At 40.0% G+C, this 60,500-nt stretch overlaps 1 protein-coding gene and 1 long non-coding RNA gene across 2 annotated transcripts; one reads left to right on the top strand and one right to left on the bottom strand.

The window, feature by feature from the left end:
- Nucleotides 1-514: 514 nt before the first annotated feature.
- Nucleotides 515-52,353, bottom strand: ITCH (itchy E3 ubiquitin protein ligase). The gene is made up of 24 exons (XM_060277251.2): nucleotides 52,113-52,353; nucleotides 34,225-34,315; nucleotides 31,189-31,330; nucleotides 29,475-29,599; nucleotides 27,297-27,434; nucleotides 26,575-26,617; nucleotides 25,585-25,754; nucleotides 24,531-24,753; nucleotides 22,193-22,288; nucleotides 21,326-21,500; nucleotides 20,399-20,459; nucleotides 16,899-16,983; nucleotides 13,242-13,370; nucleotides 12,427-12,499; nucleotides 11,435-11,506; nucleotides 11,084-11,172; nucleotides 9,416-9,575; nucleotides 8,344-8,477; nucleotides 7,506-7,646; nucleotides 6,944-7,064; nucleotides 6,320-6,424; nucleotides 5,085-5,181; nucleotides 4,360-4,432; nucleotides 515-3,091 (listed from the first exon to the last, which is right to left on the bottom strand). The coding sequence occupies exons 2-24, from the start codon at nucleotides 34,292-34,294 to the stop codon at nucleotides 2,992-2,994; spliced, it is 2,622 nt and encodes an 873-aa protein (XP_060133234.2). The 5' UTR covers nucleotides 34,295-34,315; nucleotides 52,113-52,353; the 3' UTR covers nucleotides 515-2,991.
- On the top strand, nucleotides 51,578-55,708 carry LOC148685123 (uncharacterized). Its single transcript, XR_015950867.1, has 3 exons — nucleotides 51,578-51,788; nucleotides 54,639-54,721; nucleotides 54,915-55,708. It is a non-coding gene; the product is annotated as an uncharacterized LOC148685123 (long non-coding RNA).
- Nucleotides 55,709-60,500: the final 4,792 nt, after the last annotated feature.

The following is a 60,500-nucleotide window of genomic DNA, read 5'->3' as shown; positions in this document are numbered from 1 at the left end:
TATAACAATGATTCCTGGGGGTGGGGGAACGTGACAGACCATCACAAAAGGAGCTGGAGATACCAATGCACTGAATGGAGCTTCAATTCAAACCCCGCTGTAGTGTGTATATATGATGAATATGAATCAATAGCTCTACACAATGAAAATGGCTGATCATGAAACCTCACACACTAAAAACTGGAAATGTAAATTCCATACAACCTATCCTGAGCTTCCCAGAAAGATAAGGCTTAGAAAAAATTAAGATCTGTAGGCTGAAATACGTACTTTCATAAGGCAAAAATTCAAATAACTGATTAAAGTTTCCAGTCAGATTGTGATGTTATCACACGCATGCAGCAGAATGTGGTTGTTATTGCTGTCCACATGCTGTTGAAGCTGTTTGAAGCAGACAAGTCTTAATATTTGCAGAAAAGACTTGTTGCAATCCAATTCATTTCAGTCCATCGCCCATCAAACCAAACTGTGCTTCCACAAGTCTCCCAGGTTCCCACAATGAGAAAAGTGCACCGACTGCTCAAATTAATTTTTATTATTGCAACATTACATGGCATAAAAATAACAGAATTTAGAATTTACAATGCAAAGGGACTTTAAAAGTAAGTTTTCATTCTGATCTTAGAAATATTGCAAGCATACTGCTTAACAACAAATCTCTTTTAACAATACTTCATGGTCAAGATTCCATTTCTTAAATATCCTCAGTTTTGACTGTTCAAAATACTTTCTTGTGCTTGGGATATCCAGCCCCCATTACCCATGTAATACAGCAGTAAAGACAAATAAACATGCCATTTAAATTAAAATAAATTGAAGAAGCTAGACCCCCAGACTGCAAAAATATATACACGCTTTTACTTTTTCCTGAACTAAACATCTGAGCCATAAAAATATTAAACAGCCTCGCGCCCTATAGAACTAGGGCTTCAGCTATTTCAATTAGAACTACTCTTTATTTTAAAAATATAGGGCAGAAAGCCTTTTGAATGATATTTATACATTAACAATATTCCTAGGTCCCTAAACAAATCATGAGCCATTATGGAGAACCGACTATTTTCCATAGCTTACTCTTGGTTACTTAATTTCATTTCTGTATTGTAAATGTTAGTTAACTAAGATGTATTAAAATCAATAAACAAAATATTTCTAAGGCTTTTTCTCCTCCATAAGCTATATTTCTAATATACCCATCAGGTGTTCTGATAGGTGGCATAGGTAGACCTATCTCCAGCTTTCACACATGCGCCCTCTACCCACAGAAGCAGTAGGCCATTTGTGTAAGGGGAAAACTTATACATATATATATATATTAGAAGACACACTGAAAGGGAGGAAAAGGAGAGCATGTTCTATTACCCTCTTCTTGCAAGCTCCAACCGAGGGGAAATGGGCTATTTATATTACTTCACAGTAGAGTCCTAAAGTTGGACAGTTGTAAAAATGGTTGAGCCCACTAGCTTTCAATAGCACTGAATTAAGTCTCGCCCCTCTTTGCCCCCACCCCTCCAAGTCTGGATGGGGAAGATGATATTTGTTACCAAGACAAAAATGTTTGATCTTCAACTGTCGTGGCAAGCTTTCAAACTTTGCTGCCTGTGCACAGCAGAACAATGCAAGTATATAGTTATCAACATGCACTACTGCCGGTTCAAATATCATCAATTCTCCCATTTCAGAGCTGCATGCACACCATGGAATTATAACAACCTGGAGGAAAGGATACAAGGCAGCCAAGCTGGGGTAAAGAACAAAGTGCTTTCATTCCAAAACTGGGAGTGTAGTTTAAGTACTGTTGTAAGCTACGATGGAAGTTTTGAAATATAACAGAAGCGCAAATCAGATTTAAAATCAAGGGCTGCACAAGCTGCCCATAAGAAGCTGCTCAGAGTGCTAGCCTAGAAGTCTAGCACTCTGTCTCCATCCTCTAAAGGGTTACTGGGTGGGTTTTCCAATGTAAAATTTGGATATTTCCCCCCCCCCCAAGAATTCCACTATTGCACATCCATTTCCTACAATACAATTCAATGCATGTTGACTCAGAAGTAAGTTTCACTGTGCTCAGTGAAGTTCACTTCCAAGCAAATGTGCACAGGATTGCAGCCCCAGAGAAATTAAAAGTGGCAGTTTCATGGCAATGCTTCAACCACTACTTGGAAGTGATATTCCCTCATTCTGAGGAAAACAAGAGTTGCTCATTTCAGGCATTCGCCTACAAACAGGACTGGAAATGAATTCCAGCTGCTGCCTTTTAAAGAGACCTTGTATTCTCTTTTAAATTCGCTACTAAAGTTGAGAATTAGTCAAGAATAAGTTAAAATTCCTATGAGTTTGAAGAAGCACATTCAAATGTAGGGATAAACCTGAGGAATGTGATCATCATGGTTAAATAAATAAAAGTGCTATGCTCTGTAAGTGTGCATTTGCTTTTCAGGTCCTACTCTGCAGCTTGAACTGAGGTGATGCGGGAATAAAGTTTGGAAGGCAGACACAGATCTCACTTGGGTAAGAAACAGTTAACATAAGCAATGGATCTGTTTACAGCACCTCCAGAGTCTGATTGCAAGGAAGCACTGTTAGCAATAGGATGGGTGGTGCAGCATGGCAGCTACCAATGGACTTCCCAGTGCACCAGCAGCAAAAAGATGCTACTATAACAGTAACCTTTTTTTTAAAAAAAAGTCAAGAACACATTCCAGTTAATGAACATGACCCAAGACAGAACCCCAGAAGTACAGGAAGCCTCTGGTTAGGGAAGATTTCATTTATAGCTGTATCATTCTTGGATTTCGCAAAGGGACTCAGGAGAAATCAATAATTAGTGGGAATAAAATGGCAGGATAACATCCATTTACTTACACACTAGCAATTGTTTAAATAAATCAAGGTCAAGTCCTGTTTACAGTAAGAAGTGCAACTAGCAGAGGCAGTGAAGAACTCACACCATATATGACTTAACGTTCTTCAGGTGCAAATTCTCCCCAATTTTTATTCTTGCCCGAATCCTTCTGTTTCTTCTATTGCAAACAACAGCTTTTCCTTCATTTGTTCATAACTCTTGTATGGCGGCAAGTCCAAGCGGTTGAAACTGAAAATAAGGAGCAAACCTCACTTTCATTTGAAAGATTAACCCACAAACACAGGAACAAAAGTTCCCCACTATTTACAGCATTGACAGTTTAAAATGCAAGAGGCATATTTATTTGACATTATTCCTCATCTTTGGTTCACAGCAGCAACCTAGGTACAATACTGTGAACTTCTAGGTTTCTATCTTGTGTGCTAATCTGTTTCATTCTATTAGGAACATACTGTCCACAGGGTTGAATCCAGATTCTGCCCTCAATGAACAGAAGGGCTCCTTCTGCACATACAAGGAATCCTACTGGCAGAAGATGGGTGCTTCTTCCAATTTCTCCTTCCTCCTGCAGCTGGCAGTGTCATTTCCCACTGCAAAGGGAAGTGAGCAATGTCTCCTCCCCCACTTATAACAGCTGAAGTGAAGGGTTAAACTTCAGAGTAAGTCTATGTTTATTTCCCAAGACCTTAGGGAATACTGACTTTAATAGGACTGTGAAGGAATCTGTTTTTCAATACTGGTTGTTGTTTTTAAAAAACGTTTTCACAACTTTTCATTCCTGGACAGGCAAGAATAGAGTGAAGATAGAGTGAAGGCGAGCCTCATCAAGAGTTGTCATGTAGAATGGTATAGCAATGCTCTCAACATGCTTGAAATGTTTATTTTGGCATCTGACAAAATGGTAAATTAAGAAGCAGCAAAGAACACTTTAAACACCAAATTATGTTTTGTATGAAGGCACACCATTTGCTAAAAGCAACACATGATTTTGTGTGTCTAGTGTTGAGGCTACATGACCCTAATGATTCCTTGTAAAACAGATTTAAACAACCAATTACACAAACCAAATTACTCACATTTCTTGTGAATTTGATCTAAAAAAATACAGTACATCTGTCATTCTAGATGAAACCAACATAGGTTGAGCAAAAGTAAAGATAGCTATACAGCAGACTTACTTTAAGTGCTCATTTTTAAACCAGAAACTTTGGCTCTCTGGGCTACTGCACACATTTTGTGGAGTCAAACATGAGTTTGCTATCGAGTGTACAGTTAATAAGAAGCTCCAGTTGATTATATCTTTATGATGCATATTGACAATTTTGTATGTCACATTCATATGTGTGCCATGTATTGAGGTGCAATTTTATACATCTTACGTGTATAACTAAAAAACGTGATGTGGTGTTAAATCTCTTATTTAAATGCCAAATAGGATCATCAACAGTAGAAAGAAGTATCAGAATTACAATTCTCATCTAATATATTTTACTCACCAGGTATGGCTTCTAGGTAACCAGTTTTCTTTGCCAACTTTCTCAATACAAAACTTCTGGGGTCCATTACTCCCTAAAATAATAATAATAATAATAATAATAATAATAATAATAATAATGGATATGAGAAAATAAAAAATGCAAATATTTTTCATAACTAAATACACATTGAAAATAAAATCAGTTTAGGCCCAGACATTTGCATTTGATAAGAAGTAACCCTAAGACAAGTTCTCAAAGTTTTAAGAACTCAGGTGTATTTTATGGCAATAGAAGATACTGGTCATACTATGAATTCCTGTCACCAAACTCTTCCCAGTAAGTAGCATTACCAATACAGCATGGTAAAATATTGTCGTGCAAAGCTCTTGCATGGCTCAGATATGACCAGGGAGTTATAAAGTGCTCTATATAGCCTCTAGATGAAATTATTGCAATGCTTTATACATTGGGCTGCTTTTGAAGACGATTTGGAAACCATAAGTAGGGAAGAATTTGGCTGCCAGATATATGCTTTAACCACTCAGGCCACCAATTCTGGCCTGAGTAGAAAGTCAATTTGCTCCCAAGCCTAATTGGAAGTGCTGGTTTTGACCCTATATGCCTCGGGTCCACCATACGTCAAGGAACACCTTTCCCCAAAATTTTGAACTGGCAGGTCAAGCCAACATTCTGACACACAGCGTCACCCTGGCTCTCGCACCCTTAGGAATAATTTTGCATACCCATGAGGTCAGAAAATCCTCCAACTGGTAATCGGCATGTTCCAGTAACAAACTGTAGTAGTCTCATCCTCTTCTCATTATCTATGTCCTTCACAAACTGAAAAAGAATGCATTTAAAATAGCTGTACCAATTCTAGTCTTAAAAAACAAATAAAATTTATATAATCCATTCTCATATCCTTGTGTTTTGAGGTTCTATTTTATGGTAAAAGGGCAGTGGAAGGAACAAGGGTAGAGGCATAGGGAAAACAAAGATAGCTTCTATGGGGAGAAGAGCCTTTCGAGGAAGCTTATTTAACTAGAGTGCCTGGATAAGCTTCTGAAGTATCAGTGCGTGATATCACTGAAGATTTTGTATGGTTTAAAGACTGTAAAATGTTCTAAGAGGTAACTAAAAAAAGAAAAGAAAGCCTTTCCTCCTCACCCATGATTTCTTTTTCCAAGCCTGGAGATGCCCACATTCTTCAGTATTTGTTATTCCCAGGTAAAGAAAGGATTTGAAATAAGAAACATTTTTGCACAGTTCTGAACATATAGATCCATAGAATAGTTTGTAAGCAACCACAAAGTAGCAGCCACATAAGATCACTTTAAAAAGACTGCCAAAGGACACTGTACCTTAGGGAGTTTTTGTCAGCCATTATATACTATCATTTTTAACTTTGTCACCTAGGTCTGGCTTCACTATTGCCATATTTTTCATACATAGAACTTGTAGCATACGTGCAAAATGTTCCAGCTTCAATCCCTGGCATCTCCAGATAGGACTGGAAAAAAGACTGCTGTCTAAAACCTTGAAAAGCCACTGCCCATCAATGTACTCTACAATTAAGGTAATACTGAGCTAGATGGACCCTGTTCTGACTAAGTGGAAGGCAACTTCCTATGCTTAAAGTATTTTTTTACTATCCCTCTCATAATTCCAGTAGGAAAGCTGCTACTTTCCCCATTTTTAGATGAGCAAGAAAGGCTGAAAAATTGTGACATGCACAGGGTCAAGCAGCATCTATAGCTGGGTATAAACCAGAAACAGTTTTAAGGTGCCACAAGACTCCTGTTATTTATGCAGAAACAGTCTTAGCATGGCTCCCCCTCTGAAAACTGTTGGCATCCTGTAATCTTAAGTTTATAGGGCTAATACTTAGGTAACTATCGGAACAAAAACAGAAGACATCCTAGATTCCCAGAAGTTCCATTAGTGGTACATTTGGCACAATTTTTGCTGCAATACAAACCTGCCAAAACCACATTATTTGCTTGCTTGTTCTGGTATAATGTCGGTAGATGGTATGCCTTTGCCAGTCAGTCAAGTCAATCTCTTGCATTCCACACAAAAGCACCTTTTTGAAGAGAAATAGTTGAACACCAGCTAGGTTAGTGAAACTCTGATGCCATGATATGTTGGTGTAAGAGATGATGGAAGAATCTCTGAGATACTCAAAGGGTTAATGAAGAGTTAGTATCTTTCTAGACATGATGCATTTAGGAATTCTTCATTTTCTAGCTCAGTTGTCCAATCATTTAAACACAACTGTAGCATCCTTGTTTAGAAGAGTTTCATATGTACAGGGCGATGTGCCTCTGTGAAAACATGCTTTGCCATGTTAAGGTGACTGTCTACCCTTGTATTAGGCTGTGTGATGCCCTCCATGTGCTATGAAACTATCCTGACCAGAGTCAATGCTGGCTGGGTTGTAGTCCACAACGTTTGGCTACTCCAGGTTAACTAAACTGCAACGTCTTTATTATAACTCTGCTTCAACAGACTCATGTCATAAAAGTGCCACCGCATTTATAAGCCCCTGCAAATATGCTAACCATTTCTCAACTAAGCCTTATGCCCAAAGGATTAGACATACCTCAAGCTCTTTTGCATCAAAGTACTGCAAGTACTGCTGTGGTAAGATCTCATTGAAACCTTCAAAGAAAGCTTGCGTCTGCTCTTCAACACCCCGGGAAAGTCTCCACTCTGCCACTAGCCTGGAGTATGAAAACACACAGTTACTCCAAATAGGCCCAACCAAGTCTGAACATGTTGATTTTTGATGAGCAACAATATTAATTAAATTGTAGTAGGTATTATAGTAGACAGACATTGAATTTGCAGTGGAAGGTCCACCTCCATGGCAGAATTACAACGCTGTGCCATGTGACACAGACAGAGGTTACTGCTTAAGACTATAGCACACCAATCATGATAGTTTCCTGTGCATGAATATGCTCACACTGTATTTCAGGCAAGACTAGCTTTGAAGTAGCATTTTGACTATTTTACTGATAAGCCCACATTTATTTTACACGTGGGTCTTCAATGAAGAGGTTTGATAACACTTCCAAAACATTAAAAAGGGGAAGTTTATATAATTTAAAAAACAAATGGTTAAAAGATAAAATAAGCTTGCAAACCAACTTTGAACTTACTTAATGTATTCCTCCTTGTTTTCCTCAGTAACCAGGATGTTGCTGCCATCGGGTTTCAAATCATGGCTTTTTATTTCACCTAGAATTTCCTTATCAACTGAGAAATACATCTCCAGGCCACATTCCTCAATATTGTTTTCCCTACAAAACAAATACCATATATATTAACTACAGAAATCTAGTTTTATGAAGTACAATCAGCAGTATCATTAAACAAGTTGATGTCACAAGCCGAAAAAGTTGTCCTTCAAATTCCTTCTGTTCATCAACAAATGGAGGGAGGCATATTCTACACTGAGATTTTAAAAAAAATGTAAAGGGAAAAGGTTTTCTGAAATTTTGATGTTGAATGTTCATATATATTTTCTATATACCAAAAAGTTTGGTATCTATACTAGCTATCCTGTAATAATTTACAGTACCTCAGAATTAGCATGCAATAATATTTAACAGGTATATATTTTACAGTTCATATCAAGTATTTTATAATCCCTACTTCCCATTTTTTTTTAAAAAAATGGTCAAAGCAGTTTACAAGTCAAACAAAATATTACAAAGAGATTTAATGCCTGGCAAAATAAGGAATGTCAATATTCACTTCAGTTTTGAGGCAAATGTTCTTATTTTAAAAAATCACACTTGAACAGTAAAACTGACTTTTAAAACAAATTGCAATTATGTTTTTTAACGCTAATCCATACATATCAAATCACAGCACTGACTTTCAAACGTGCACACACACACACACACACACACACACACACACACACAAAGTCACACATTTTAACATCTACAGTACAATATTTCAAGAATTGAGAAGCTGACTTCAGAAACTCACTTTACCCAGATGAGTGAGTTGTAAAACTCAGGATCTACAGATTCTAAATCCTTTAGTCCTACTGGCTTGTTGAGGATACGTTTGTAGAATGGTAGAGAAAAACCCGTGTCTATAAATTTCACATGGAATAAAGCCTGCAAAAGATGGAAACTATTAATTATTTGTTTTATAGGAATCATTGTCTAGTCAATCTCATAACCAGCAAACAGGTGCCTGCAGCCTAGATTTTGGAAGAAACAATGAATTAAAGGCCATCTTAAAGTCACTTGAAAACCAGTAGCTATTTCCTTAGGTGGTTGTGCTGCGTTGATGGTTACTGGTGACAAGAGAAAAGGGAAGCACAGAAAACATGTGAGGTATAATCCCTCCCTGGGTGAAATAGGCTATAATTCCTCGCGATACAGATTATGGATGGGATTCACCTAATGAATCCCATCTGTGGAACCCTTGTGCACGGCTTTCCCCTTGCACAAGAGGGCTTTCCCCCCTCCACTCAGGCAGAAATTTCAGGTGGTGCTTTTACCTGAAAATTGCTATAAGATACTATACGTTTTGGAGCTGTAGTTTAATATGGGTGATATCCAGCAAAGCCACACTCAACAGTGTGAATGGATTCAAGTCATTATTTATTATACTCAGGTGGCTTATAACTCATACTTCATCAAAACCAGCCCTAGAATAGGGTGCAACTTAAAAATACATAATTCATAATAAAACCATTTGAAAAAATCAAATCCTAATAAACCAAATTTACATCACAGTACAAGCATGACCAAGCATGTTTTCACTGTCACAAGCATAAAGGAAAAGAAACAGAATTAAGCACCTGGTATGTTTTAAAATACACTAGAGTGCAAGAGTGCAATGCAATGCACTGCAAACAACATTGTAATCCCTCTTGTCAAGAGTGGGTTTTCTCAGTCTAGGTTCCCCTGGCCCCACATGCGGACTTAAGAGTTTCTGCTACACATTAAGATTTTTTTTTAATCCTCATTCTACCAGGAAACGTTCAGCTTGTCCTTACTATGTTCCCACAAACTCCCCTATTTATTATTTTGTGCTCTGAACTCACCATGGCAATAAATCTGCCAATAAAGTGGAAGTATTTCAGGTGGTCTGGATTGATGTAAGAAGCTGGATTTATCTGTAGGCAGTAGTTATCCTTTCCTGCATATTCAAACAGGCAATACATTGGGTTCAGCACTTCATGCGACAACAGAAAGAACCATTCCCTGAAACCACATAAAGAACTCACAGTCAACACCACAAGAACCAAGTATTAGGTTTAGACATTGTGTACAGATTCCATAGTGCTAATTTAACCTCCAAAGCTAACATATAACCATTGGGGCAATCTATTATGCTCAGCCTGCCCACAACTAGTTGGAATGAGCATGTCAAGTGCTTGAATAGGACACCAAAAGTAGTTATCAGTTATAGAAATTCAGGTGCTTCTAAAAAGACTAGGATTACTCAAGGTTCAGATGCAAATAATTAGCAATTTACTTATGCTGGCTTCAACTCCTACATGAGGTACTGTTTGAGGATTATCATTTTTCTTTTCCATATGGAAACTCAGGGTTCTCTTTATAAACAGGCCAATACTATACTTGCAATGCCAGTGTACATCTCTTAAACAATGTCACAATATTGAGTGAAATTAATTATGTCCAAGATGCAGCCCTGTGACTTCTGATGTGGAATCAGATGTTCAGTTTATAACTACTGATGCTGACTTGACATTTTTTTAAGCTGAAGAGTATATTGACTGATATGCTGGGATATTTGGCTTTAGAAAAGACACTTACAATCACTATAGCCAAAGCAGATAAAATAATTTTAAAGATAGTTATATGTATAATGAAGGACTGACCCAGCACTAAAGGTGCGGTTATTTTGAGTGCCGCAAAAACACAAAACTAGGAATCAATTTTAGTGGTTATCAAACTTATTTGCAACATCAGCTAAAGAACCAAGTATTGTGGGTCTACCCCAACTCCGCTGATACAAATCTTGAATATGTGACACGTGAATATGTATGTCAGGGCTAGGGAACTGGATTCAGCCCAAAGACCAGAACCTGACCTCCCCTCAAAGACCACTTTGACAGCTGGGTGGTGCTACCCACTTGTCAAAATTGGTGACAACTTCAAAAGGGCCTACTGTTGGCAGTGACCAGCTAATTGGTGCCAATAGCAAACCTTGCTTTGTCCATCTGTAGGCACTGATTGGACTCAAACTGTGCCTGTAAAGAGACAATTTCCCCCTGCAAACCAATGAAGTCTGCTGAAGGAAAATGCCCATTTGCAGGCATGTTTTGCCAAGGCACAATTGAGAGCACACTTCAAGCTCCTTACTGTTCCCTTGCAGCCATGTGATGTAATGCATGGGGTGAACAGGAATGGTTTGCAGTCAAATTAGGAATGCTAATTAGGTCCACAAGCTGAAGCTTTCTCACCAATTGATATAAAAGTTATCCATGATACTAGAGCCCAAATTTGTTTATTGAAAAGTTGGGTATATAACACACACGCAAGCTTTAAATCAAAAAGTTTCCCTTTTCCGGATACTGACAAGTGAAACCCCAAATTAGATACTTTCTTTTTTTAAAGAAAGCTCCAAAGAAAAGGGTCACGGTTTTCAAAAAATGTAACCCCCTCAGAGTTGTCTAAAAAGCTTTCCTACCAACAATTTCAAGTGCCTATGGTTCCATTTGTTTTACATAGTAATACATCCCTACCGTGCAACACCTCCATAATCTAATCCTTCTTCTCCAGGGAAAATGACCCACAAACGTCTTCGTAGGTCCGCAGGGCTGAGGCTCATTATCTTAGTGGAAGAAGTATTAGAAGATTAACATTCTAATAATTGTTCACGCAGTCATGCACATTAAAATGGATATTGGTATATGGTGGTTTTGTTGTTTTACTAATTTATTCTGGATCAGCAGATCCCTGAAACAGTTAATAGGCCATTTAGAGAGGAAGGTTGACATTCAACAGATTAGAGAGGGCTGAAACATAGTTCACATCAAATACACATACTCTGCACATTTTACAATGCTATAAGTACTGAAACACAGCTCAATTACCTGCTGAAATGAATCTTCAAACAATGTTTTTCTGCTCACTGTGATTTTAATGTGCTGGGGCAGGGCCAATTGCTAAAATGTAAGAAACAGATTTCACAAACAAGCCAACTACATAATAATAAGACAATATTAAAGAATGCAATAGATTGATGTGTTTCTGTCTGTACCAGGTGTGGGGAACCTGTGGCCCTCTAGATGCGCTTGACTACAATCCCCATCATCCTTGACCATTGGCCATGCTGGCTGGGGCTGATGGGAGTGGTAGACCTACAATATCCAGAGGACCAAAGGTTCCCCACCCCTGTTTTACAGAGATAGGTGCAACTGTGAATTATTTCCCCATGTGTGGTACTAGCTGCTTACAATGTATTGTTGCATACACATATCCTTGAAAAGGGGCCATTGACACCATTGCTAGATATTGCCAGTAAAATAAAGATGTTGTATGTGGATGGTATTCCCATTGATGTTCATGAATAATTCCAAATATACACGGTGAAAATAGAAACTCTGTAAACTTTGTTTTGTAAAACAACTCCAATTTGAACTTATGCTGAGAGAAGTTTACTCCTATGTGCATTCATCTAGTTTACTAATGCTTTCACCTGACAAAGTTTAATTATTGAATGACTGCCCTTTGGCCAAAAACTTCCAAGGATATTTTTGAGTTTGCACATAAGACAAACTCTAAGATAATGCTTTTATCTGATGGCAAATTATCACAGTTATTCTCATTAATATTCATTTGTTAATGTAGAGGACAGTGCAGCGGAAGATTCTGAGTTTCCTCTCTCTCTCCACTCTTCTTTGGGGTGTCCAACAGAGCTACTGCCACCACAAATTCACCAAGCCTCATGAAATCCCACAGGGCATGGGGGTTTGTGGAACTGGCAGCTCTTTTAGAAACATGCATACTATGTAACATAGATTATGACAACAGACTCACTGTAAACTTGCAGTAAAACTCTTTCCCAAAATAAAACATAACTTACCTGACACCAAAACCGGAAGTATTGGACCTTTGCTTTGAAATCACGAACATATGCTATCTGGGGTCCATTATCTCTGGAAACAGAAGTAAAAAAAAAATGGTTGTGCAATTGTCATCCATTTCAGTTCCTTGCCTAGTTAACTGATTCACAAAAGGAAGGTTCGTTTTGTGAAAGCACATATAGCTACAATATAGCTAGGTAAATTATTCCTTAGGAACAAAATCATCTCCCTTCTTCCCTTTATTCAGTGGCATGCTACTAGTACACCGAGGAGTTGTAATTTTCCATGGGCCTCTGTAGCCTTTCCTCCTAGCATGGTAGCAGCCCATTAGGGAAGGATGGAAGAGATTGATCCTATTTCCCCCTCTTCTCTTACCTCAACCTGACTGCAACTGCCTCTCCTACTTTAACCATTCCACTAAGTAGGTGTGATTAAAAGGGAAGGGTGGAGGAGGATAGAGGGAGCTAGATGAGTGAAGAGTAAACTGGGAATTCTCTGATTTGAAATTTAATCTTTGGGGTCTTTGAAGCAAAACTGAAAAAACGCTGAAGCGCGGGTTAAATAAGTACTAAAGGAAAAATTGGTGTATATTATTTTATAAATAATGGAAGTATTTAACATTTAATAGCACATTAAAAAAAACCCTTAGGCGAGTTGTTGAACATACTCTGCTAACATTTTAAGAACAGCATCATTTGTTTTCACCATCAAAGGTAACCAAGTTTAATCGTACAGCTATCCAACAGTGCATCTAACAGACGCCAACAGTAGAAAGGAAGTAGCAGTAATACAAAATTGTAGCAAGAAAGCTTACAGAGCCGATTTCCCAGTTCGAGGATCGATATAGGTAGTTGTTCTTCTATTGTGATCCACAAAATATGGAATTCCATCTACAGTGAATCTCATCTCCCAGCCTTCTGGCAAAGGTTTCTCATTTAATTGACTGCAGAAACAGATATACACAACACATAAATCTCATTATACATATTTTTCACACATAGTAAAAGGTACTGTTCCATTTTTATTCCAGGTATTTCATTTAGCTTTATTAGACCCAAGATAGTAAATCGAACTCTTAGTTATACTGAGCTCTAAGGAATCCACAGCTAACACCACAAATCCAAAATGGAAAACAGTTTGTCAAGAAGTTAAATGCCTACCCTCATCTCAAAAGGGAGCATGTGTTCTTACAATTAATCACACGGAATCAGAATAGGGAAGAAAAACTAAGCATTACACCAGACAGCCTAGTAAGAGAAGACTCAAAAATACTTTATATCCTGCTCACAGAATGTAGGTTGATGTGTGGGTTACACCCTGTCTGCTTGTTACCTAGGATTCAGCTATACTCATGTCAATTATATCGTTATAACTGCTTTATAAACACCAGATGGCACAGTAGAGTTTGATCTTTCGCCAATGTGATTTTCCATTATGAGCTTTATAACATGTTTTCCTGTAACTTTTTTTTAATGTGTCTAGATCCTGCCTTAGTTATCTGTTGGTCACAAAAGAACTCAGAGAGCTTCATGGGGGTGTATCCTTCATTTCACCTCTCTGCTAATGTTATCTAAATGTAGAACAGGGATTATTACATGTAAGAGGTGTATAAACAGGTCATTTTCCAGTGTATTCAGAGTGTTTAAGTGTTTGGGGAGAAATCCTCACAGGATTACAGAAGTGCAGGTCTGGGATACACCTGAAGATTATTTAGCACAATGCCTGTTTTTAAGGCCTCAAATATGTATTACTTTCTAATCCTTCTCAGAGATAGGATCTTCTAGAGAGTATCTACAGTACTATGCCTTTTAAATATTAAGCTATTTTTCCATTCCTCCTTTTTCGAAAAATTCTAGCAAGATATAAGGAACAGGAGAAGAATGCTTATTGAAAACAAGTCTCTGCAAGACTTTGGCTGAGATCCAAGGAGGCAAAGTTCTTCCATGTGTGCAAGGCGGATTTCTGACTTTCTATTGGAGCAATGAGCACCTGTGCCTTTGGGAATGCAGCTTCAGGGGGTTCTTTGTGCATCAGAAAGGCGGTGCTAAGAACACCTGCATCCAGGCAGATGACAACACATGACCTTTGAGATCTCCGCCTTTGATCATGTTATTAGGTTAGCCAATAAAAGAATGGCAAAATGAGTCAAAAGTTGTATAATATGCTGAGTTGCCAGCAAGTAATTTGTAACAATGCACTAGATGCAATACATTCTTTTACCCACCCACTCACTAAGACTGGATATGAAATAAACAACAGGATATTAAATAAAATAAATAATATTGAGTACAAGAAATGTTTTTATTGTGTGTTGGATGCAAATATGAGAATTTCCTTTTTGGTTCTTCTAGTAATAATTTTCTTACGTTTTGTTTCAACAAGAAATATTCCTCTTAAGAAACCACTTCCTCATATCTGCTACTTTCCCCTTATGTTCTCAATACACTTTAAAAAAAAAATCAATCAATCTCCTTTATTGGCATAGAAAAAGTGGATCATATACATGGATCAGAACACAACATAGTTAATGGAACATAGTAGGAAATACTTTAGGATAAAACTGTCCAGACATTGTGAGTTATGAAAATGGCTCTTAGGACCTATGGTGACGTAATTTCATGGAATACACTATTGATAAGCAACATGCTTTAGTAGTCTAAAATCTAGCCTTCTTTCAGTTTAGATCCATTTCAACCTAGCTTCGAGACTGGTTTGGGCACTGAAACAGCCCCAGCAACTCTGACTGATAACCTGTATGGAGAAAGAAACATAGGGAGTGCATGGTTCTTCTGGAGTGGTTCTGTGAGTTGGAGGCACTGCTCCTATCTGCAGGACCACCACCAGAATAGCAGCAAGGGCAGACTGCTGCTTTGTCTTTTGGCATTTGTGCTGTGGGGTCCTGTGGGGTTCCATTCTGTACCCCACACTTTTTAACATCTATGTAAAGCTGCTAGGAAGTGTCATCTGGAGATTTGGAGAACAGCATACCTAGTATGCTGATAATATCCAGCTCTCGCTCTCTCCATACCACTTTACTAGTGTCTGGAGGTGATAATGGGTTGGGTGAGGACTTCCAAACTTAGATTGAATCTGGACATGATGCAAGTGCTGGTAGTTCTTATATTCAGGAATTGAGGCAACCTGTGTTAGTTGGGAACACACTCTTTCTGAAGGACAAGGTGTGTAGCCTGGGGGTGCTGCTGGAACCAACACTTTCAACTGGAAGCTCAGGTGGCTCCAGGGACAAGAAGTGCCTATTTCCAGCTAGGGCTGGTTCAACAGCTATAGTCCTTCCTGAACCAAGATACCACAGTATGGACCACTATGGCTAGGTTAACCTCCCATTTAGCACTACTGCAATGAGTTCTAAATGAGGCTGTCCTTGAAGATGGTCTAGAAGCTGGAGCTAGTAACAATGGAGCCATCAGCTGAGTGGCACTGCAAGGTGGGTCCATATCTCAACAAATCTTAAGAACTGCACTGGCTGCCTATTTGCTGATGGGTCCAACTTAAGCTTTTGATTCTGGTATATAAAACACTATTTAGCCTGGGTCCCAAGTCATAGCTGCCAAGTCTCCCATATTCCCTGGGAAATCCCCGTTTTTCCAGCTGTTCCTAGCTGAAAAAAACGGATTTTTTTTGTTTTTTCTCGGTTTATTCTGGCGCGGCGGCCATTTTGGAACTGGGCAGAGCATGCTCAGAAGCGACTTTTGATGCTGCTCTGCCCAGTTCCAAAATGGCTGCAGTGCGACTTCTGGCGCGGCGGCCATTTTGGAACTGGGCAAAGCAGCATCAAAAGTCACTTCTGAGCATGCTCCGCCCAGTTCCAAAATGGCGGCAGCACTACTTCCGGTCTGCTACTTCCGCCCGGTCCCTTATTGCTCTGACAGCAACTTGGCAGGTATGCTCCAAGTACCGTACTTGAATAACTTCTGCCAATATATCTCACTCTTAGACTTAAAATCTGCAGAGCAGGTCCTATTCATGATCCCACCTATGCCTGTGGTACATTATGCAGGGACCTGGGATATGGCCTTCTCTGCTATGGCACCTTCATTTTGGAACACCCTCCCATTAGTAATACAGTTGTCCCCCTCAATAACAGCTTGTTGTAGTCAGGTAGAAACAGTTTTGTCCATCAGGCTCTTTGGGGGAGATGAGCAAAGAATGATTTTGTTCATCATTATTGTTAATCAGAATATATATGGGTTTTGGTTTTAATATATCTTGAGCTATGCATTTATTATTTGCTGGGGGATCTCTCTGGGATGGAGAGTTTAGAAATAGGTTTTTTTCCCTCTCTCTCTTTCTTTCTTTTCTTTTTGACCATGTAAACTTTTTTAAAGCAATGAAATAAAGTTTATTATTAAAAACGGAAAGTTTAGAAATAGTAGTAAATGCAAATGTTGCCTATGTTTGCTTGATTTTGGATTATGTTTTGAAGACTAGTAAGAGAAGTGAAAAAACTTACCCTTGGCTTCTGGGATCTTCCCACTGTGTGATGCGTGTATTGTGATTGACAAAATATACTCTGCCATTGCTGTCTGTTCTCTTTTCTGAGGGAATATAAAATAGTACCATCTTAGTTATCATGGACATATAGTTTTAATGTTAAGATAATGGCAGTGAAATATATATGCCAGGACCTATGGAGAATATCTCACTTCTTTCTCCCCTCCGCAGGACTCTCTGCCAACAAAAAACCTCTTAAGGGTTGGGGACCCTCATGAAAGACTTGGGATGTAGAACAGTGGGAACAGGAAATCTGGCAGAGGAAGCCTGCCTAAACATGATTTTTCTGTAGGGACACAAGGGGAAGCAGAGGGCAGGAGGGGAAAGGAAGTTCACCTTGTGCAAGAACTTCTTTAGATAGAACACCATGTGTTTGGCAGTTCTGCTCCTCCCTTCGACTTGAAATGTGCCCCAATGCCCAGTCTGAAAACTTAGCATTTCATACCAGCTGTTTGAACATATCACCCAACTAATGAATACATTGTGTTCCATCATCTTAACTTCCTAGTTCATGAAACCTCAGTGGCACAGCACTTTACATCCAAGTCAAGAACATCTACTTCAGGGAAAACCTTGCACAAGTCAATAGAACGTGAGATAGCAGTACACATGATTGGTTGTGAGAGTAGGGCTTAGATTCCTGTCCTAGATGAAACACCATTACTTATGATTCTGCTACTAAACTAATAGAGGTCCCTAGACTTGTATACCAACTCAGTGACAAGAGACTATAAAACAGTGATCTCATTGTGGGAGTTTACTATAGATCCCCAAGCCAAACTGAGGACACAGATGATGCCTTCCTGGAACTGATGGCCAAGCATTCAAAAGGAAGTGAGATAGTAGTAATGGGGGATTTAAACTATCCTGATATTTGTTGGATGTCAAACTCAGCCAAGAGCATAAGGTCGAACAGATTCCTCACTGGCCTTGCAGACAATTTCATTGTCCAGAAAGTGGGAGAAGCAACAAGAGGGTCAGCCATTTTAGATCTGGTCCTAACCAATAGTGATGACCTGGTTAGTGGGGTAGAAGTGGCAGGATCATTAGGTGGGAGTGACCATGCTCTTCTGGAATTTATTATACAGCGGAAAGGAGCAACCAAGCATACTAAGACTCAAATCCTAGACTTTAATAATGCCAACTTCAGAAAACTTAGAGAAACGCTGGGTGAAATCCCATGGACAGTAATACTAAAAGGGAAGGGAGTTCATGATGGTTGGGAGTTTGTAAAAAGGGAGATATTAAAAGCACAACTTCAGGCAATGCCAATGAGACGGAAACATGGAAGGTGCCTAAAGAAGCCAGGGTGGTTATCTAAAGAACTTTTAACTGAGTTAAGATTTAAAACGGATATGTACCAAAAATGGAAAAAGGGGGAAATCACCAGAGAGGAATTCAAACAAATAGCCAGCACATGTAGAGACAAAGTCAGAAAAGCTAAAGCACAGAATGAACTCAGGCTTGCTAGGGAGATTAAAAGCAACAAAAAGGGCTTTTATGGGTATGTCCGTAGCAAAAGGAAGAACAAGGAAACAGTGGGGTCACTTAGGGGAGAAGATGGTGAAATGCGAACAGGGGACAGAGAAAGGGCAGAACTCCTCAATGCCTTCTTTGCCTCAGTCTTCTCCAAGAAAGAAAACAACGCCCGACCTGAAGAATATGGAGCAGATGATTCAGCAGGGGAAACACAGTCCAGAATAAGTAAGGAGGTAATACAAGAATACTTGGCTAATTTAGATGTATTCAAGTCTCCAGGGCCAGATGAACTACATCCAAGAGTATTAAAAGAACTGGCAGAGCACCTAGAAAGAAACGCTGTGATCACTAAAAGTCAGCATGGGTTTCTGAAAAATAAGTCATGTCAGACTAATCTGATCTCATTTTTTGACAGAATTACAAGCCTGGTAGATGAAGGGAATGTTGTGGATGTAGCCTATCTTGATTTCAGCAAGGCCTTTGACAAGGTGCCCCATGATATTTTTGTAAAGAATCTGGTAAAATGCGGGCTAGACAATGCTACCATTCAGTGGATTTGTAACTGGCTGGCTGACTGACGGAACCCAAAGGGTGCTCATCAATGGCTCCTCTTCATCCCAGAGAGTAGTGACTAGTAGGGTGCCACAGGGTTCTGTCTTGGGCCCAGTCTTATTCAACATCTTTATCAATGACTTGGATGATGGGCTTGAGGGCATCCTGAGCAAGTTTGCAGATGACACCAAATTGGGAGGGGTGGCTAATACCCCAGAGGACAGAATCACACTTCAGAATGACCTTAACAGATTAGACAACTGGGCCAAAGCAAACAAGATGAATTTTAACAAGGAGAAATGTAAAGTACTACACTTGGGCAAAAAAAAAAAATGAAAGGCACAAATACAGGATGGGAGACACCTGGCTTGAGAGCAGTACATGTGAAAAGGATCTAGGAGTCCTGGTAGACCACAAACTTGACATGAGTCAACAGTGTGATGCAGCAGCTAAAAAAGCCAATGCAATTCTGGGCTGTATCAATAGGAGTATAGTGTCTAGATCAAGGGAAGTAATAGTACCACTGTATTCTGCTCTGGTCAGACCTCATCTGGAGTACTGTGTCCAGTTCTGGGCACCACAGTTCAAGAAGGATACTGACAAACTGGAACGTGTCCAGAGGAGGGCAACCAAAATGGTCAAAGGCCTGGAAACGATGCCTTATGAGGAACGGCTTAGGGAGCTGGGTATGTTTAGCCCGGAGAAGAGAAGGTTAAGGGGTGATATGATAGCCATGTTCAAATATATAAAAGGATGTCATATAGAGGAGGGAGAAAGGTTGTTTTCTGCTGCCCCAGAGAAGCGGACACAGAGCAATGGATGCATACTACAAGAAAGAAGATTCCACCTAAACATTAGGAAGAACTTCCTGACAGTAAAAGCTGTTCGACAGTGGAATTTGCTGCCAAAAAGTGTGGAGTCTCCTTCTTTGGAGGTCTTTAAGCAGAGGCTTGACAGCCATATGTCAAGAATACTTTGATGGTGTTTCCTGCTTGGCAGGGGGTTGGACTGGATGGCCCTCGTGGTCTCTTCCAACTCTATGATTCTATGATAATATGTATGAAAGATAGGTCTTCACTCCTGAAGGCACTCTTTCATTGTCTCCTGAAACAGATGGATGCCAACCAATGGGTCTTTGTGCTTCTCAGATGAGCTGTGCTACATATTACACTATTTCTCTTGGGATATGAACACAATTTATCTACAAAGACTGCCCAACACCTACAGAGATTTGCAGTCTGGCTGGCCGGAAGCGACATTATTGTGATCCCTGAGTAAAATCTACTACTTTTATCAGGTTTCTGGAGTCACCAGAGTGCAATAATAATAATAATAAACCCTCATGATGGCAGAGGAATAGCTAGACTCAGTGTTGGCTTGGACCACTATATCAGTGATGTTGAGAACCAGAACTTTTAAAGACCTTACCCCATCCATGTGGCAGGGGACCAAGAGGATCAAATTCTTTGTTCTGTGTGAAGTCTTGATTCTGCAATCACAAGAACGCATACTATAAACTACTGACTTAAAAATCTAAGCTTGGATAAATCATATACATTATACTTACAACTCTTTCATTTTTTAAAAGACCTTTCCACCTTTTTGTAATGAAGGTAAAATCACCTAACAAGATCCTGGACCGATTTGTTTTAACTGTGGAAAGTTTCTTACCCATCAGCACCTCTCTCACTTTTCCAAACAAATGCCCACAAAAACTAGGAAAGGAATAGGATTTTACCATCCCAAAATGGTAATATGTCTGTCCTTATGGGAGAACCACTGCATCCACCTTTCTGGTGGATGATCTAACAGACTTCCGCTCCTCAGTAGAGGCAACCTACTTTCGTCCAATTCTGAAGAAAATAAAAATGCCAAGCCAGAGACCTGATAATATGGTTTCCAAGGATAGCATCCTGTGAAGTTCAATCAAAATATGCTCTCACTATGCCTTGAACAAAACTTGCCAGTAACTCTGCGCTTGCCTACAGCTGCTTGAATTAACATGACAAAGTTTGCTTGCAAATGGCAAAGTAAGAAGCCATAGGCAAAATATATTTGATTCGTAACCCTCTGGGATCAATTTAAACTACAACTGAATCTGATAAACAGGTTATACTTGTACTTTGTATACTAAAGAAATTTCCATTGAAATGTTTGGAGGAAAGTGAATAACTTTCATGTCTAGCAATCAACCCTGTTTTATTTAGATTCTACTCTATTTTTTGCTGTTTGTGAAATATTAGTGATTACTTATTAGGAATTTTAGGCTGAGGATAGAGCAAGTGCTGTTGAGTTAATCTGCATTAGCTGATGTTATGCCAATAAGAATTCCAGCCCAATCTTCAGCGTTCTCACCCCATATATAAACCTCTGGTTAAATTGTTGCATAGCTCCTTGAAGCTGGCTGCGCTGAAGTTGCCACTGTTCATAATTCCGGACAGATTCCAAAGTTGGCCGCTGCCAGGTTGTTGTTCTGGTGAAATGGTCAACATAGTAAATCCGCCCCATGTTGTCAACTCGACGTTCCCAGCTAAAGAACACAGATGAGATAATCAAATGAATGCACTGACTTCACAGTAGGCTACAGTCTGACAGAATAGAATACAGGAGCTCTTGTTGAACATAATAGGACAAAGCGGGTCAGCACAATAATTCCTCAGTTTTGCTTTATGTCACCTTATTACTCAATTCCAAGGGGTTTATCATTTGATTAAAGGTTCTGCACTTTGCTCTGAACTTCCTAATTTGAGGTAGCAATATCGATTTATCGGCCCATCATTTTTTTTTTTGAAACCTTTAGAAGTGTGCTACAAGTCCAAAGGATGAGAAAATACCACTTTCATATGATGCAGACCCCACACACATCTGATTTCTTTGGCTGGTTTCGATTCTCCTCTACTGAAACAGTGAGCAGCATACCATGCTTAAATATACCATTTCCATGCCTAGAGGCACTTCAGTTCCTGTCAAGGAATGCCACAGATTTTGGCGGTTTGTGCCACCGTTGGCCTCCCATGGCCTAATATAACTGACATTTCTACAGCCAGTCTTAAGATTCTACATACATAGAATAAAGTGCAAATTAGACCCATTTTCTTTTCACAAAACCTTGACTTAGCTATCCAGCAGTGCAATATTTTAACTGGACCTAAGCTGGACATGAAGATGGCAAGCTACAAGCATGTTATCAAGTACAGTTTGACAGATCACCAAATGACTCACCCTGGGGGAAGAGGTTCTGGCCTATCCCATGTAGTTCTTTTTTCAACATGATCTACGTAATATACTCGGCCATGTTGATCCACTCGTTGTTCCCAGCTGGAAATACACAAATAATTCATATGTACTATTGTGCCAACCTATTCACCTTGTTGCTTTCTCATAGTTCTTATTTCCAAATGGTCCCCTGATCTGTTTTGTATACAGTAAGCCTGCCAGTTATGCGGGGGTTACGTTCCAGAGATTGCATCTAAAATCACATATAGTCAAAATGCCAAAGTCATTTTTCCTTGAACCCCACCCCCTTCCCTTTCCTTTTAATTTTTATTTTGCCATGCATGTAAGTTGCAGGCTTACTGTATAGGACTAAATCTTCATTGTGACAATTAATAAAATGACATTTTCAAACACATTTGTTTCTATACAAGACAAATACCCAGGTTTAATTTTACATTTTTATTTATGACACTAGTACCATAAAACAGTGTTTCTCAACCAGTGTGCCTCCAGATGTTTTGGGACCACAACTCCCATCATTCCTGACCACTGGTCTTGCTAGCTAGGGATGATGGGAGTTGTAGTCCCAAAACATCTGGAGGCACACTGGTTGAGAAACACTGCCATAAAACTCTTGAGGGACATTCTATGATTCCTTCCATTGTACACATTTTATAGGAATATGATTTATTGGTCATCTTTGTAGTGTTCCCCTACTTTCTCACAGTTGCAGAGTACCATATATGGGAATTATCTGTTGTGATCTTATATGAATCTTGTAAAGTATGTTAGGCTGACAGAAGTCTGCTCCAAAGTCAACAAGTTAGGATCTGAACCCCACCCCTGTGGTTGAGGTCTGACACTACTCTTCTCACAAGGTGTGGATGAAGGGCAGACCACAATCCACCAGTGGATCAGTAGTTCTTTTCTCAGTGCCTGTTTACTTACAGACTTCCTATGGATATCTAGCTAGCCATTGTGGAAGAAAGCACACTGAATGAATGAATCTTGATCTAATCCAGAAAGGCAAAACTTCTATTTTTCAGGAAGAGTGCATAGTTTGCAACTGCTATGGCATGACTAACATTATTGGAGATTTTGAAAATGTACTCTTGCTTTAGAAATTTAGTGAATCACAGAGCTTCTTTAAAACGTACTCCATGAAAACATATTCAGCTCCATCCTGTACCATATCACACTGACTTAAAATCAAAAATTTCAGGACATTTAGATTCCAAACTCACTAAGCAGCTACAGCCACATTAGCCCACTGTGGCTACATGCTACCACATATATTGCACACATAGAATTGTACCCATTTCTCACTATGCATATTCAAACTGCAGCAATTCAACTGTATTTATAAACATACTGGCTTTCTTGTATTGGTATTTAGCTATGGAAGTTTTGAAATTCTGATCATCATCATATTTGGGCACATACAATAGTTTTTTTTTTGCAGGGAATGGACATGATGGGGGGAAAAGGCTTCTAAAACTTATTATTGGGGTGTGTCATTTATCATGGAATTATGTGCTCATTCCAATTAACTTTTACCACTGTATTGTGAGGTAGTCTGCCACAATATAAACAAATGTATCTTTTTCCATAAGCCAAGTGCTGAACTTAGTAGTTCTTAGATAGGGAGACAGACAAAAGGATCTCATGCTCTAATATTCATTTTTGCCTTTGCTCACTTCTTCAAGCAACAAAATTGCTGAGAAGACTGAAAAGTATGATCATTATCTTTGATACTTGCCTTTCTCAGCTCATATTACTGCTCTAGATAAAGTCTGTTGATTGTCTCTCTGTATTAGCTTGGATTTCAAGAACTGTGAAGAGTTCTACTTGCAGGAATAGGGCTTCCCTGCCTCTTCCTTCCTGAAAAGATATTCCTGGTGGTCTGCAGACTCTACAGAATGCAAAGGTGTATGGCACAAGGAGCTGCAGTGAGTGAATTCATGAAAATTAGAACAAAAAGTTCCACTCTTTGTGCTGTTTCTCATCTCTGTGATTTCTCTCAACTCAGTTAATTCATGGTATCTTTCACTTTAATATTTAGCTGACCTCTCAGTTTTAAATAATTAAAAACTCATACCTTGTCTCAAGCACTTGTTGGTGTTGGTGTTCTATTTTTTTCGAATTATTACATAGATTTTACTTCAACTCTTTTGTGGCTTTTTTTTTAGTTCCACCCTCCAAATGCAATATACTGTGTAAAGCATAGTATATTTTGGTGCTTTTAGAAATCAAATGGATGAGACTAAGGAAAATTGTATCTTGCTGGCAATTTTGTGTTAGAGACATGTGTATAACATAAAACCTATGAGCATCAAACTCTTACCCAGGTGGAAGAGGACCTTGACTAACTGTGTGATGTGGCTGTGAAGCTGGAGTTACTGGCTGAACTTGTCTGGATATAGGTGGGGTGGCCAAAGCAGGTACTGCAGGAGCACCCGTTCCTGCTGTTGCTCCTTCTGAGTTTTGTTCCGATGCTGAACTTGTAGTTGGCACCAATCCTGCACTAGCCCCTTCTGATTCTGTTGAGGAAGTACCATTGACACATGCTGCAAAGAACACAGGCAAGAAAAATATTTGTGTTTATTTTAATTCCAGTATTTGTATATTTATTTATACTCCACCTTTCCTCCTGAAATGGACTCAAGACAGCAGTACAGCAAAGCAAGAGCAGATAAGCCCTCAAGTAACTACTTGCTGCACGGCAGTTATTAAGTTCCCAGACTTCTAAGTAAAAGTAGTCAATGGCAGAAACCCTTTCAACAACATTTCCACAAACCTATGAGAACTCAGTTCAACCCTAAATGGAAAGGCCTTCTTGAATTTTAGTTTGGCTCATTGTTCAATTTCATTTACAGGAAATCTGTACTCTGATTAAGAGAACACTATGAAAGAGATTCTTTTTGCAGCAGTTGCCTCTTTCTCTTGACCACAGAAAGCTTGAAGTCCTTGAAAATAAAATTCCAGAATGCAACTTCAGTAGGCGTCACATAAAGCTACTTCAGTATTTTGTATGAAGAAAACTTCCATAATTTAACTATGGGACAATGTGTGTTCTCAGAATTACCATATGATGCACTTCTGAGCTGCATAGCTTTTCCTTTCAGCAGTTTAAGAATGCTTTGCTGAAGGTCAGACAGAAATATATCTGGCTTCACAAATGCTAAAGCATGCCTATTATGAATTAAGCCACACTTTTTTTGGAGGGGGAATGTTCTAAAAAGGAACTATAAAAACTGAACCATGTGACATTATCTTCTATTATATTAGACACAGCTTCAATACAAGAGTGCAGTGGGCAGAATACATTGAACAAACTTAATTCAAACAAACACTGCAATCAAGAGCTTTAAAGTGATACTTTTCTCTTGCAGACATACCAGATGTAGGAGAGGGTCTACGTGGAGTAGGTGGAGGTGGCCGAGATGGTCTAGGCGGTCTAGCAGGCTTACAACCTCCATTTGCAATTAATGGAGAATCATTGCCATTAGATGCTCTGCTGTCACTAGACCCAGGAGACTCACAGCTTTCAGGACCATTTGTATTGTTCCTTTATGAGAAAGCACAACACAAGAGATCTCACTGAATGTTAAAACAATTCTGAAAAACAAGTTTCCTAATTGAAGTCTTGTCACAATTCATATAAACAAATTAGAACCCTGTTCTTTTAAAAGTTCAGAAACATATATATAATCATATATAGTGATGCCATCAAAACATATGCTCCTTGAGCAGAAATATGAATCACAGAGGCTCATAATGCTCACCTTAAAGATAAAACAAACACTGCTTTGTTGTTGTTTAGTCGTAAATAATTTTTCTCCAGCTTAGATTTTAGGCTACAAATTTTACAACAGCTTCCTAACTACATTGGGTATAAGCTTTCTTGTGCATGCACACAAAAGCTTATACCCATAACATACTTAGTTGGTCTCTAAGGTGCTACTGGACATTTTTTTTATTTAGTGGTACCTTGGTTAATGAGCTTAATCTGTTCCGGAAGTCTGTTCTTAAACCAAAGCATTTTTAAACCAAGGCATGCTTTCCCATAGCAGTGGGGGACTCAATTTACAAATGGAACACATTCAACAGGAAGTGGAACATGTTCTGCTTCCAAGGCAAAGTTCACAAACCAAAACAGCTACTTCTGGGTTTGCAGTGTTCTTAATCCAAGTTGTTCATAAACTAAGCTGTTCTTAAACCAAGGTCCCACTGTACTAAAACTACTAAGGACGCTTGTCTCCCCATGACCACTTCCAACCAGTTTCCAATACTCTGAAATATCTACAAAACTGCTAGATCTCAGCACTTTAAACATCACAACTATCAGCATTCCACAACTCCACTGCAGATGTGGAAAACCACCTTACCTTGTTTCATTTTTTGCTCTGGAGCCATTATTCTGCACGGGACCTTTAATATTAAAAATAAGGAAATAGAAACTTATTTTAACATTTGTGTTGTCTTATAAAGAGACATAAGCAATAAGCACGATTTTCACTATTGGTCAAAATATATGCCATTTACCTTTAATTATTGCAAGAGATCAGAGTTCCCACAACAGCCCCAATACAGAGTATGGATAAAGTTTTTGGTACTTTAGAGCTGGAGTGAGCAGAAGGTAGATTGGGAATTACTGGCTCTCTCAGTAATTTGCCTCCCACAGACAGACCACAAGCAGTTAACCAAGAATAAACCTTGTCTGGATTGAGGCAAACCATGCCCCCTGCTTCAGACATAACACGAAGCTAAACTGTGGCTTAGCCCCAGGTAGTGTGGCAGGAGAAACACCAGGGGAGCAGCAAAGTAGATGCAATTTTTACTGTGGCTACCAGTATGTGTGCTCATTCATGCTTAGCCATGATTTGGCTTAAGTGTTATGTGCAAGCCAAGTCACTGTCTTCAGTACTCTCAAAATGCATGTATATAGGTTTGTAACCTAAAGCACTTTGGCTTACAGTCCTTATCAGGGTTCAATGCATTCTTCAAGAAAAGCCAAATGCTACCAACAAAAGCAAATGTTATTTAATATAAACAACTAGTTATATGATGCAACAGCAGTGTGCACACATAGAGGGTAAATATTACTCACTTCTTCTACTTGGAGCATCACCATTACTCAGCAGCTCAGGATCTACCTGCATGCCATCTAAACAGACAGACAACTCTCCAATCCCATCTGTTGATTCTTTGTCACCAATAAGCATCATATTCACCACCACTTGTTCAACTATTGAAAATATACAGAAAAATCAATGTTCTTAACTGCCTTGTATTTTTATTGCAGTGAACTTGATTAAGGTTTATACAATTTTATGAAAAAGCTGAGGAAAGCATTTAAGAAATGACCACAGTTCCATTTCACCTTACACATTCAGTGATCACTGCACATGGTGAGCCTCAGAAAACTTTACTAAATGGGGGCAATTCCCTTCCTGAAAAATAGGATTCTACAGCTTTAACTCCTTGTTTTAAATTTGACATCCATGCTCAGCCCATGCAATCAAAGATTACAGTCCATATTCAACACCTGCACTGAGCAGAATCCATCTAGAGCACAGGTGTCAAACACAAGGCCCGGGGGCCAAATCCGGCCCGCCAGACCTCATCATGTGGCCCGCCGAGCGCCCCAGCCAGCGGGACCCAGCAGTGGGACCTTGCCGCTGAAGCGCTGCGCCAACAAAGCGCCGACAAACAGCTGGGGCCGGGGAAATGCTTTTTGCCCCTGGGTCCCTTCGCGCTCTTTTCTGGCGCTGAATCAAGGCGGCGACCCCTCCTCCCTTTCTTTCTTCCTCTCTCTCGTTCTTATTCTTTCTTTCCCTCTCCTTCCTTCCTTCTTTATCTCTGTCTTCTCTCCCTCTTTCTCTTTCCTTCTTTATTCCTTCTTTCCTACTCTTCTTTCTCTCACCTCTTTCCTTCCTCTCTCCCTCCTGCTCCCTCTTTTCTTTCTTCCTTTCTTCCTTCCTTTCTTCCTTCCGTCCTTACCAACTTTCTTCCTCTCCCTCATTCTTATTCTTTCTTTCCCTCTCTACTTCCTTCCTTCTTTCTCCCTTTCCGTCTTTTCTCCCTCTTTCTTTTTCTTTCCTTCTTTATTCCCTTCCTTATTTCCTACTCTTCTTTCTCTCCCCTCTTTCCTTCCTTCCTTCCCCTCTCCCTCTCCCTCCCACTCCCTCTTTCCTTCCTTCCTTCCTTCCTTCCTTCCTTCCTTCCTTCCTTCCTTCCTCCCCTCCCCTCCCCTCCCCTCCCTCTCCCTCTCCTCAGAAACATAGGATGCTGCTTTATACTTCTGGCCCTTAAACCCTGGAACCAGGAGAGCAGCTCCAGTGAGTCAACCTCAGCTTTGGTGAAGGGTGGTGGCTCACTGGCAGAACATCTGTCCTGCATGCAGAAGGATCCCCAACATTTCATGCAGGACCTTTTCAGGGCTGCTTGCAAGCTCTGCAAAGGTCCTGCATGAAACCCTAGCGAGCCTCCACCACCCAGTGCAGTTACCAAAAATCATTTTTCAATAAATTGTACAATAATTGTTTGAATATCTACTTGCCATTATTCTGACTATGTTTCTGCTTTCAGAGCTAGTTATTACTTACATTATTACAAAAACAGTAATAATTGAATGCAGTGACAATAATTTATGTTAATAAAGAGTGGACACATAGTCCTACAGATACATCCGGCCCTTTGAGGGTGACCAAACTGCTGATGCGGCCCCCGATGAATTTGAGTTTGACACCCCTGATCTAGAGCATTTGCTCTTGTGAGTAAAGTCCACAGCAATAACCACAGAACAGGTACCATCAGATTCTTAGCAATGAATTAATGTTATATGGTATATTGTTCTGATTTCCCTAAATGTCCCTAGCAGAACAATGTATAATTCTCATTTATTTTTATGTCATTCCCAGGTTGTGCCACGCTTCTCTCAATAATCGGCAGAAGCAAAACTCATCCATGAATATCTTTAACATCAAACAAAAGAGCCCTCATAACCGTACAATTAATAATAAGAGTTTAAGCATAGTTACATAGTCTCTGTGCCTACTGTTGTAGAACCCCATTCATAAAAGGGACCATATATGTCAGACCTAAACATGTTCCAAATGAACCAAATTTTAGTGGGGACTTCATGGAAAGATTTCTGGTTCCTAGGACCCTATGAAATACTGCAGGGGTGGGCATCACACTTCTTAAGATCTTTCATATTAACATTTGCCCACACCCCCCAAAAAAAGTTTACATCATTTCAAGTTATGTGTTTTTGTATACTTACGTTTCATATTGTTTGCTTTGAGAGTCTCTTTAATTTCTAGAGTGGCGCTTCCCAATAAGACATCAGATTTCAACGTTTGGTGACTCCATACGCGGAAGCACAGGTTGCTGACAGGTGAGACAATTCTAAAAAGAAGAAGCAAGAAATACTGTAATGCATACTTGCAAGTTCCATTTAGAAATACTTCTGAGTAACTTAGAATCATAGACTTATAAACTGTAGAGTTGCAAGGGACACCAAGGGTCATCTAGTCTAACACCCTGCAATGATTTCAGGGTCATGAATTTGAGCCCCTTGTTGGGCAAAGATTCCTACACTGTAGGGCATGGGTACGGGGCTGGATCAGGCCCAATCACCTTCTCAATCCAGCCCGTGGATGGTCCGGGAATCAGCATGTTTTTACATGAGTAGAATGTAACCTTTTATTTAAAATGCATCTCTGGGTTATTTGTGGGACATAGGAATTCGTTCATCCCCCCCCCCAATATAATCCGGCCCCCCACAAGGTCTGAGGGACATTGGACTGGCCCCCTGCTAAAAAAGTTTGCTGGCCCCTGCTGTAGGGGGTGGGACTAGATGATCCTTCATGGTCCCTTCCAACAGAATATCAACTAGATTATACATGACAGATGGCTGCCTAACCTCTGCTTAAAATCTCCAAGGCAGAAGAGTCCACCACCTTTCATGGGAGTCTGTTCCACTGTCAAACAGCTCTTACCTGTCACTTACAGTTACAAAATTGACACCCCCAATAAATAAATGCACAAATCAACTGAACTTCCAAGAGCTATCATATTCCAAACAGTAGTAACATTTATAGAAAAATGTGGCTTTTTATGACAAAAATTAATCCTGCAAATATATGTTTATTTCAGTAGCACATAAATGAGGAACCATGTGCACAAATATATATATATATATATATATATATATATATATATATATATATATACTCTAAGTGTACTTATTTCACAATAAATCATAACAGGCAGATTTTTACATGCAGGCTTTGAAGTCTTAGAAGCAAGAACAATATTTACACATTTCACTAAGTTTTAGGGGGAAATATCCTTTCTTCTAGCAACTGTATGCTTCTTTAGTTCCCTCCTCATTCCTTGTACACCTTGGTTCAGATACAAAGATGTTTAAAGTTGCTCACCTATGTACATTGGGACGTTCTGGGCTTCCCTTCTATGGAACAACTCCCTGTACTCCCCCCTATTCATGAAGCTCAGGGAACCCACCTAGTGCCACACCTTACACAGTGTAAGGGGCTGAAACCCATATAACCTAGTTTGCAGAGCTACCGGTCTGCCTCCGTGCCTAATTAAAAACAAAAACAAAAAAACTAAAACATTTAAACCAGTTAAATCAAATCAAATACCTTTACTGGCATCACAGTATAAAACATTTCAAGTCACTGGGATAATTAAAAGGACTAGGGTGAAGCTGCCGAGGGTTATAAGGTCACACTATGATCGTGTGCACTTAGATATTATACAAATCAGGTGAATGAATTAAAACTGGGGGGAAAGATTTGGAGTTCTCCAATTACAGATATTGGGAATGGCTCAGAACAGAATACTGTTTCCTATGAACACACACCCTGATAAGACCTGCATTTTCCTCTTGTCAATATCCAGCCCACAGTATAAGGCAACTGCATTTGTTTCTTATAACAAAATAACAAAATAAGGAACATTTCCAAACCTACACTGTAAGATGTTGTTTCCATTTTGGACTATTAGTATTGTTGCACTTTTCTGTTTTCTTTGACTGTCCATCAACTGAGACTTCCACGTAAGGGCTGGGTCCAAACCATTTGTTTTTGTTTTCTTTCAACTTCGCAGAAATAACTATTGAAAGAGAATGAATGAGTGCTTTATTTGCTTCAGCAACTTCTAAAGTTTCTATTACCTAGCAAAGTAGATTATGGAACCACAGCCAAATTACAACTCTTTTACATTGACAGAAAAGACACCATGACACAAAGTCCTTTCATTTGGATGTAATATTTACACTGGACCAAAGATTTCCTCTTCCATTCAGTCAATTTAAAACCTAAGATGAAACATTTGTCAAGCCATCACTATATCAAGCCATTTAATTTTCTTAAACCTTTCCAAAACTACATTCACCACCCCAATTCTGATCCATTTAGCTCTTGTTGCTGGTATGCCCACCTTTTGCTAATTAATTACATGACACTTTTTAAAGTAAACATAAACATTTTTAGATGTAAAGATGTATGCAAAAGTCTTAGTTCTGTGTGCTCCATTTGCACTCACACATTTTCTTATGCTGTACCATACCAACCACAACAAATATTTTATGTTACCACTATTGGCTGCAGCATGTAAAAAAGTGGACCAATTAATTTTGCATGTCTTCTTGTTGTCTTGGTGGTATTTATATAGCTACACTAGTCAAATTTAGCACCAGAAGTGTTGAGTCTCTCACTGCAGTTATGAAAGTGAAATAAGTAGTCAGTTTTAAACAACTGTGCTTTATTTGGAATGCTGAAGTGTGTTCTTCAGTGTGTGAGTTAAGTAATGAGAAAGTGAGCCTGGCTCAACAAAATTAACATCAAGCAAATAAAAAATATTTCTCTTTAGAAATTGTACCACTCAGCAAAGATATATTTTATTTCTGCTCACACCATTGCAAGTGGCTTATTTCTTTCTGGTCTTGCCTCACCATCAACTGTTCACATTTACCTAGCACTTTTACTGCCAAAATTACTCATATATCTTGTCAGTCTGACGCACTTCAAGCCCTTCTTTAAATCCCTGAATTGGTTTTTTGCCTGCACCAGGATGTTACATAAGCTTCTTGCCCTTATCTTCAAAACCCTCCATGTTTCTCCCCCCACCCCCATTTTTTCCCCTGTTGTTCTATCCCAACGCACCGCTTCCTGTGATTTTCACTTGCCCAGGTCCACTCTACTCAATTATTTGAAGAGATCTCCTGCTACTTGAAACAAACCCACTCTTTCTCCCTTGCTTTCCCTTATGATTGGAATGGCCTTCCAGAACATCTCTCCATGTGACCTATGTGCTTCAAGCCCTTCCACACATTTTCCACGAAGCCTTTGAAACAACCCTCTGTTCTCAATATCCTGCAACTTAAGTGCATCCCTGCCATCAGATCCCTTCCCTTCCTCTGTTTCCCTATAAACCTCTTGAGGTAGGGGGAAGGCAAACCTGTTCTTTGTTAAGGGCCATGTAAACAGATAATTCCATGTAAACAAATAAACAAGCAAACAAACAAACAAACAAACAAACAAATACACACTGTGTATGTGGAAGTAGCTAAGAAGTGGCAACTACTTGTGTGAGTGGTCAGTCATGGAACATGTCATCTGTTGCTTGGAGATAAGTGGAATTCTCTACGTATTATTTATGATCATGAAGGCAAGCTTATCTGATGCCTCCTGGGCCAGTCTGCCTGCCTCTTAATAGACAGCAGAAGTTGCTTAAACCCCTTCCCCCCAACCTCCCCATTTCCTGGCTGAGATCTCTCCATATCCAATCTCTCCAATGTCTCTTATGATGTCGTTATCTTGACTGACAATGCTGCAGACCTACACAGTCCTTTTCCCGTCTTTACAGTAGATGCACTAGTGCCTGGGTCATTGCAAGCTTTCCTTGGTAACACTCCATTTTTCTTGACTCAAGTGACGCCACACTAGGACATTTTTTTTCTAAAGTAACACTCATGGGTGTTATATACAAGGTGAAGACACTAAAGTCTAACATAATAAATAATTTGGAGGAAGTAGATTCTAGTTTAACTACTTACAACACAGTTATGCTAGATTAAACAGATTTTAAAACAGACTTAAAAGTAAATTGCGACACCGCCCCCAGTGCCTTAAAAATAAAAAATCACCTATCATCTGGTTCTTCAAGCTAGGAGTCTATACTGATCACTCATTCATATACCATATTTTTGGCCTTAACTGTCATAGTGCAGATGAGCCAAAATAAAGTTTCCTTCAAAGACCACTGGTATATACAAATGCTACTTGATATCTATTAATACCTTCAAATACATATTAATGAATCAAAAAAGGAGGCAATGTGCATTCTTTCCCTAAAAGGTTATTCCCTAGGCCAGTGGTTTTCAACCAGTGTGCTGTGGCACCCTGGGATGCCTTGAATGATTGTCAGGAGCGCCGCAGGCAACACTGGACTCTATCCCTCTTTCCTTACCTCCCTCCTCTGCTGCCCTCTTGCAATCTCTGCCTCACAAAGGCTTGGGGGGGGGCTGTTTGTTGCAGCAGCCCTGGCTACAAGCTCCTCACTATGCACTAGTTGTAATGGATTAAAACCAATTTGTAAAAGGTCTGTAGAAACCTGCTTAAACGACACTGAAATAACAAAGCAGAGTGATAAACCAACAACACTAGCTGGAATAGAAAAAATATTTGAAGGCTTTTGGCACAAAATTCCATTAAAACACCTCTGAATCCAATGTGAACATGGTAGTGGACAAATTCTGTTCCAGTGGTCACAGGGAAATAGTGACAGAGCATGTTCACTCCTCAGCATCTCCAGTCAAAAGAAGTATTAGATAAGGCCGGGAAAGACGTTCTGACAATGTTAAGGACTGTGGGGCAGTTACAGTTAGATGGGCAAATGGCTTGACTTGACACGAGGGATCTTCATATGCCTTCCAATAGGATTTGTTGTAGATTTTCCCATAAAAATGTGGGGAAAGGCCACATAGGAGTGTTTGAGACACTTACCAGTGATCTGAAGCTGTGATTTCATAGTTAGTCCACTGACAGGCTCTGAATTTGACCCATTGCCAGCCATACCACAGGAAGGTACATGAACCTGAATGAAGAAACAAAAAAAAAAACTTTACTCTTGAGATAGAGACTACAATTGAGTTCAATTGAGAAAAATATAAATATAAAATTAAGCTCAGTTGCCATATACATTAATATAGTAGCCAACTACACTATAGGACATCTAGGTAGACTCCCACAAGAGGTTGTGGACTCTCCTTCTTTGGAATATTTTAAACAGAGGTTGGATTGGATGGCCATCATATATGATCTAGTTGAGATTCCTGCACTGCAAGGGGTTGAGCTAGCTATTCCTCAGGGTCCCTTCCAACTCTACAATTCTATTACAGTGGTACCTCTACTTACAAATAACTCTACTTACGAATTTTTCTACTTACAAATGGAGCTCCGTCCGCCATTTTGGATGCGGTTTAGATAGGATTTTTTCTACTTACGAATTTTTAGATAGGGTTGCTTCGACTTACAAATTTTTTCTCCCAATGCATTCCTATGGGATTCAACTTACAATTTTTTTCGACTTACAAATGTGTGTTCGGAACGCATTAAATTCATAAGTAGAGGTACCACTGTATTTTATATTTGATGGACAGACCAATGTTTCTTAAAGCAAACTACAACAAAACAAATACTGGTGAAATGCCTGCTGTGGTCATTTGTAATGAAGGAGCTAAAATATGTATTTCTCTTCTCCTCCACCCCAATTCATTAGCAGATAGATGCAAGCAGCCAGTGGCTTGGGAATAAGGTTGTGTCTTCATCTTGCACAGGAGCACATCCATTTACTTTCACTGACAGAGCTGAAGCAAACATTCATTTATATGGTTACAAAGAGAAATAAATGTTCAACAAAAACAACCACCACTGATACATCCCTCACCCCTTTCAAATAGACTTTGTTAACTGATTCTCCACACAGACAGGAAAACCATTGACATGGTCTCAGCTGATTTTAGTACCAACTTCCAGTGTGAGCTGCCCAATTTGCCCTGCCTCACATATTCCCACCATCGCTTTCTCGTACTGTATTTATGTTCTTTTTCATTAAAACAAAATTGTTTTTTCTCAATTTTCTTGGATTAGATCTAACTATAAAATATTTAGTATAACATCTGTATATACAGGAAAACTGTGCGATTATTATTATTATTATTTATACTCAGCCCACAATAAAAACACAGCTAATTAACTAGTGCAAATTGAAGTTGGAAAACAGCTACATATACATAAATAAATGAAACTGTGAAACAAATTACTCACATTAGGTTAAAACCCCACATAACTGAAATATCTCTTCATGTACAAACTGATAACTAATAACCCCACAAAGAGTTTCCAAAATGGCATAATTATAAACAGCTTCCGCAAACCCCATGTGTCAATATATTTCAGCATATGGTTCTGGACACTTCCACTAAGATTTGGAGAGTACCTGCCAGACTTAACTGAAGTTGTTTAATAATAATAATAATAATAATACTCCATCCAGGGTTGAATATCAGAATCTTAGATGTGGGACTAGAAGGTCTCATGTAAAACAGAGTTTTTTAGTTTCAAAGTTCAAGAAATCAACTATTCCTATTTTCAAGTTTACTTTAATAAATGCCTCACAATTTGATAAGCAGACCTTAGTGTTTTACAGTTATCACCTTTGAATCAATAAGGAACCAACACTTTCAGGCGGGTAATAAAATTAATAATTCAAACATTTGCCTAGCTGATGTCAGCGGTGGTTTCTTCTTCCTGGAAATCCTTAGCTATAGGAAGCATGCTTTATGATCAAGAACCTTTTTGAATTTGCTGTACTGTATTAATGATGTGCTGCTCTCACCTTATGAACAAAAACATTTCCCTACTAGAAATGGCAGCTAACTTAATTATGTAGTTTATAAGAAGAATGGAGGAAAAACGGGAAAAACAACAACAGCTCAGCAGTTTCCTGTAATTCAGCAATTTCCAGCTTTGTATCTGTGTGGAAACTCCGGTCTCCTACAGAGTTGCCACGTTCCCGTTCACCCCACCCCACCCCACCCCACCCCAGACAGAAGCTTTGTGCTTCAACTGCTGCAGGACTATCAACAGCAGCAGCAGAATGCATGGGGGTCAGGGAGGATCCTGCCACTGTTACTCTTTAACACCCACCTTTTTGTGTTTGCACTCAATATGTACTTTTTGTGTGAAGAGCCTGTTAGTATCTTGGTTATTTTCCCCTCGCTTAGTGAACTAGGGGGTCTCTCTCACTAATAGGAATTTTCAATTTGGAGGCTGAGCACTCTAGCATAATGCCCCATTGACATGTACGGCTTTATACACAAATAGGAATCTATGAATAATTCACATGGCGTGAGCTGAATTGCAGGGAAGGGAAAGGAAACAAAGAGCTTATGATTCCTTTGTGTGCGTCCCCTCCTTTCTCTCTTCAGTCAATTCCAAATCCCTACTTCCCTTTGCTATCCTTTTGGTGGCAAAGAGGAAAGACTTTGCTGCTGGAAGCATCAAGCATTAGGACCCAGTCTCCTTCCCCAGACTATGCATGCAGCTCCCCAGTTATAGCCCAGGGAGGTACAATTATATACATTTCAGTGGTTCCCAACAGGTGGTCCGGGGACCCCCAGGGGTCCGCGAGCTATGCCAGAGGGGTCCGCAAGATGCTATTAGAATAAAAAATATATTAAATATATTTTGTATGATAACAGATTTTTTGTTTTGGCCGCTTCCTGCATGAGCAGAGTCTAGCGCAAAACTAGAATTAGATAGAGGCAGTAGTTCTGCTGTATGCCGTTAGGTGGCGCTTTACGAACACTACTGTTTTGCAAAGAGGCAGCGTGCACATTCTACTAATGCTCACTTCCCCAAGATGCTTTGCGCGCGTCGGCTTCATTTGTGCGCTACTGCGCAGGTACCCTGTCTTCTCCATTCCCCTCCCTCCTCCCTGGTGCGCGCTGCTTCTTTGCAAAACAGTAGTGTTTGTAAACAAAGCGTTGTTTTTCGCGGAAGCTACAGTTCGCGTAGTTAAAAATGGACCGTTGGTTAAAAAGTGGTTCATCTCATTAAGAACTGAAAATTAAAACTAACTGTATACTGATGGAGTACTCTGTTGTAACTGTAAAAAACGTAAAATATAAAGTATAAAAAGACTCTTAATTTAGCTCTCACTTTTTAATTTTAGGATTAGGAATTAATGGGGGTCCTTGTCACAATAGCGGCTCGATGAGGGGCCCTCAAGAAAATTTTGTTGGGAACCCCTGATATACATGATTAAGAGGAACCAGGACTCCATGTGGCACTGCTGAATATGACTATCAGATTCAACTTACATATTCAGCAAGTTCCTGGTCTTACCTCTACTAGGAACATACTAGGTGGAGGCATTCTCACCTTTAGTTCCCCATGTGCAACATGGATGACCTTGGGCCAGTCACCATCTTTCAGTCAAACATAACTTACAGGAGGATAATATGGAGATGGGGAGAAGTACAGTGAAGGAAAAAAGTACTGTATATTCCTGCGTATAAGACTACTTTTTAAAATGGGAAAATCTTCTCAAAAGTCGGGGGTCATCTTATACGCCGGGTCATATTTCTTATACAGTGAGTATATCCCAAACCCTATATTTTAACTGGAAAAGTTGGGGGTCGTCTTATATGCCCAGTCGTTTTATACACCGGAATATACGGGTATTTGATATCCTGCTAAATTTGCCTGTTTGCCCACTTGCCTGTTTGCTCTCTGACAAAGAAATGACCAGTCCATAATTTTAATAGTAGGTTTATTGTAGCTGTGAGAGACAGAATAACCACAGGGAAAACCCCAGAAACTCAGAAGACAAAAGTCAGAGATTGATGTGCATTATGAGTGGAATAAGTATTTGATCCCCCATCAACCAGCCCGGTGTCAGGTTACCTGGTATCTTCACTGTATGTAACAAGATGAGATTAAAAGCACCTGATGTAAGGGAGAGTTTTACCTGTAATCCCAGCTCATTACACTACCTGTACAAAAGACACCTGTCGACAGAAGCAATCAATCCAGCAGATTCCAAAGTAGCCACCACGACCAAGACCAAAGAGCTATCCAAGGATGTCAGGGACAGGACTGTAGACCTCCACAAGGCTGGACTGGGCTACAAGACTATTGCCAAGTAGCTTGGTGAGAAGATGACAACAGTTGGTGCAATAATTCGCAAATGGAAGAAACACAAATGGAAGAAACAGGGCATTGAAAATGGGTGGATGGGTATTCCAGCATGACAATGACCCAAAACACACGGCCAAGGCAACAAAGGAGTGGCTCAAGAAGATGCACATTAAGGTCCTGGAGTGGCCTAGCCAGTCTCCAGACCTTAATCCCATCGAAAATCTGTGGAGGGAGCTGAAGGTTCGAGTAGTTACACATCTGCCTCAAAATCTTACTGACTTGGAGAGGATCTGCAAAGAGGAGTGGGACAAAATGCCTCCTGAGATGTGTGCAAAACTGGTGGCCACCTACAAGAAACGTCTGACCTCTGTAATTGCCAACAAGGGTTTTGCCACCAAGTACTAAGTCATCTTTTGCAAAGCAATCAAATTCGTGGACCTTAAGGTCCACGAAGAATAACATCTTAAGGGTCCCAGGCCTTAAAGAAGCCAGATTATCCTCCAAAAGGGCCAGGGCCTTTTCCCATGAGACTAGAGCCCTGCGGGACTTAATCTCCTTCCGCAGGGCCTGTAAAACAGAGTTATTCCACCTGGACTTCAATTTAGCCTGATTCCCTATTCCTATTTTCCTTCCCTTTTTATGAAGAAACCCTTCTGGGACCCCACATTAAAAACTCTTCCCTTGTCTCCTCTGGCCATAGCAGTAGTAACTTGGCCAGTTAGTCCTGGCGATGCTATATTGATGTTGTATTTTATGCTGTTTTTAAGTTGGTTTAAAGTCGTTTTTAATCAATGTTTTATATTTGTTGTTAGCTGCCCTGAGCCCAGTTTCTGAGCCGGGAAGAGCGGGGTATAAATATTATTATTATTATTATTACTACTACTACTATTACTGTATTATTATTTCACTCATTATAATGCACATCAATCTCTGACTTTTGTCTTCTGGGTTTCTGGGATTTTTTCTGCTGTTATTCTGTCTCTCACAGTCACAATAAACCTACCATTACAATTATGGACTGGTCATTTCTTTGTCAGAGAGCAAACAGGCAAATTTAGCAGGGGATCAAATACTTTCTCCCCCTCACTGTATGTAGGCCACCTTGAGTTCCTTGTATAAAAGGTGAGATACAAAACAAAAATAAATGATGAGATAAAAATAATACTGTGCAACATTATAGGATTGCTATGTGAATTACAACAACAAAACATAGGGTAATTGCTTTAAGCACTATATAAATGCTAAGCATGATTAATATTAATTTCTTCCTACTATAATTACTATTGCAAATAGTTAGCTTGCTGTATGCACATATGAGAAAAGTGGGGGTTTGTTTTAGGGAGCACGGAACTCCATGTCTGGAGAAGAATCAAACTTCTGGGGGCCAGGATTATAACCAGTCTATCTTGGGATGCACAGCTCTAATTTGCCTACTTTAAGAAAACTCTGTGAGGGTTAAAAAAGCATTTTCACAACCTAGCTTTATTTGTCCCTATGGTTAAGAGGAAAGCCTCTGGGCTTATTTTAGTCACATGAAGTAATTCCTATTTAGTAGAGACACGCAACCTGTTTGATTATCTCTGAAAAGACAGAGACAATTAGAAGTTACTTTCAACTTGTCAAAATGAACCATAGGTTAATGTTCTAGCTACCGTATACTGTATTGTCTGACAGCACCACCTGTGTGAATGTTTAACAGAAAGGAATACAACAGACACAGAAAGTTACTATTTGTTACTATTAACCTAATGGTGAATTCAGATGCTGAGTTTTATGCTGTGCATTGATCTCTACAGTATTTAGATTTTCCATTTAACATAACCCATTGGTGGCAAAATTGTCTGAACCAGTTCAAGGGCATCACATTTCACTTGGTTAAAAAAAATGTTCCTCTGAAGTGCATGGGCCCCAGTAATTTGACTAATCGGGACCTCCTTTGCCCATGACTTATACCACATGATCATCATGGTAGGAGATTAGTCATCTGAAACAGTTAAAAAAGGAAGTGCTTCATATAAACATCCAATAACCCTAAAACATTAGGTAAGGAGAAGTTTCTGATGCTCACTATTATGCAAGTCTGCAGATTTTGAATCTTTAAGAGCTTTCACAACTGCAATTGATAGGTTTAGGAATCACAACAGTAGTGAGACCTGAAACATCACCATCAACCGATACAAGTAATGGAAAGCTCATTCTCTAAGTGCCAGTATTTAAGTAGCCAAAACAGCACTAGCCACACAGACAAGGGAGGTATCACTAGCATTGGAGGTGGGGACCCAAAATAGGCCAATGAAGGCAGAGTGGCCATACAGTGCTGGTTTACTGTTTGGGGGATGGAGACTAGGGAAAGGTGGAAATAAAATGGACTGGGGTACCCAAACTGGCTGCCATACTGAAGGGGGATTAAGGTTAGTAAATAGTGTTGCAAATAACTCATTTTGAGTTGATTGTTGAATTTATTAACTTCATCTATATGGCCATTCTGAAAGCTTTAGCCACATCTGTTCACCAAATTTCAGCATCCTCACTTGACATGAGGAATTGTAAGGAATAAAAAAAGATGTCAAAGATTGAAGGAACTGATTATTTTTAGTTGAAAGGTATTTATTTTAAAAAATGTTGCAAATGGGCAAAATACTGTAAATAAGCAGGCTTATGAGTTTATCTCCCCTACAAGCAATCGTCATGGAAAACTAATTAACAAGCTTAAACTGGGAGATTAAGTTTAAATTGAACAAACGTTTTCTAGCCAAAGAAATAGGTGAGTAGCAAACAGATTAAACGCTGTCACACTTGTCTATTTTTAAATGCACTATATAAAACAGAAGATGCAGCAAGTGCCTTCTTTAAAGGTAGAAGTAAAGACTACTTGGCACTAAAGTGTCTTCTACTCTTAATATCCTGTTTCATTTTATATTGAATGTCAGAAGGTGGGGAATGAACTGCAGGCGTGTGTCAATTTTACTCAGTATAAAATATATTTAGCACATATACTTGAAGTAGGAAATACCTTGAATGGATGCAGTTTCAAGGTACCTATGATGGTAATAACAATAGGTGTCACATTAAAGCATGACCTTTACATGTTGTAATGTCTGATCCCAGACAAACTGTGGATTAACTATGGTCTGAACAATCCAACTTGAGGAGGAGGAGGGAATGAGAGCCTATGGCTTGCTGTGTCTTGTTCTCAAAGCACAACAACTGATTAGATAGAAGATACCTACTAATTTATTTATCTTTATCTTTTACTAATTTAATTTACAAGGCTTACTACTGACCAAGGGTTTGGTATCATAGAAATTTCAATTGTCTACAATTGCATGAGGTGCTGTGATGTAACTGAATGTTCAGTAAAATTCTAGTAAGAGATAAACAATCACCACAAAGGGACCAAGGGCAAAGCAAAGTTTGTACAACTGATGTGTGAAGAGCCATAAGAAGGCAAATTTCTGAAATACCCTTTGCTTCCTAAGTGATATTTGAGGCTGTGATTGCTAGATAAGGGCAGGGGGAAGCCAGTGTGGTGTAGTGGTTAAGAGGGGTAGACTCGTAATCTGGTGAACCGGGTTCGCGTCTCCGATCCTCCACATGCAGCTGCTGGGTGGCCTTGGGATAGTCACACTTCTTTGAAGTCTCTCAGCCCCACTCACCTCACAGAGTGTTTGTTGTGGAAGAGGAAGGGAAAGGATAATGTTAGCCGCTTTGAGACTCCTTCGGGTAGTGATAAAGCGGGATATCAAATCCAAACTCCCCTTCTTCTTCTCCTTCCTGACAGTGCCTCTAGCATACATGTTTGTTACTGGCAGGAATCAGAACTACTCTAAAAATTAGGATCATTCCACCAGAATAATTAGAATTTTATTATTAAATAGTTAGTTTCCTGGTCCAATTCAAAGTGCTGGTTTCGCTCTATAAAGCCTTAAATGGCTCAGTACTGCAATAGCTCAAGGAGTGCCTCTCCCAATATGAAACAACCTGGATCCTGCAATAATCATCAGAGGCCCTTCTTCATGTGCCTCCCCTGTCAGAGCTTTGGAAGGCGGCAACATGAGAACAGGCCTTTTCTGCAGTGGCTCCATGCATGAGGAATGCTATCCTCAGGGAGGTTTGCCTGGCACCTTCGTTACATATCTTTAGGCAAAAACATTCCTTTCCTCCCAGGACTTTGCTTAATGAAACAATCTATAGCCTTTTTAGCTGGTGGGCATTGTTTTTGTTTGTTACTATTGTATGTATTTTTTGTACAGTATTTTTATATTGTAATGTAAACCACCGTCTATTCCTCAGATGAAGGGCAATATGGAAATTTAATCAATATTAACGAAAGAATAAATATTAACAATTGCTACCCTATATTCCTAAACTTCGCCACTGACATCCAGTTCCATAACTGGAACAGGAAGTATTAGCATACTTGAGAGAAACGCAATGTTTGCAGAAGTAGAAAAAAGCAAGCAAAAAAATCTCCCCATCCCAAAACCTAGTCCACTGAGGATCCTTTGTCACAGGCCAGATAACACTGAGTACCGGGGGGGGGGGGGGGGGTTAGAAATTGGGCAGAAGAAACTGCTGCCTTAGCCCTAACCCAAGGTCCCAACATTCAGGTCCTGTGGGCCCCGCAGTGAAATCAAAACTGCCTGTGAGTCAAGGCTTTGGCATTGCCACGTTTTGCCATGTGTCCTTGTTGCTAGGGAGTGGTAAGAGAATTCCTCTTCTAGAGCATAGTAAGACAGGGCTTCAGTGGGCCTTAGGATGGGATCATAAGGAATGGTCTCAGGGTCGGCAGACCCAACTCTCTGCTCACTAGGTTCCCAGGAATATGAGGGAGCCCTGCTCTGCCAGGCTGACACAAGGCCATCTATTTTGGGTTTTGATTTTTTACATGGTTGGAGGACTGGGAAGGACATTTATGTCTACTGGGATGCTACCAGGCAAGGCTAGTATATAAAACTGCCTTATATTGGGTCAGGAAGCCATTGGTTTATCTAATACAGTGTTGTCTACTCTGACAGGCAGTGTTCCTAGGGGTTCAGACAGAAGGTATTTCTTATCCTACCTGGAGATACCAGTGATTGAATCTGGGATCTTCAACGTGCAAAGCAGATGTACACCAACCTATGATCCTTCCCCACCAGGCAAAATGTGAGGAGGAGGTGTCACATAGGCAGGGTGGATAAAAATCAATGATTTTTTTTATTTAAATTGATTTTTTTTATTTAAATCGGATTTTTTTAAATAAAATGCTTTTTGAGGAAAATATATTACTATCCAAAGGTTATTCCATCATGAAATAAAGATTAGTGTTTTAAATATGTAGAATAAGGTTGTATATGTTTAATTTTTTGGGTAAATAAATTCCATTAGTCCATTCACAATGTCATGCTCTTCCAGAGGTTTTTGTAAGATTATTGGGCAGTTTCTCTGCCTACAAGATATTATCACAGATGCTTGGTTTACTTTTGCAGTTCTCAAAACTGAATTTGACTCAACAGAGATCACATGCCTCTTCTTCACAGCAAAAATGTTATAACATGAACAGAGTTGAGAAAAAGACCTCAAACCTATGAATACAGTGCTAAGTTTCAAGAAGTTCAGTGAATAGAATAGAAACATTTTTTTTCTGATTGTTTGGAGTGGACAGTATTTAAGTTTTTCATGTGTAGGCTGGGCTGACAGTCTAAATTTCTTTAAATATATATATATATTGTTTTTGTTTAGCCAAATTAGTTAACAAGCATGGATGTTTGTTTAAGCAAATAACATATGCTGCAATGTTATTGTTTCAGTTGAATAAATCTATTTAAATTGTTATTATTAAGGTAATGATTATTTTTCTCCTTCCTAAGTACAACAGTAAAGTTGTCCAAATATGAATGATTAACCTATTAAACTGGGGATAAAAAACTAATATGAAAAGTTGTTATTCTAAAAATCTTCATCTACTTGCATATTAACGTTATACCAGCAAGAATTAGTCTTTATGTAGAAAACTATGATTTAAATCAAGCCTTACTGACTAGTGATTTAAATCAGTTTGATTTAAATCAAATCCACCCTGCACATAGGTCACCAGGGAGAAGGATGGGCAAAAAGGGCTAAATGGCCCATATAGGAAGCAGGCTATTGCTCCACACAGCACATCTCCTAACTGGCTCAGGTGCCTGGTATAACACTCCTTTTTCAGTGTGCAGTTGTCCCCTGGATTCAAACAAGGGGCCTCAAGGATGTAAAATGGGAGTAGGGAACTGGATCCACCCAGATGGCGGGCTCCAGAACTGGCCCACTCTCCAATTAATTTTGACATATGGTTGACATGTGGGATGCCATAAGAGACAGCTCAAGGTGTGGGAGTGGCCAAAGGCTCATCTCCAGTCTTAGAGCTGTGATGTTTAGAAACAAGATGTCTTATCTCCAATCTTAATGCTTAGATCAAAGATAAAAAAATATCCACACCTGACCTCATTTGACTGACATATAGGCCTGATTTGTACAAAATGACCACATGGGCCAAATTCAGAGGACTGACATGCTAATCAGACTTGTGCATGAAAGGTTCTCCACAGCTGATGTAGAAAACAAGCTGCTTGGTTTAGGGTTTATCTTGCAGTCCCAGTGATCATAACATCTGAGTCATGGGCTGCAATGGGATGATGTCAATGACCCCTGGTGTATCTGATGCCTGTCTTGCTGCTGAAGTTGAGTGTAAACACTTTGTGGAGCTCGCACTGTGGATTGGGAATCCCAGGAGCTCCCTCTTTTGTTGTGATTATGATGTTATGTTATTTTACCAGGCATGTAAAAGGTGAGTAGGAACATATTTGCCCCTGATGGGGCTCAAACTCCTATTATGTGCTTTCTAACCTTATGTAGGGAGCTGCTGAAGAATGATTGCTGCAGTTGCTGTGTGCCTGTCTTAATGCATGCTTTGGCCACTTCACTTGAATTCTTGGCAACAGTGACTTCCCTCATTTGGTCTTGAAACATTGTTCTAGGGAGGGCTGTGTGCTGTTCTCTGGAGGCCCAGGAAACTACATCAATGTTGTTTCGTGTGGACTGTCCTTCCTCCCCTTTGTATGTGCTGTTCTTCCAAAAAAGTGGTTGTGAGTGACACACAAGGACTCAGACTCCAGCCTATAAGGATGCATGGGGCCAGAAGCAGCAGAGATACTGGTGGCTGTGCAACCAGGGCAGATGAAGTGGAAATACTCTAGCATTATCTTACATGTAGTGTGCGCTGGAGGCATATCCTCACCATCCTGTGCTCATCCCTCCGAGTGGGATGGTATGTGTGTGTTGCTGTCAGCACAATTCTCTGTGTATGTATGTTGTTTTGACACCGTGTTGTGTTTTCTCCTTGTTGTATTTATTCCTTTTTTTGTAAATTAAAAGTTCTCAACCAAGATTTTAAATAAAAATCAAGCAGTATCCGTTTTCTCCTTGTTGTACTTTCCCTGTACCTCTGAAGCTGACCATATATAGAACATAGTGGCCATCTACCAGCCTAGTATTGGCATATCTCCATTCATGGTGTATTAAGAATATAAAATTGCCATAAAAATGCAGTGAAGCTATAACATAGAGCTAGAATAGCTAACATAGTCAGTCCCCTTTAGACATTGTTGGACTCCCGGCTGCTGTACGTCCTACACAGTATGGCCAATGATAATAAAAGTTTAGACAAAAACATCTGCTGGGCACCACATTGGTTACACCACCACTGTCATTGCTATCAGAACATAGGAAGAGCCTGTTGGATCAGGCCAATGGCCCATCTAGTCCAGCATCACAGTGGCCTACCAGATGCCTGTGGGAAACCCATAAGCAGTATTAGGGCAGAGGAGCCTATGGCTTCCAGTAACTGGCATTCAGAACCATTACTACTTCCAACTGTAGAGACAGAGCATAGTCATCATGGTTAGTAGCCATCAATAGTGCTCTTTTCTATGTCAATTAGATTAGTTCCAAGCATTGCTTCCATGACAAATAGTCTTGGAAACATATATGCTGCTCTGAGCTCTTTGTAACAAATACTGTAATATATTACATAGGTTGGTTGCTGCTATCTTGTTTTCTAAAAATTGATATATTTTTACAAAGATAACATTTATTTTGTACACTGAACACTACTGGAAAATCCAACTGCACAGGTATAACTGCATTTTTGCTCATGATCGTAATAAGCATTATGTAACCTTGGTTTAAAAATTCAATTGCAGCCAAAATATAGGAAAACAAGTTTTTACTGTACTCCGGAGTAACTTGAGGTTATTATAATTCAAAGTGAAGAGGACAGAATAACTTATTCTAATTAGTTTTACTTGCATGCATATCCCACAAGAAATATGCAATTTGTGAACAACTGCAGACCAAATTCTTTACCAATACTCCATTCTATGAACTAATATTTACAGGTGGAACCCTGTGCAGTACCTGGGATTTCAACAGGATTCAACATGGACACACGCACTAAAGATAAAAGTGGTATGAATGTAATAAAATAAAATAATAAAATGAACTCCATTCTATTCCTCCTCCCATCATCTTTCCATTATTTCCCCACAGTAGTCAGAATTACATGTCCAAAGTATGGTCAGTATTCACGGGACAGTTGGGGAAGGGGTTGGCCCACTTATTTCATCTATTTTTTCCCTACAAACCTCCATTCAAGCCATACTCATAGAGCCATGGAATTAAATGGACTTAAGTTGTGACTAATTGAAATCCATCAATTTCAACAGATCTATTCCACATATGGCTTGGTGGATGCTACTCATAATAAAAATAGGTGTATGAGCTTAAAGTTTATAATATTTTTCTCAGCCTTGTCCAAACACCCAGAATTCCTAATAACTGAATTCATCAGAAATCTATCCTGTTAATATTTTCTCTTGCAAGAGTACTTTTCTCTGATGTTCTCAAGTTTTGCTTCCAACTGTGATGCTGTCATCCCTATTCAAACATCGGGGGGGGGGCCTTGCCATACAGCTGAAAATGTATGAATCTGCTACTTTATCATGGGATATAAATTAAGCAGCTGAAGACCAAGAATCTGAAGTGCCCAACCATAAAGGCAACCAACCTGTGCCTCTTTGCATGCTTTGGCCTTGCCTCCTTCAAAACAGCTTCCACTGGGGTCAAGTAATTCTGCCACTTCTCTGTAATCTGCAACTGGATTATCCAGTGACTCCCAATGCAGTGGGAATTACAGTATATGCCCTCAGGGAATGTCCATGCTGCATCTCTGCATTAGTTGTTGTTGCTCTAGCGCTAGCCTCTTTTAATCAATATGTACATCTAGAATATAGTGGTTCACACAGATTGCTAGAGGATAGAGTCCTTTGAGGCAGATACTATTTACACATCCTAAAAACAAAGTTTTCGAGGATAAAGTTACAATTCTAATGTTATTTTCTTAAACTGCGCCTCAGAAGACAAGAGAAGTCAGACAAGTTTTGAAAACAATGTACTATAGGACAGAATTAACAGGTTAGACAGAAATACTTTTCTGGAAATAGTTTCATAAACCTGTTTCATCTGGCCTTTGAGTTTGCATATACTTTTTCTGATATAGCAACCAACAGACCCTAAACCACAATACCTAAATGCAAAAGGTATTCAAGTTTAAACCTGTGCTCACAATGAGCCTGTAGCCTGGAAGAGTTTATTTATTAACATTTATATTTAAAGAAACATTGACATTGCAATAAAGATCAGTGGAAACATTCAAACAACTGCTCCTGTTCCTTTATATAAATGCTTTTCATATTTGATGTAAGCACAAACAGGTACTGTACAGCAAATCTCTCATAATTACAAACCAATTTCACCATCTGTATGTCCATAATGAGCATAAGGACAACAAGCTTGGGAATTATCTGGTTGCATTGGACAAGTTCCTAGTGACAAAGTCTATCATTATACGTGGCATCGCCTGGCAGTTTCAGAATCAGTGCCAAATACCACTGAACAAAGTAATCTACTATCTATGAAGTGGGGGAGATTTTATGCCTTTTAAAAATAAGTCACCTTCTCTTATCTGTTTCTGAATGTACCATATTTTTAAAAAAACAAAAAGTTTTCAAGCATCCTAACAAATGTATTTGAGGACACCTTGTTACTATCAACATAGTTTTCCCAAACAGCATTCCTTAGATCTGCCCTATGCAGAATTCCAAAGAATATGTTTTGTTCCTATACCAATAGATACTGATCCAACAAAGACCATCACCTTATCTATTCTATGTAGCCTATTTCCACAAAGTGAAAACCACGAAGTAAAGCAATGGTCATTGGTTCCAATGGCTTAAAAACCATTCATTACAGAAGAATTAGATCATCATGGAGGATAAGTCTCCAAAATCAATGGATAATTATGTCTATCAAAAGCTATTAGCCATGACAGCTAACAGAACCTCCAGTTTCAGAGGCAGTATGCCTCAATACCATTGTTATTCATAGCTGCCAAGTTTTCCCTTTTCTCGCGAGGAAGCCTATTCAGCATAAGGGAAAATCCCTTTAAAAAAGGGATAACTTGGCAGCTATGTTGTTATTACCATTGCCATCACGGCCTGTCTGTCAGGCACAGGAACTTTTGAGCAGTGTGCACCGTAATCAAAACACTTTAAACACTTTAAACTGTGGTCTACTCTAATGCAATGTGTGAACAAGACATTTGTGTACACCCAATATGCAATACATACAAGATTATTTAGTTCACAATTTCAATGGCCTCTTTTACAAAACAACTTTGTTTTGGCAACAGCATCATTGTGCGTTATTGGCATTCATCCATTATAAATATTTGCCTGTTAGCTGCCAAATGAATCGGAACACAAATAATTTTTGGTGAGACCTACAAAACCATACTGTTTTCAGCTTCCAAATTCAGGCTTTATGGTGCTATTTTTACATTAATATCAATTTATCATTCATATGCTTTGTAATAACAAAAAGTCCTAAACTTAATACTGCAGAATGAAATACTAAGCTAGGCTTTATGAGTAGAACTTTCTTTTTAAACGAATTGTCCACAATTTAAATTCATTTTTAAATGTACAGTATATTATTCAATAATAATTCACAAGCTTTTGTCAAACTTCATATGTATTTAAAATATTTTGCAGTGCTGCAATATAAAGTTTGCAATTTACTGAGGAGTAAAAGCCACCTAACTCAGGACAACTTACAGTGCAAGCGCACCTGAAAGTAAGGCCCCAAACATGTCTTGTAAGCATACAAAAGAAAGAAACAAGTCACCCTTAATGGGACCAATTTCTTAGTAAGCATGTACAGGATCAGGATGCAAGTGCAGTTGGTTTAGAGACTTATACCAGTGATACAGTAAGTCCTACTGACTACAGCAATTTCTGTTTTAAGACATATTCCCCTCTTTTAGTACTGTTTCTCAAACATTTGTAACTTTATTTCAAGTGTTTACAAGCAAATGTGTCTCAATATTCTGTTGTATTCATCTTTTAACATTTCTTGTCCAACTTGTAGCTCAAGGTCCCTAGAGAGTGAGGCAATCTTTCAAGCACAACTACAAAATTACTGAGTAAAGGGTAATAGGAAAAGAACAAAACAGGTTGTAAATAAATCTGTTGTGGTCAATAGGGCCAATTCCCAAGTATGTATGTACAGTCATACCTCTGGATACAAATGCTGCGGGTTGCGTACAACACGTGTTACAAATGTGCCAAACCCGGACGTAACGGAACGTGTTACTTCTGGGTTCAGCAGTTCGCACATGCGCAGAAGCGTCGAATGACTGTCATGCGCATAAGCGCCAAATTGCAACCCGCACGTGCACAGATGCGGGTTGCGTACTGCTCTGGATGCGAAGGGGGCTCCGGAATGGATCCCGTTCGCATCCAGAGGTACCACTGTACAGGACTGCAACCTTCCCGTTCAATTAGTCATTGGAGAGCCTAACAAGTCACCTGATTTCAAGAGACTTACAGAAGGTGAAACGAATTCTGCACAGAATCTTGCTGAAAGGCTGAAAACTTATGAACAGTTACATGAAACACTGGAATCAGTGGGGCTAACATCAGAGTAACCATTAGAAAGGCTTTATTTCCATATAGCAATTCCCCTCCTGCTGCTGTTTCTTACAGTGTAATATGCATCCAAGGAACTCTTCCCACACATTTGCTGCAATGAGACTGTTATTACTGGTAGTATAAAGCCTTCAAAACTTTCCCATTAACATTTGAAATAATTTATAAAATGTTTAGCACCATCTCCACCCATTCCAAATCCCGTAAGATGAAGGCTCTGCCGTTCAGTGTTTAATACTCACAAACTGCATTTGAATTTAAAAGCAGCTCAGCCTTTTTAACTGGAACAACAGACACAACAGTTGCTAACAATCCTTAACTTTAGATTAATGACTTTCCTTATCAATTATGTACTGCATTTCATTGTATTTATGTCTTGCCTGTTCTAAACTTAAGAGTAGCACTTTAGCCTCACAATAACCCCATAAGGTAGCCCAAAGCCATCTAGCAAAAGCCAATCCACCCTTTATGCCGCAGGTATAGATGCAACATGTATATTTGCAAAGGCAAACAACATTAAAGCGCCAAGGGGATGCTGTGTTTGTAACCACACAGGGACACAAGCCAAGAGTCTCAGTTGATCAGGGCTGCAGTACACCTTTTGAAATGTACAAGACTTTCACAGCTAAGGGTTCCAAAACATCATTCCACCCACCCACCCAAACCCAATAACCTAAACAGCATGATCTGCTTGGCTTCCTTAAAAAGTAGCAGGTGGCAGAGAAGAGAGCAGATTCCCTGTATTTAACAACTGGTGCTATCCGGATATGGCCGCTAGATGACAGAGACATACAGAAGCCAACGAGAATAAGAACAATCCAGGAAACAATATTCCGATAAATGCTAACAAAACTGGAATGGGTGAAAAGGGTCAAGATGTGTGGAGAGCCGCAAAGGATATACATAACTACAGCATGTACTTACACAAACAGAATTGGTGTGTTTCCCTGAGGCTGGGAACCTTCGGGTCACACATAGGGTTGCCCCTTTGCGTCCCACACCAAAGGGCAACCCACCTCGGGGCACCTCCATCCATCCCACCCCACCCACCGGGCCTCGTTGTCATCCTGACAACACAAGGTTGCGAAAGAGGACCGAGAAGAAAATTAAGCCATCTTGAGTACACAATCCCTCCGAACAACTTCAGTGAAGGGGGAAAGAAAACGCCTACCGACGGCATAGCAGCAGGAGAGGAAGGGAGAATGGCCTGGCCTTAATTGGGGGGGGGAGTCTCCCTCCCACACGCGCATCATCCCCAAACCCCTCAGTCTGAAGCTGTGAATGCCTCTCAGTCCACAGGTAAAGCGGGGAAGCACTGAGCTCACAGGCTGGGCTGGAGGTGGGGGAGAGGGAGAGGGGAGAACGCAATCCCCTTCCCGTTCGAAGGATATAGGGCAGGACCCTACCCACCGCATCCCCTCCCTCCCCCTAAGCGAGGCTGCTGCACCTGCTGCCAGCCTTCCCCTTCTCGCCGCCCACCCTTCGCAAGACAGGCCTACCTTGACCCCCCCCCCCCGCCTCGGCCTCGCCACAGGCCCAGAAAGAAAAGCCTTCTCCCCCCCCACCCCGCCCCCGCGGGCCCAGCTCCTCAGCCCGAAGAGCACGCAGCACGCTCCTCCTCACCAGCCAAAAAGGCGACGGCTCCTCGCCTAAGATGGCAGCCAGTCCAAGTCCAACCTGAGGCGGCTTCTGTCCAAAGTCGGGTGCGCGAAAGACGCACGCGCACAACAAAGGCGGAAGGAGAAGGAGAAGCGAACGGGTGCGAGGCAGAAGGCGGGAGCCGGGAGCGAGGAGGAGGAGGGCGGAGGCGTACGTGGACGCAGAAAAAAACAGGCGGGACTACAGTTCCCAGCATGCCGTGAGAGAAGCCCGGCGCGCTGCGACTGGCTCCTCAGAGAGAGAAAGGGCTGGTTCAGTTCCACTCGCCAATGCCTGACTTTCTCATTGGCTCTCGCTTTTGTTTCTGTTTACTCGAAAAGAAGGGGTGGGTTGGATCCAGGGGAAAGGGCTTCTACAGGTTTCGTCCTGTTCTTAAGGTGGTGCCTGAAGGCTGTCAACTCTGTAGTTGAGTTTACCCAATTTCTGTTTTGAGCTGTGGGGGAAACCGCTGTGGTTGACATGTGCCCCTGACTCATTTGCAAAAAAAACAACAAAAACAGCAAGAGTCCTGGGAACTTAACACATTTATTATGGCACGAGTTTTTGTGAACCACGGTCCGTGCATCATGTTCTGATTTATAGAGGACCCTGTCCTCAATGTTATTGTCTTTAACTATTATAGAAACACACAATTAGAAGTATAGGAAACTGTGCAAGCATTAGGCTGACCTTCGCCCAGTTATTTGTTGCTGAGGTGGAAGGTAACACTGTAAGGAATTTATTTTAGAGAATTTCCAGTTGGTTTGTTAAGGTCAGCTCTGAAATCTTCGAGTCAGGAGTGATTTGTGAGACCACCCCGGCGCTCAGAAAAACCTGTCCTTTTCTGGTATAATGAAACCCATCTTGCCTTAGCACAGAAGAAGAAGCTGAGTGGCAGTTTCAGGTGATCTGTGTGAACTACAGGTAAAATAAAAATATAGTTTGACTTTTCTCCTTGTTTAGTTACTTGTCCATCTCTTGTCCATTTGGATGATGATATCCAAACATAACTACGGTACTGTATCTGTGAAGAAGTAATGCAAATGTATAATGTATATTGCAAATGTATAAAATTTACATTAGATGTAAATGGCCCATAGTCTTTCAGTAGCTATTTCATCTCAATTTGTATGGACGAAAGCATGATTGTGTTGCTCCCCATACAATGGAATGGATATTTGATGGGACCAAACAGGAAAATAGCCTGTTTTAGGCTTTAAGTTTACATCATTGATAGAAAGAGTGAAAAGTAGAGGAGCCCTGAACATCTTCAAAAGCGCTATCTAGTTATAACACAACAGGGGAAAAAACAGTGCAAAGGATAAAAACATTGACTGACTGAAGTAACTGGAAATCTTAAGGACATGGGAGAGAGGCTGTGATATTTCTGGCTTATGTTGTGCAGCTACACCAGTAAAGTTGGCTCAACAAGATAGCGCTACCTTTCCAGGAAGTCTCCACCCTGAGAAGTACTGGTGTGCACAGAAAAACAGTTCTGACACACTGACGAATGTCAGTATTGTAGTGCTAACAAACACCACATCACAAAGTAGCAACAATACTCCTCCTTTGATCAAGCCCTGCACCTGCCATTCTCCAGATCTCTTATATGTACTGCCTCAGTAGTAACTTTAACACTGTCTATTTGTTGTCTTTTGTATGAAGACAAATTCAATGTAGTGATTAGAACAGATATTTTATTAGTAAGCAGGCACCACATACATGTACAACATCCATCAACTGACCTTAACATTCTCTGACAATCCTAAGTGACAGACTTGCTCTTAATATTCTATTCATCTTAAAGACAACAGCAACATCTATATCCCTATGGTCTGTGTGACAGTTTCTCCTGCAAGTTCCAAACATCTCTGAAGTCTTGGTAACACTGAGCAGGGCCTTTAGTGTGGCTGTCCTGTTCTGTGGAAGAGCATATCTGTCAATATATGACAGGCACTCATTATCTTCACTTTCTGGATATAAATTAAGACATTTTTTGTCCCAACAGACTTTGCCAGCTGGATAAATAGTTCTTTAGCAGAAGTATCTACTTCGTTGGGGTTTTAGTTTTGTTTTAAATGTAGTTGCTGTGTATTTATGTTTTCAACTATTTTTAATAATATTATGTGTAAATCACCTTGAAATGGTGGTTTAGAAGGTGATTAATAAATGAATAGTGATGATGAAAAGCAGTCACATTGCTGGTTTGAGATTTTTCATGATTTAGTAACAGGACTTAAATGCCTTATTATGGTATATGCTGCTTGCTATTGTTGCATACTAAAACCTCTTCTGCATACACCCAAATTTCTAGGGAATTTTATATGCTGCTTCACTGCCTGTACATTGATTTAAAATGAAACATTCTCTAATAAAAAGATTTGTGCAAGCATATCAGAGCAGACTTTGGACTTTTTCTCTGAAGACATGTTATTTTTGCATGACAGAGTTTTGCTTTTGTTACTATGGTGTTCCTGTTGTACCTTCCTGTTTTTCTTTCCTTTTTTTCAGCAGACATCATAAGGAAGAGCAGAGACCTTGAAATTATCCATCAGCAGTTAGCACCTGGATAGCAGATTGAGTAGGCAACACAGGTCAGCTCAGCACAGACTGTTTCACTATAGTAAGATGTATTGAGTTTCTATTTAAATAACAGTAATTCTGAGTTTCCATTTATGCATATAAATTAGCATATGCAAACTTAAGCAAATAATTGTCCTCTTTTTCTTATGATGCTTTCCCTCTTTTTTTGGCAATGTGTAGTTTACTCAGTGCTTTTCTCCCCAGGGGTACTCGAGGGTACGCAGTACCGGCCCCCTTTTGTTGTTGTTAAGAAGTATGACACTTACTATAACAACTTCATGGTGAGTACCGGCACCTATTTTTCTAGGAAAAAAACACTGGTTGTACTTACACCAGACAGTGAGACAAGCACTCCTCATATGCACAAATACTCTCTTTTTTACTTTGCTATTATGATGCTACTTTGCTAACATTTTTAACATAACTTGAGTATAAAAACCACAGTAACACTACATCATAATATATAGACAAATAAAATTAAAACATTAAGTATCGCACCTCTGTCAGATTGGTACTTTTGAGTGGTGCTGTACCAACAAGGCATGAAGACTGCTGCAATTATCTTCTTTACCAATAGTGAGATGGGTGAAGTGTGCAACCTTCCCACATAATATGAAACATAATTATACTTCATCCTTGATCTGAAGGAGTAACCTCTGTAGCTGAGACTAAATTTGCACTTCCACATGTTCCCAAAGTTGCCAGATGTTCTTGTGCAATTTCTTGATGATTAGGCTTGAATAGCAAGATTTCAGTCTGGCAGATTTAATATTACGCTTCCTAAGCGCTTCCTGAAGAACCAGGAACAGAAGCAAATGGCTAAAATACTGGAATGTCAGATTCATATTTTCACTCAGTCAATTATTTATGCAGGTGGTTTTGGGTAAGTTTGTTTTGTAGAACTTATCATAATTCAATAAATGATCTAGAGTTGCTATAAAATTAAAAGAGGTAATGACTGCAAAGCACTTTCTATATTAAAATGTTGAATAACTGTTGATTAATAGTGTGTGCAGTTTTTGCTTACGCTCCCTCTTCTTTGTCTTAGTCCAAACATGTTTGACTTATAGCCAAGTTTGAGAACATGCTGCCACCCAAAAGAGTGGGCAGATGCTTATTAACTCTCACATTTTAAATTCCATTTTAGTTACTCCTGCTCACTATCAGATGAGTCAAAAGAGAAAATAATAGGCCTTCCAATACATACCGGTAGTAAAGCTGTGTATTCAGGATAGAGGTGATTATCATTTCCTGAAGAACAAGTAAGGTGAATTGAAAACATGGGTAATTAGATTGATCTGGTTATTATAAATAAGTCAGCAATGATCAGCTCTCCAATGCACAATTTGGAAGATGAACAAAAAAAAAAATCTGAGGTATCTAGGAAGGGAAATGACACCATCTAGAATCTATGTTGCTTTTAAAGGCCTCAACCAATTAGTGGCGTGCGGTGAACTTTTTCGTAGGGGAACAGTTAGGGCCAGACATCACCTTATGAGGACAATATGGGGTGGGGAACACTACACGCATGATATGACGGTCTGACATTGAACATGTGACCATTGTGCCTCCCTCCCTAAGTCGGGCAGAAGCTTCCTGGGCTTTGGGAAGGAAGCACCAGGCTTTAATACTCTAATTTACCAGGAACATTTAAAGGACTAGCCTGGTCCCCCTAGTCTACTGACTGCACACCACTGCTACCAATTCATTTGGCAAAGGGCCTAATCCAAGTCCACATGAGAGAACCTCCTTCCTCTCTCAAGGAAAGAAGAGGGATTTCTCATATTGCCCTTCTGAGCTTTGGAGATCTCAGAAATGAGAAACTGCTCATTTCCAATTCCTAGTTGGGAGAAGAGAGAAGGTGGGTCCCCTATGGCATGGTGCTGAGATTCAGAATCACTCCATCCTGAAGCAATAGAAGTAACACACACATATGCATTCACATTTCCAAAGTGAGATTGAGACCTGGTTTTTCCTAGGATAAACCCATCCATCTAATTAATTATTTCAAAAGATTCTTATTCTTCCTTTCGATGAAATGATCATCAAGGCAGCTTGCAATAGATTGTAATACACACACACACACACACACACACACACACACACACAGCACTCAGAAGCCCATTTTTATTAATTGTCTACATTTATATTCCATCTTTCCTCCAAGGAGCTCTTTTTTAAAAAAATATATTTTATTAATTTTCCAATTAAAACCAATTATATCACATTCATTATTTCAAATTATACACATATATATATCAATCAAACCGAATGTTATGCCAAATCGTCTAAAGAATTTTTTATTTGGTTTCCCATGCTTCAAGAAATTGGGGATTCCTCGCAACCGTCCACTGCCGTCTTTTTTCTAAAGTTCAAATCGTCCTCCAAGTTCATAATAATCCAGATCTTCCCCTTACAGTCACATAGATGTTTTCCACTTTCAACCGATTGTTTCCCAGCTGCTGAGATAAATATCAAACGAGGTTTCACAAATGTTCTTTCTCCTGTGTGGGTTAATCAGTCCAGCCTCCCCATAAATCTTCTTAGTCTGTAGCTCCCTGTTGCGTCGAAGCAGCGCCATCTTAAAAAGCTCAAATCACTTTCGTTTTCTCTCATAGCCATGAAGATTAACGATCTTTATAAAATTTACAGCTTTTCCAGGCAGAAGACCCAAACATCAAACCATAAACTCTTGGTAAATTAATGGATCTCCTTGCCCTATAGCTGAACTTAGCTTCAGGTCGCTGCTCCAATTCAAAGTGCGTCACAGCTCATAAATCCTCCGAACGCGTCCAGGACTCCTTCCGTCCGACTAGGGGGGGGGGCTTTTCTCATCGGCAACTCCACATCTTTAAAAAATATGCTCAGTAACAACAGTTTATAAAGTTCAACTCACACAGTCTTTTGCTTCTCTTTCACTCCAAACAATCCAGGACATCGCGTCTGGGAAGGTACGAAGTAACTCATATGAAGAAAAATAAAACTCCATTCCCTTATCGCTCCGTCCCCATCAATCCTTCTTCCAGATGATATACAGCCTTTAACTCCTCTCCCTCAGCAGCATAGATTTCTCAGCAGTAAACAGCGCTTCTTCCCCTCCTTCTGAAGTATGTCCATAGATTTAAGCCTAATTATCTTCTTTAACCATGGAAATCCCCGCCATGCAGATTAGCGTCCGGGAGTCCTGGCCCTCGTAAGTGCTTTTCAGCCCAAGCTCCCCCCACTCCATAAACAGTCGGAGTGGGTCTGGGGGCATCGCGGGCCAGCGGCCCCTCTCCGTAACCCCCGGAGAGGGTAGGGGGTTGCCATTTACTCCCCTAGCAACCGCCAAATTCCTTACGAAGGTCAGAGGGATGGAAAACAGGTCCGCCATTCCTGCCGGCGGAAACCGGAACTCCTCCAAGGAGCTCAAAACAGCATACATTATTCTTCCCTCTCCATTTTATTCTCACAACTACCTTGTTGGTTGGACAGTGTTTTCAAAGCTATCAACATGAGTCTGACCAAATTGCGGGAGGCAGTTGAACACAGAAGTGCCTGGCGTGCTCTGGTCCATGGGGTCACAAAGAGTCGGACACGACTAAAAAACAACAACCTTGTGAGATCGGCTCAAAGATGGTGATGGACCCATGGCCATGTACTGAGCTTCATTGGAAACCTCGTCTCCCAGGTCTGACAGTCTTACCACACTGGCTTAACTTCCTGGCTGATGGCAGAGACCAAAATGTACTTTCCTTTAAGCTTTCCAGCCCTAGGTCAACTGGAAGTTGGCAGAGAGTATCCTTTCTGACAGGTAGGCATGGGGCCAGATTGCTCTCCCCTTTGCCACGATGTACTTATTGGAAAGGTGTGCAGCCTCCCAGTGGTCCTTGGTCCCCTGGTCAATGGCAGATGCTTTAACATGTTTCCCTGTCATCCTCCATGTTCTGTGGCATGTGCAGAGGACTTCCAAAAAGGAAGAATGGTGACCACAAATTATGGGAAGCCAGAAATGTGCAGACCTCTGATTTTATGGATGTCTGTGGACCACATTGTCAATTTCATCATGATCATCCCCCCCAGCCTAGGATGTTTTGGGCTTCCTTAGACCAGAGACGATCTATGCCATGGTCAATGTACCATCCGGTCTTAACAGTATTCTGACTTCTGTCTAGCCAGCATGTCCTCCTGCTTAATACTTTTTATTTAGTAACCACTTGAAATTCCAATGCAGAGCTTTCTTTCCTCCAGTGTTGTGTTTTTATTGTGAACCTGAGAGCAGGGACTGTCTTACTACTGAAATAAGACACCCAATTTTTTTCATCTCAACCCTGTACCTTCAGCAGTGCTAAGAAGAATAAGTCCCCTTTGAGCATTATTACAGGGTGGGAAAGAGGATTCAAATTTAGAAGTGCAGGAGTGGGGGTGGTAGAATAGGAATAGTTTTTTCCTCTCTCTGTCTCATCTTTTTGAAAGCCCACATCACCACACACTCATGTGAATAGATAACAGAAGGTACAGAGCCATGTCTCGCACCATTTGCTTAATTATCCATGCTTCTAGAATAAATAGCAACTATGTTTATACACATCGTTTCAGCAACTCCAGTTCTTGCGAGACTTTGGCCATAAGGCTATTATTCAATATGGGTTGTGGGTTTTTTGCCAATTATTTTTATCAATTTCCCAAAGTTTAACCCAATTATACAAATTATACCCAGAATAAAAAAGCAGAATGTTGCTAGTTCAGTGGCTGCTGCTGCTGCTGATTTATAAATGGTACATTAGTCTAGCTGAACCGGCAACATTTTGCCTTTTTTTTCTGTGATAGGCCAGTTTATTGATCCCACATATTTACAAACTACAAACTTTAAAAGTGAAATCTGCTTAACATATTAAGAATTATTCACTATCAAAACTGTACTTGTAACAGAAACTGTCTTTTGATATATAAGTTTGGGGGGGGGAACCATTACCACAGTGCATTAGATGTGGTTCTAGCACATTATTTTTCTCCAGAAATTAATCAAAATAAAGTTATTATCCAACTGAAAGGCAACTTTTCTTTCCCAAGGTTATAGAACATATCATATCTGCCCTCTGCTGGGGAGTTCCATTTATATGCCAACACATAACACACTCATACTCAGGAGCAAACAATATACGCTGAAAACACCTTTATGAACATGGGCAGATCCATGCTATACATTTAAAGTAGGCTCAGTGCATACTTAAAGCACATGACTTCCTGCAAGGAAACTGTAGTTTGTTATGGGTGCTGGGAAAGGTAGCTATGAAGGCTGCAACATGCAGGGTGGGAAGTTTGAATTCTTTCCCTCACCTACTGTAATCCTAATGCCAATTCCCTCCCTGCTAAACCTCAATGGGAACTTTCCCTCTAAAGCTAATAACAGCAAATGTGGGAGGGGGGATTTCATTGGGATCACAGGATAGAAGAAAATGGAAAATGCACCCTCCCCATTAGCTGTGGCCCTGGTGTCAATCAGGCCCTATCCACCTGCTACGGTATTAATGTATAGATTATCTATGAACAGAATAACACAAGGCTTGCACTTGTCCCTCTGCTTAGGAAATTATGTTTGTAAGAAGCAACCATTAAATTGAGCAGATAAGTGTGGATATTGTTGTAAACTGGCATGGAAGGGAATACTCTAGATCAGGGGTCCCCAGACTTACCGCGCGGCGGGCCGGAGGGCGGGGGAGTGCGCGCCCATGCGCACACGCACACGGTCCGGAAGTGCATCGGAAATGACCTCTTCTGGGTTGGGAGAGGCCCATACGCATGCGCACA

The sequence above is a fragment of the Zootoca vivipara genome, chromosome 7 (assembly GCF_965207765.1).
Source record: "Zootoca vivipara chromosome 7, rZooViv2.hap1.1, whole genome shotgun sequence".
Lineage (NCBI taxonomy): Eukaryota > Metazoa > Chordata > Lepidosauria > Squamata > Lacertidae > Zootoca > Zootoca vivipara.
The sequence above is the reverse complement of the archived record's forward strand: the minus strand, read 5'-3'. Positions and strand labels throughout refer to the sequence as shown.

What these genes read in the sequence shown, in the direction of transcription:
- ITCH (XM_060277251.2), bottom strand. Translation starts at nt 34,294, where the DNA reads ATGGCTGGCAATGGGTCAAATTCAGAGCCTGTCAGTGGACTAACTATG. An exon ending in TAGACCCTCTCCTACATCTG is followed by an intron (nt 24,754 to 25,584) that starts GTATGTCTGCAA and finishes TGTTCTTTGCAG; the next exon opens with CATGTGTCAATGGTACTTCC. An exon ending in CAAGGTCCTCTTCCACCTGG is followed by an intron (nt 22,289 to 24,530) that starts GTAAGAGTTTGA and finishes GTGTATTTCCAG; the next exon opens with CTGGGAACAACGAGTGGATC.